Source organism: Macaca mulatta, chromosome 15 (assembly GCF_049350105.2).
Source record: "Macaca mulatta isolate MMU2019108-1 chromosome 15, T2T-MMU8v2.0, whole genome shotgun sequence".
In the NCBI taxonomy this organism is placed as follows: Eukaryota; Metazoa; Chordata; class Mammalia; order Primates; family Cercopithecidae; genus Macaca; species Macaca mulatta.
The window spans coordinates 43,723,792-43,775,747 of NC_133420.1; the positions used below are offsets into that span (position 1 = coordinate 43,723,792).

Below are 51,956 nucleotides of genomic sequence, written 5' to 3' on the forward strand. Positions count from 1 at the left end.
TGTGTGCTGTTAAAGGCATTCAGTTTTATAAGGAAAGCAGAGCATAAAAGTTTGGAAAATTTGCAGCCTATTTGATAGAAAATTAAAACCCATTTTCTGGGGAGAAATTCAAGCTAGCTGCAGAAATAATTTGCGTAAGTAGCAAGGAGCCTAATGTTAATCCCCAAGACCATTGGGAAAATGTCTCCACGCCATGTCAGAGACCTTCACAGCAGCCCCTCACATCACAGGCCTGGAGGCTCAGGAAGAAAAAGTAGTTTCATGAGCTGGGCCCAGGGTCCCTGTGCTGTGTACAGCCTAGGGACATGGCACCATGTCCCAGCCCCTCCAGCCATGGCTGGCTGAAAGGGGCCAATGTACAGCTCGGTCTGTGGCTTCAGAGGGTGGAAGCCCCAACCCTTGGCAGCTTCCACATGATGTTGAACCTGCAGGTGCATAGAAGTCAAGAATTGAGGTTTGGGAACCTCTGCCTAGATTTCAGAAGATGTATGGAAATGCCTAGATGCTCAGGCAAAAGTTTGCTGCAGGGGTGGGGCCCTCGGAGAACCTCTGCTAGGGCAGTGTGGAAGGGAAATGTGGGGTCAGAGCCACACACAGAGTCCCTACTGGGGCACTGCCTAGTGGAGCTTTGAGAAGAGGGCCACCGTTCTCCAGACCCCAGAATGGGATCCACTGATAGCTTGCATCGTGCACCTGGAAAAGCCACAGACCCTCAACACCAGCCCATGAAAGCAGCTGGGAAGGAGGCTGTACCCTGCAAAGCCACAGGGGCAGAGCTGCCCAGGATCATTGCAGGCTGTACCCTGCAAAAGCCGCAGGGGTGGAACCCACCTCTTACATCAGTGTGACCTGGACGTGAGACCTGAAGTCAAAGATCATTTTGGAGCTTTACAATTTGACTGCCCTGCTGGATTTCAGACATGCATGGGCCCTGTAACCCCTTTGTTTTGGCCAATTTCTCCCATTTGGAATGGCTGTGTTTACCCAATATTTGTACCCCCATTGTATCTAGGAAGTAACTAGCTTGCTTTTGATTTTATAGGTTCATAGGTGAAGGGACATACCTTGCCTCAGATGAGACTTTGTACTGTGAACTTTTGGGTTAATGCTGAAGTAAGTCTTTGGTGGACTGTTGGGAAGGTATGATTGGTTTTGAAATGTGAGGACATAAGATTTGGAGAGGTCAGGGGCAGAATGATATGGTTTGGCTGCATCCCCACCCAAATCTCAACTTGAATTGTATCTCCCAGATTTCCCACATGTTGCGGGAGGGACCCGGGGAAGGTAATTGAATCATGGGGCTGGTCTTTCCATGCTATTCTCGTGATATTAAGTCTCACAAGATCTGATGGGTTTATCAGGAGTTTCCTCTTTTTCTCTTGCCCTCACCATGTAAGAAGTGTCTTGCCTCCCACGATGATTTTGAGGCCTCCCTAGCCATGTGGAACTTTTAAGTCCAATTAAACCTTTTTCTTCCCCATCTCGGGTATGTCTTCATCAGCAGCGTGAAGAGACTGATAAAAGCAGAAGGAGGCCAAGTGTGGTGGCTCGCACCTGTAATCCCAGCACTTTGGGAGGCCGAGGGCAGATCATAAGGTCAAGAGATTGAGACCATCCTGGCCAACATGGTGAAACCCCATCTCTACTAAAAATACAAAAAATAGCTGGCCGTGGTGGCGCATACCTGTAGTCCTAGCTAATAGGAAAGCTGAGGCAGGAGAATCACTTGAACCCGGGAGGTTGCAGTGAGTCGAGATCATGCCACTGCACCGCAGCATCTCCAAAAAAAAAAAAAAAAAAAGCTGAAGGAAGAACGAGGGAGAGAATGAATGAGAAGCAATGAAGCATAATACTGCACGATGGAAGCTAAGTGGGCTGGGTGCAGTGGCTCACAGCTGTAATCCCAGCACTTTGGGAAGCCAAGTCAGGAGGATCGCTTGAGCCCAGAAGTTTGAGACCAGCCCAGGCTACATGGAGAAACCCTGCCTCTACTAAAAACAGAAAAATTGGCCAGGCGCGGTGCCTCACGCCTGTAACCCCAGCACTTTGGGAGGCCGAGGTGGGCGGATCACAAGGTCAGATCAAGACCATCCTGGCTAACACGGTGAAACCCTGTCATGGCCGGGTGCGGTGGTTCAAGCCTGTAATCCCAGCACTTTGGGAGGCCGAGACGGATGGATCATGAGGTCAGGAGATCGAGACCATCCTGGCTAACACGGTGAAACCCCGTCTCTACTAAAAAATACAAAAAACTAGCTGGGCGAGGTGGCGGGCGCCTGTAGTCCCAGCTACTCGGGAGGCTGAGGCAGGAGAATGGCGTAAACCCGGGAGGCGGAGCTTGCAGTGAGCCGAGATCTGGCCACTGCACTCCAGCCTAGGTGACAGAGCGAGACTCCGTCTCAAAAAAAAAAAAAGAAACCCTGTCTCTACAAAAAAAAAAAAAAAATACAAAAACTTAGCCGGTCGTGGTGGTGGGTGCCTGCAGTCCCAGCTACTCAGGGGGCTGAGGCAGGAGAATGGCGTGAACCTCGGAGGCGGAGCTTGCAGTGAGCCAAGATCACGCCACTGCACACCAGCCTGGGTGACACAGCAAAACTCCGTCTTAAAAAAAAAAAAAAAAAAAAAAAAACCAGAAAAATTAGCTGGGTGTGATAGTGTGTGCCTGTAGTCCTAGGTACTCGGGAGGCTGAGGTGGGTCGACTGAGCAGGGGACACGGAAGTTGCAGTGAACTGAGACCACACCAGACCACTGCACTCCAGCCTGGGTCACAGAGCGAGACCGTCTCAAAAAAACAAAAGTGGTTAAATGAAGGAATGGTCAACCCTGTCAAAGTACGGAAGGTCAAGGAGGAAGAGGATGAGCTTTCTCAACCTGGACAGCATTGCTGATCTTGACACACAGCTTCAGTGGGATAGTAAGACTTGGGGGTTTTAACAGTAAAAAAAAAAAAAAAAAAACAAAAAAAAAACCTCATCCAGTCACTCTTTTGAGGAATTCTATAAAAAGGAACAGAGAAATAACAGTAACTAGAGACAGCAGTGGTCTGAAAAAAAAATCCTGAGTCATATTAAATATGAGGGTTTTTAAGGTCATCTAGTTGTCTTGTCTTGTATCAGAACAAGGAAATCCCATGTTCTTTCAACTGTTTTCACCTATAAGCAATTACTTTTGCAACCAAAGACTTTCGGCTAAGAGGGCCACAGGACATTTAACTTGTAAGGGCTAGGCTGGGTGTGGTGGCTCACACCTGTATTCCCAGCACTTTAGGAGGCCGAAATGGGTGGATCACGAGGTCAGGAGATTGAGACCATCCTGGCTAACACGGTGAAACCCTGTCTACTAAAAATACAAAAAATTACCCGGGTGTGGTGGTAGCCACCTGTAGTCCCAGCTACTTGGGAGGCTGAGGCAGGAGAATGGCATGAACCCAGAAGGCGGAGCTTGCAGTGAGCCGAGACCGCTCCACTGCACTCCAGCCTGGGCAACAGAGCGAGACTCCGTCTCAAAAAAGAAAAAAAAAAAAAAAAAACCAAAAACACAAAACTTGTAAGGGCTAGTGTGAAGGTACTGCAGGTATAATGCACATCATCTAGCCCACCAGAAAGGAAATATGCTTAATAACTTGCCCCAGGCCAAGGCTCTCTAGAGAAAAGAAACTACAGACTAGTTGCTTGCTGTTTTCCAAAACATTTGTTGGGTGAAATCATATGATGCATGTATCACGAACATTTTCTAATTATGTATATAAATGGGTATGTGATATGTGTGCTGTTTGTGCGCTGATGTCCTAAGTGAAATTCTGCAGACCATCTGGGTCAAAGTGCATTATGCATTATCAAAAATGATGAACCATTGGTCATCATGGAGACAAGGAAAAAAATGAACGGGAGAAAAATGCATGACAGAGTCTTTACTTTTAAATGATTACTGATACACCAAGTAATAACATGTAACAAGTTCTTGAATTCTATCATCTAGTAATTTTGATTAAGAGAAACTAAAAGCAGCCCAAATAATTCTACTAGTATTCACTGTTCTAACCATTAGCAAGAATGGACTACATTAAGGCTGGCTGCTGCTTCACACAGGTTACAAAGAACTATTTACTACTTTTTCATAGATAAAGCCCCTGACCTTCAAGAAAGTGTTAGGGAAAAAAAATATTTAATCCCTTCCTTTCTTCAAAGAATGGTTATGTGGTGTTTTTTTTTAAAACTAGATCTAAGAAAGAAAAAGTCAACAGTGATATACATGTTGCTTGAGCCAAAAGGCATATATACCTTGCCAAAAAGACAACATATACCCATTAAATTCCTAAGAAATATGAGGTAAAAAGATGAAATCTTTAGATAATTTCTAAGTCTGTACAAAAAAGCTAGATTTGCTACTGCCCAAAAAGTGGAAGGACCTACTATATAATATATGGAAATAATTTAATGCCATTTCAAAAGAATGTAACTACAGCTGTGCTAAAGCTTCATATTCATGAGGGCATCTAAAATGCCACTCCACAGAACAGGTGCTTCTCTCTTCTTCTATCCATTTATGCGGTAGTTTTCATGGATTTCTGGCCGAATGTCACAGACAAAAGCCAAGAGGTTATCCAAGACTTCATCCCTGTTCTGCCGGAAGTAGGTCTGGAGGATGGTCATCTTCTCCTGGGTCTCCTTCTCCACTTCAGTGCTGCAACTGCCATGGGATCCCAGTGCCTGGAGATGGGGAGCGATGTCACAGAGGGATTATCAGAACAATGCTCTGGTTGGTCAGGTACATCTCATAAGCTACTTGCTGACTTTTGGAGAAACCCAGGCTCACCAATCAGTATACTCAGAATGTGACCTTGTGGCTGAAGCACATGTGACGTATTCCCTGAGTCAACGGGAGCCACATCTACCAAAAGTAAACTGCATAGCATTTCCACTGCTAGGAAATTATTCCAAAGACATGTATTCACATCTCTCCTCTAAGAGTCTGCTATTTAGCCTTAACCAAAGACAGGAATCAACCTAAAAACTCAGCTTGCTTCTATATAAGAGAACTATTCAGGAATTGCAATGAACTGTAAAATATAAGCAAGATATACAACAGTATCAATGTGGTATGTTTTTGCATCTGTGGTTTTAAATGTGGGGAGATACATGGTTTTTAAAAATTCCTAAATAATAATAAACACAAGCCAGACATGGTAGTGCATGCCTGTAGTCTCAGCTATTCGAGACACTGAAGCAGGAGGATGGTGAGTTGGAGCCCTACCTGAGCAAAATTCCAAGAAGACCCCATCTCCAAACAAAACAAGTAAGAATAATAAACAAAAGATACAATTTAGGAGTAATATACAAGGAGTTTCACCATTATTGGTTAGTGTTTTAGTTCTTAAGTTCAACAGTGGATTCACCAGTGTGTCACATCTGTTCTTGCAAATATAAATATTCTATAAGAATTTAAAAAAGAAACCTGTTAACAGTGACTGGCTCTGAGGAGTACTGCAGATCTGAAAGAGAGGAAAACTAATTTCTCATTGCTGCCCCCACCACCACCCCCACTTTTATTTATTTATTTTTTTTTTGAGATGGAGTCTCGGTCTGTTGCCCAGGCTGGAGAGCAGTGGCGCGATCTTGGCTCACTGCAAGCTCCACCTCCCGGGTTCACGCCATTCTCCTGCTTCAGCCTCCTGAGTAGCTGGGACTACAGGCGCCTGCCACCACACCCAGCTAATTTTTTTTGTATTTTTAGTAGAGACAGGGTTTCACTATGTTAGCCAGGATGGTCTCGATCTCCTGACCTCGTGATCCACCCACCTTGGCCTGCCCCTTTTTATTACCTGAATTTTTATCATAAACATCTTATCTCTTCAGTTTCTCTTAGCAATTTCACACACACTGACATGAATTTTCTTTTACCTTCTATGGTCTTCACAGTACAGCCAGCTTTTTGTTAACTGCTGTGCCTTCTTTACTAGAACTTAACCTATAAGGTTTTGGAAGACGTAACTTTTGTGTCAGACCCTTTTTATTCACCTAATCTGCTCTTGCCTCACTATACATATATATATGCTAATAACAACATCCCTTCATATTTGTATAACATTAATTTGCAAAAGATTCTCTCACATTACCTATTTCTCACAACGACCTATAAGGAGGCTATCACTCCATTTTTTTCCCCCAAAAAGATGGGATTTCATTATGTTGCCCAGGATGGCCTCAGACTCCAAGCTCAAGAGATCCTCCTGCAGAGCTGGGACCACAGGTGTACACCACTGTGCCTAACTTTATCACTCCATTTTCTCCTTTTAAGAGATGGAGTCTCACTCTGTTGCCTAGGCTGGAGTGCAGTGGCATGATCTTGGCTCACTGCAATCTCTACCTTCTGGGCTCAAGCCATCCTCCAACCTGAGCCTCCCGAGTAGCTGGAACTACAGGTATGCACCACCATGCCCAGCTAATTTTTGTATTTTTTGTAGAGGCAGGGTTTCACCATGTTGCCCACGCAGGTCTTGAACTCCTGGGCTCAAACGATCCACCCACCCTAGCCTCCCAAAGTGCTAGGATTACAGGCAGGAGCCACTATGCCCTTAGGGCTCTTCATACTATACTATAACTGTTCATATTACAGGAATCTCCCGGGGCATTTCATAACAGCTCGGTTGCTAACTCATACTTTTATGTTCAGAACCCCGTTACCTGTTTCTTGAATATAAGCCATATGCCAGGCTCTGCTAAGTTGTCTCAAAAACTAAAGAGGTTACAAATGGAACACTGCTAGAAAGATTCAGAGCTTGATTGAGCATGGTAGCTCACACCTCTAATCCCAGCACTTTGGGAGGCTGAGGCAGGTGGATCGCCTGAAGTCAGGAGTTCGAGACCAGCCTGCCAACATGGCGAAACCCTCTCTCTACTAAAAAGACCAAAAAAAAAAAGAAAAAAAAATTGCTGGGTGTGGTGGTGGGCGCCTGTAATCCTACTCGGGAGGCTGAGGCAGGAGAATCACTTGAATTTGGGAGGTGGGGGTTGCAGTGAGCCAAGATCACACCATTGCACTCCAGCCTGGGCAACAAGAGTGAAACGCTTGTCTCAAAAAAAAAAAGAAAGAAAGAAAGAAAGGAATCAGAGCTTGTGCTTTACAGTGCAATACCAGTACCATCTCTATAATCAACTACAACACACAATGTAAGAATATGAGGGCACCTGTCATTGGGACCTCCTAAGCCTGTGCCACAATAAAGAAAAAAGAATGTAAAAATATGAAGACGGGCCGGGTGTAGTGGCTCACGCCTGTAATTCCAGCACTTTGGGAGGCCGAGGCACACGAATCACAAGGTCAGGAGTTCAAGACCAACCTGGCCAACATAATGAAACCCCATCTCTTCTAAAAATAGAAAAATTAGCGGGGCATGTTAGTGCACGCCTGTAGTCTCAGCTACTTGGGAGGCTGAGGCAGGAAAATCATTTGAACTTGGGAGGTGGAGGTTGTAGTGAACCGAGATGACGCCACTGCATTCCAGCCTGGGTGACAGAGTAAGACTCCATCTTGGAAAAAAAAAAGTGCTGGGCGTGGTGGCTCACGCCTGTCATCCCAGCACTTTGGGAGGCCGGGGCAGGCGGATCACCTGAGGTCGGGCATTCAAGACAAGCCTGACCAACAAGGAGAAACCTCGTCTCTACTAAAAATACAAACTTAGCCGGATGCACATGCCTGCAATTTCAGTTACTTGGGAGGCTGAGGCGGGAGAATCATTGGAACCCAGGAGGCAGAGGTTGTGGTGAGCCGAGATCATGCCATTGCACTCCAGCCTGGGCAACAAGAGCAAAACTCCATCTCAAAAAAAAAAAAAAAAAAAAAAAAGAAGATAAGAAGATGATGGCTGCCCTGACACACAAGGGTATTTCTACATTGTTTTATGAGCAATCTGACAACTTACAGCACCTATCAGCCCCAGTGCAAGAATCACAGAAACATGTTAAGTTTTATTTGTATTTATCTTGTTTTTTTTGTAGAGACGCGGTCTGGTTTATTGCCCAGGCTGGTTTTGAACTTGTGGCTTCAAGCAATCCTCCCACCACAGCCTCCCAAAGTGTTGGGATTACAGGTGTAAGTCACTGTGCCCAGCCAAGTTTTAATGGCACTGTAATTGACAAGAACAAAGATGATCCAGCTTGGGAGGTCGAGATGTGAGGATTACTTGAGGCCAGGAGTTCGAGACCAGTCAAGGCAACACAATAAGACCCTATCTCTACAAAAACAAAAAAAATTTAGCTGAGCATGATGGATCATGCCTATAGTCCTAGCTACTCAGAAGGCTGGGCAGGGGAGGATGGCTTAAGCCTAGGAGCTCCAGGCTACCGTGAGCTATGATCACACCACTGAGCTACAGCCTGAATGACAGAATGTGACTCTGTCTCTTAAAAATAAAAAATTAAAAATTGATCAAAATTTTTGCTACTTAATGCAAGGAGAGAGGTATGTGCCTTTAATCACTGGACTTGGGCCTGGAAGTGTGTATGCTGGAACTACTAGAGGCCACAATGTAGAACTTGAGAATGATACAAAGCCAAACACAGAGGGGAGAGAAAGTCCTGAGCATATTATTTAAGCTCTTGGGTTTTTAATTATATAGGCCATTACATTCCATTTAGAATCAGTTTTAATTATATTTTGTTACCTGCACCCAAGAGTCCTGATAGTTCCTTTTCTCTGTGAAGCCCTCCTCTGTCCTTTCCCCTTTCCACAATTGTCCCTGCCTCCTCTGTACTCTCTGTTTTTGTACCATTATTGGATGCACCATACTGTAGCCTGTATCACTGGTAAATGTCTGTACTATATATACTATACTAAAGTGGGGCTCCATTTGATTTGTTTACAACCGTCACAGCACTTTTCAGTTGTAGCTCTGCATGATTTGTACTGTATTACTGAGTCTCCCTGGCCACCAGATGGTAAGCTACACTCCATGAGGGAAGGGACCATGTCTCTTCCTGGTCACAGCTGATTTCTAGCATCTAGCACAGTACCTGAGACATGTTAACTGCCTAACAGATATGTGTCAAATGAGTGAATAAATGAAAATTAGGACTCAATATGAGTGGAAAAACTGATCATCCTAAGAGACAGATGCCTAAGCAGTCAATAAAACACATGACTACCACATTTTCAAAATTCAACCAGGATCTCTGAGCTATGCTGGCTATTTTGAAAGCCTTGGTGGGACGGGGGATTAGGAGACGAAAGCAGCAACAAAAACAAATGGTGTCCCACCGCAGCTTCCTTGGCCTTGAATTCTTTCTCCCTCTGCAGGCGGTACTGTTCAATTTCAGCCTGAGCTTCTTCTTTGGCCTGCTTCAGCCTCCGGTTCTTTCCTGTTTTCAAAGGAGAGAGCTATATCAGGAAGTGGTTAAAAGTAGAAAAGCAAGCAGAGACTCAGATGGTATATTATAACAATAAACCAAGAATAAATTATGACACAGTCTGAAGAGATGTGCATGGGAAAGAGGGAATGCAGAGCTAACAAATAGTACATGTTCCTCCCTCCTATAGGCTGTACTTAACTAGAAAGTGACAAAACAAAAATGAATACCTTCTATAACTACAGCCCATTAAAAAGATGGGAAAAAATTATAGAATGTGTCAGAATATTCTCTCAATCTCAACTATTAAGAACGAACATAGAATGAGTAACATTAACCATCTAGGGAACTCTTCTCCAGAAGTAAACATGTAAGTATGCTGCTCATTAAAGCTGCAACCCTACTTAGATGCTTAGCAAGAAGCCTAATAAGCTCCCAAGGACATCAACCTATAATGTAACTAATGAACCAGATGATGTAACATTGGAAACTAAAAGCAGTGCCTGTCACAAGGAAGTAATGACAGTGGTGACTTGCGAAGGAATGCTGAATGAGGAACACTGTACAGTCAGACTGCACAAGCAGCTGAGAGAAGAGGAGACACAGGTATTTTGGTTTCTAGAAGTGAGTGGCTTAACATACAGCTGGAAAAAATCTCTAGGTTTGGTCAGAGCCTACATGAAAACAGACCACAAGGACAGCCAACATATACCCTCTGCTTTGAGTCTCCACTCACCAAAAAAAAAAAAAAAAAAAAGAGGGGTTCTAGACCATCCATCAACCTATTTATTTAATTCAGAGCAAAAGACATCCTGCATCTAAAATTAGGCTTTGTTATACATCATTGTATATCAACTGTCTAGAGCCCGTGTGGATAAATGAAAATAAACTTAACCTTCTACCTCCTGATTAAGAACAGAACTTTGGACCTGTAATGAAGTGACCCATGACATCAACATTCCCTGACGCTAGTCTGAAACAATTAACAGGTCTCTCTCTAAGCACTCCAAAGACTATTTCTGCAAGTCCACGTTCACTCCAGTATTATTTCTGGCCTATTACTGTCTGCTTCGGCCACCTGTACCCCAATCCTTCACATGCTATCCTCCCATAAGCTATAATGGGCTATATTTCAAAGCTAAAGATATTTTCAAAACCAACAACCTACAAAAAACACTCATGGTCCAAACATTATGCAGTAGCTCCACAAGACATCACTCCCAACTCCCATGGCTCCCTGCATTTATGACTCAAGATAATACCGTTTACTGCCTTTGGCAAACATCTTCAACATTCAATTTTGATAGGGGCCTCAAAATAAAAAATATTTAAACAGAAAATCGTATTTCTCTTAAATCTTGTTTTTCTTGGGCCTTACATATGGGAGCCAGTGTTTTGTTTCACTCCAATGAAATATGCCATTAACACAAAGTCTTTAAAAATTTTAAGGTCCAGGCCAGGCGTGTTGGCTCACGCCTGTAATCCCAGCACTTCGGGAGGCCAAGATGGGCGGATCACAAGGTCAGGAGTTCGAGACCAGTCTGGCCAATATGGTGAAACCCCGTCTCTACTAAAAACACAAAAACTAGCTGGGCGTGGTGGCGAGCGCTACTCGGGAGCCTGAGTCAGAAGAATCACTTGAACCCAAGAGACAGAGGTTGCAGTCAGCTGACACCACTGCCCTCCAGCCTGGGGGTGATGAAGCGAGACTCCGTCTCAAAACAATAAAAATAAATAAAAAAATAAATGTAAGGTCCAACGCAATGATTTCATTAAAAAATTGGATGGGACCATTTTACATACTGCCTCTTCCCAACTCTTAACTGGGCAAGTCAACCATAATTATAAATCAAGAAAGGCAATTTTTCAAACTGCAGTTCTTCCGAATACCTCTGCTCCTAACTATTAACAATTCTGAGACAGGACAGGCACAGCGACTCACATCTGTAATCCCAGCACTTTGGGAGGCCGAGAGTTTGAGACCAACCCGGCCAACATGGTAAAACCCTGTCTCTACTAAAATACAAAAATTTATTTTGTATTTATTTATGTACTGATTAATTTATATGTTTTTGTATTTTAATAGAGAGAGGCATGGTGGCGGGCACCTGTAAGCCCAGCTACTTGGGAGCCTGAGGCACAAACTCTCTTGATCTCGGGAGGTGGAGGTTGGAGCGAGCCAAGATGGTGCCATTGCACTCCAGCCTGAGTGACGGAGTGAGACTGTCTTCAAAAAAAAAAAAAAAAATCTGAGACGTATGTTAGCCGTAAACTAATACCTTTTTTTGGGGGGAGGGGGGACACGGTGTCTCCGTCTGTTCCCCAGGGTGGAGTACAGTGGCATGATCTCAGCTCACTGCAACCCCTGCCTCCTGGGTTCAAGCGTTTCTCCTGTCTCAGCCTCCCAAGTAGCTGGGACTACACGCGCACACCACCACGCGCAGCTAATTTTTGTATTCTTAGTAGACACGGAGTTTCTCCATATTGCCCAGGCTGGTCACAAACTCTCAACCTCAGGTGATACACCCACATCGGTCTCTCAAAGTGCTGGGATTACAGGTATGAGCCACCACGCCCAGCCAAACTAATACTTTTTAAAACAAATTCACAGCTACCTGAGATACACAAAACCCTGCACCAGGCTTGACAGGATAAAGGTATAAAACATAAATCCTACCTGGCCAGGGTACTCAGAATTATTCTTACAATATTCCAAGCATTTTTTTTTCTGCACTTCCCCAATCTATTCTCCTATCCCTCCCGACAGATACAACTTCTGTTACTGATGAGCCATCAGAACACAAACTCTGAGAAGTCATTCTGAAAATACTCTATCGAGGGCATGACTGGAAATATTCTGGGAAGAACAAAGAACTTTCCAGTCACCGGAGCAAGAACAAAAGGCTTCCTCCCATTCCCAACACCCTCAAAAAAAGCTTTCCAAGTACCACACAACCCCTAATTGCACAAGTAGAAGAGACATGCTTGCAATCTAGTTGGATGTCAGATAGAGTAACTCCTATACTAGGAGAACCACCAAGAACTACTAAGATCAGTATCTTATCCTTGCATGGAAAAAGAGGCTTCTGAGTCCCAACTATGTTGCTTCCCAGGGTATGGACAAATCATTTCTGAGCCTCATTTTTACCATCTGTAAAATAGGGAAAGAAGCATCTTTCTCACCAGATGGGAAACTGGATACATAAAGTTAAATGAGACATAGTTTCTGTTCTCCAGCTTAGTCGAGTGACTGAGCCATATAAACAAACAGGTTATTGCACGGCCGTGGCAGAAATCAGCACTTGGGAGGGACTCCAAGCCTAATCTGGGTGAGAAGCATGAGTCAGGAAAGGCTTCCCCGAAGAAGTGCTTCCTAAATTTTCAGGTCTGATGGAAGACTAAGGGTCAGAGAACAAAGGCGAGGAGAATTGGAAAAGGCTTCTCCCATCAGAGGAAACAGCGTGTGCAAAGACCTGCAGATGAAAGAAATCATGGTGCTTCTAAGGGACCACAATGATTCAGTATGGCTGGAGGAAAGGACCAAGCCTGACCCACGGGAGCCTCCCCAACTTCATTAAGGAATTTGAGCTTTCTTCTGCAGGCACTAAACGTCTGACTGCAAAGGCGGTAGGAAAATCATATCTGCATTTATTTATTTTGTTCCTTGCCAGCAGGAAGTCAAATCTTTGCATTTTAGAAGGATGACTGATTGCAGAGAGAATGGATTGACTGGAGGGGACTAGAACGGGTTCCTCCACTCCCCAGTCTAGATTAAACTCACCTGTTTAAATTCTTTAGCAACCTTCCATTTCTCCACTCCAGCCCTCATCTCTCCTGCAATTAATTAAGCGATCCAATACCTGCTTCCTTCACTGCGACACTGAATGCCACGTTAGGGGAGACAACTGATGCACTGGGCACTGCGCTTGCCACATATTACACAGAAACACAGACACCTCCCCCCCACCACACACACACACACCCCAATCAACGATTTAGACAGTCACAGTACCTTTAGAGAAACTAGTGTCCTGGACTAAGACGCTGGTAGTAGACATGGAGGAAAAAGTGAAAGATACGCAAGCCTTGGCGACTGACTAAAGGTGGCAAACGAGGGAGGGAGAAGAGGCAAGTAGGACTCCAGGTTTCCAGACCAAGCAACCGTGTGGATGCTGGCTCCATTCACCGAGACTGACCACCCCAGAGCCGTTAAGTGGGAGAGGGGAAGAACAAAGAGCTCCGTTTGGAGAGCCCACTTCACATGCCTCCAGGCCCCAAGGACGGTAACCCATTACTGTTTCCACGCCCAATTTACCATCTCACATCGTGGCTTCCAGGCGATTCGCAAGCCTTCCAGAGCCTCAGCTCCTCAGAGCTTCGAAACACACAACCTTCTGCGACTATACCCAAGGCCGCACCCCGCAGTTTTTCGGGCCTAATCTACCCACCACCTGCGGCCCAGCGGTCTTCCTTCGACTCGCGCCACGCTGGGCAGCACCACCCTGAAACTCACTTTTACGGGCCTCGGACACCTTCTCGGCTGCCCGCTTCTCGGCCTGCAGCAGCTGCTGAATCCCCTGCGACTGACTAGCCATGGCGGCAGCGATTCTGAGACGAAGGCAAGCCGCCTAAAGCACCTCGAAGGCCCCTTGGGTCAGCTGACACAGCCGCCCACCATCTGCGCCTGCTCCTTGCGCCTGCGCTTCGCCCCTCCCCCGTTGTCACGTGACCGCGCAGCGTAGCATCAGCTGACCGCTCTTGGACTTCTGTGATTAGAAGAGATAGGGCGGGGCAGAGGAGAAAGGAGCGGAGCGCCTTGACCGCGCCTGCGCAGGGTCTCCACTCTCCTCCCCTCTACCCTCCCGAACCTCTTTTGATGGCTGCCGGGTCATCGGTTCACTCAGTGTAGCCGCTCTGCCACGTCGTCATTGCTATAGTCCCTCAGTTTGTAGTATGCTCACATTAACGTTAAGAGAGAAGGGGCCAAGTCAAATCACTTTCCTCCTACTCTCCACACTGCTCACTCCTTCCCTTTCTGGGACTTTCTTTGGCACTCAAAATTTTATCGGGGGGTAGTTTAGAAAGATTCTTGCCAGTTCCAGGGGTAGAGTCTTGGGGTGCCAGTTAGGAGACTTGGGATCAAGTCTACCGCTAACCTGTGTGATTTTGGACAGATCGCTATCCTTTTCTGAACCCGAGTTCAGGAATGGACTGGACTGTTTCCCATAAATATTTGATGAAAGCCTGCTGTGATCCTAGACCACTGTTGATACTGAGGACATAGCAGAGAGCAGGTCCCGGCGGAGCTCACAGTTTATGGACACAGACAGGTTAATTAAAATAAATAGACAGTTACAAACTGTGATAAAGTCATGAAGGAAAAATGCAGGGTGCCGTAAGAAGGAACCTTTAGTAACGGGAGAGGGATGTGGATGTGTCTCTGAATGCTGTACCAAGGAAGTGGTGTTTGAGATAAGATCTGAAAGCCAGGCGCAGTGGCTCACGAGCCTGTAATCCCAGCACTTTGGGAGGCCGAGGTGGACCGATCACTTCAGGTGAGGAGTTCGAGACCAGCCTGGCCGGCGTGGTGAAACCCCGTCTTTACTAAAAATACAAAAATTAGCTGGGCGTGGTGGTACGCGCCTGTAATCACAGTTGGTAGGCTGAGGCACGAGAATCGCTTGAACCCGGGAGGTGGAGGCTGCAGTGAGTCGAGGTCGTGACACTGCACTGTAGCCAGGGTGACAGAGCAAGACTCTGTCTCAAAAAAATTAAAATTAAAAAATTAAAATAGGCCAGTCGCGGTGGCTCACGCCTATAACCCCAGCACTTTGAAAGGCTGAGGCCGGCGGATCACGAGGTCAGAAATTTGAGACCAGCCTGACCAACCTGGTGAAACCTCATATCTACTGAAAATCCGGGCGTGATGGCGCACGCCTGTAATTCCAGTTACTCAGGAGGCTGAGGTAGGAGAATCGCCTGAACCCGGGAGCTGAGGTTGCAGTAAGCCGAGATTGCGCCACTACACTCCAGCCTGGGCGACACAGCAAGATTCTCCATCAAAAAAAAATAAATAAATAAAATACAATTAATTTTTAAAAAATAAAATAAGATCTGAAGAATAAGAAGTTACCCAGGAAAGCATAGTGGGGGATGCAGGCGGTGGGAGATGATTAGGGAAAAGGGCCAGCGTGTGCGGAGTTGGGGAGGGGGTCAACTTGGCACGGAGACATCTCCCCGTCCACGGTGAATAGGGAAATACGAAGCCAGAGTTTGAGTTTACAATATGACAGGCCCTTGTCATTGCTTCACTCACTCCTCGCTGTTACTAATTCCATTTTATATTGGCCAGACTGAAGCTCAGAGAGTCCCAAAGTCTCTGAGCCAAAAGTCATGCCCCTGTTAACACACAGACAGGATATTTGAATCCAGTCAGGGCTGCAGAGTAAAACCTCTGAGCTACTGTTCTTCTTCAGGAATCTTGTGGGCTGAGGAAAGGACCAGGTGACCTCTTAGAGTCCAGCGAGTGCTGAGAACATAAAATAATGCCAGAATTTTTCTTGATAGAAAGATTCCGCACTCCAGGAGCTGGATTCATGGCTCAGGACATTTTCATTTGATTGACTTCGCAGTGGGGTTGGAAAGAAGGTACAGAAATTCTGTTCTGTTCTGATGTAAGAAACAGGACCAGAAAGATGTTTTGAAGATAAAACAGAATAGGACACACGGGCCCCCATGTCTCCTGGCTGAGTTACTATATTCCTTAAATGATAAATTACACTAATCCTTGCCTCTTTTACACATAAGATAACATCTGACAGAGTTAGTCATTATACTTCCGCAAATGTACCTTATTTCTTTTTTCTTTTCTTTCCTTTTTCTTTTTTTTTTTTTTTTTGAGATGGAGTCTCACTCTGTAGCCCAGGTTGGAGTGCAGTGGTGCAATCTCGGCTCACTGCAACCTCCACCTCCTGGATTCAAGCGATTCTCCTGCCTCAGCCTCCCGAGTAGCTGGGATTACAGGTGCCTACCACTGCGCCTGGCTAATTTTATTTGTAGTTTTAGTAGAGATGGGGTTTCACCATCTTGGCCAAGCTGGTCTTGAACTCCTGACCTCGTGATCCGCCGGCCTCAGCCTTCCAAAGTGTTGGGATTACAGGCATGAACCACCACGCCCAGCGTTTATTTCTTTATTAAAATGTACTTTAAGTGGCCGGGTATGGTGGCTCAAGCCTGTAATCCCAGCACTGTGGGAGGCCGAGGCCGGTGGATCACGAAGTCAGGAGTTCAAGACCAGCCTGGCCAACATGGTGAAACCCCATCTCAACTAGAAATACAAAAATTAGCTGGGCATGGTGACGCGTGCTTGTAGTCCCAGCTACTCGGGAGGCTGAAGCAGGAGGATCCCTTGAGACCAGGAATTAGCAGCTGCAGTGCACTATGATTGCCCCTGTAAATGGCCACTGCACTCCAGCATGGGCAATGCAGGAAGGCCCCATCTGTATAAACAAAAAGAGATCAAAAGAAAGAAAACACAGTTCACTCTGTCAATCATTGGAGGACAGAAATACACACTTCTAGAGGTGGCATAAAGATTAAAAGAGATGATGGCACCCCCAAACTGGAAACAACCCAAATGTCCATCCACTGATGAGTAGATAAACAAAATTTGCGTATTCATACAATAGAATAGTATTTGGTTATAAAAAGGAAATAAAGCTACAACGTGGATGAAACGTGGTAACATGCTACATGAAAAAAGCCAGGCACAAAAGACTACACATTGTACAGTTCCGTTTATATGAAATATCCAGAATAGTCAAATAGATGCAGAAAGTAGATTAGTGGTTAACCAGGGGCTGAGGAATGGGGGAGTGCCTGCTAACCGGCATGGGGTTTCTTTTTCAGGTGATGGAAACATTCTGGAATTAGTGGTGATGGCTTCATACCCTTGTGAATATACAGGAAAAAAAAAAAAAAACCGGCCCGGCGCAGTGGCTCACACCTGTAATCCCAGCACTTTGGGAGGCTGAGGCAGGCAGATCACCTGAGGTTAGGAGTTTGAGATCAGCCTGACCAACATGGAGAAACCCCGTCTCTACAAAAAATACAAAATTAGCTGGTTGTGGTGGCGCATGACTGTAATCCCAGTTACTCGGGAGGCTGAGGCAGGAGAATTGCTTTAACCTGGGAGGCGGAGGTTGCGGTGAGCTGAAATCATGCCATTGCACTCCAGCCTGGGCAACAAGAGTGAAACTCCTCAAAAAAAAAAAAAAAAAAACACTGATTTGCATACTTTAAAAGTACACTATGTGAATTATACCTCTATAAAGGTGTTATTAGAGAGAGAAGATGACAGATGTAAAGCTCTTGCAATTCCTAGTCTGTAGTAAGAGCCAGGAAATGGAAGCTGTTATTTTTATCTGGCTGGGGGGTGATTGTTTATTTACAAATCTGGTCCTCCACTTAACAAAAGCCTTCACATTAGGGTTCCTCTAACAGCCCAGTCCCTCAAAGCATCTAAATATCTACAAATTCCAGAATTCTTTTTGCTTGTAGCATTTCAAAAGTTTATTGTGTAAAGAAAAAAAAATGAGACAATCCCGCCTCTGAAATTTTTAGACTGGTTTGGATTTCCAATGATCTGAGTGGGTGTTTGTTGACAGAACTGGGGTACCCTGGGGAGGTGTCCCACAATAACTAGGAAATAAGGGTGAAGCCATTGTCCTCTGAGAGAAAATTTTGAACCAGTAAGGTAGATTCAGACAGTCATCTGAAGGAAACAGAGTGGATCTCAGGCCTTGTTGCCCTGACCAAGGAATGTATTAGCATATCAAAGAAAGGAGTGTTTCCATTCTGAGGACTGGTTGTTCATACACAAGCTGGAAACAAGGAGAAGCAGCAAGGTTGTTCTTCATACACCCCAGCTCGGCTAGGACTAAGGTAGGTGGAGCCTCTCACTGCCTTGGTTAAGAGAGCCAGGTGGCCTGGGTTCAAATCCCCAGCCTTGTAATTTAGCAAATGGAACCACTCGGTGACTTCAACTCCTCATATGTTAAACACGAAATTAGCCGGCCAAGGTGGGTGGATAACTTAAGCCCAGCAGTTTAAGACCAGCCTGGTCAACACAATGAACCCTCTTCTCTACAAAAAATTCAAAAAATTAGCCAGGCATGGTGGCACATGCCTGTGGTCCCAGGCACTCTAGAGGCTGAGGCGGAAGGATTGCTTGAGCCTAGGAGTTGAAGGCTGCAGTGAGCTGTGATTACGCCATTGTATTCTAGCCTGGGTGACAAAGTGAGACCCTGTCTCAAAAAAAAAAAAAAAAAGAAAGAAAATGAAGTTAATAGTATAATAATATTATTGTGAGGATTAAATCAGTTAACACATGTAACTTGCTTACAATGTACTCACTACTCACAAGAATTTAGATATCTGGACCCCATGTTGACACAAGAATAATACAGGGCAGTGGCAGAAGAATAAAAAATTCCAGGCAGGCTGGATGCAGTGGCTCATGCCTGTAATCCCAGCACTTTGGGAGGCCGAGGAGGGTGGATAGACTGAGGTCAGGAGTTCAAGACCAGCCTGGCCAACATGGCGAAACCCCGTCTCTACTAAAAATACAAAAATTAGCCGGGCATGGTGGTGCATGCCTGTAATCCCAGCTACTAGTGGGGTGAGGCAGGAGAATCACTTGAACCTGGGAGACAGAGGTTGCAATGAGCCGAGATCGTGCCTCTGCACTCTAGCCTGGGCAATAGAGTGAGACTCTGTCTCAAAAAAAAAAAAAGAAAAGAAAAGGAAAATTCTAGGCAGCAGATTCACATGACTGACAAAAGGAAACTTTTGAAATGGCTGCATAAGCTAGGGGCTGATAAAACCCTGAAAAACCAGGGTATAGGCCAAGCTGGCTAAGATCGACTGGACCCAACCTGGGGCTGAATTTGACCTAGGTTTCTCCTAGGACCTCATTATACACTCATTAACATACTAAATCACACACCCACCAGTACCTGGACAGTCCCAGGAACACTCATATTTGGTGTAAAACTGGGCGGCAAGAGTTCTGAGAAATCTTCACATTTTCCCAGGAATCTTCATGGATATTCCACCCCTTGGTTAAGGAAACCCATAAAGATAGAAATCCCAAACCCGATGGCACAGCTCTCTATCTTGAGAACACCTGCACCTCCCTTTCTTGAGTGTGTATTTCTCACTTTGCAATAAATCTCTGTACTTTCACTGTTTTTTTACTAGTCCTTGAATTTCTTCTCATGACAGTGACAAAAGCCTGGACACCAGCAGGGGTCGAGGTCCCACCGGCATTTGGGACCTCACCACAGAAAATAAGAAATGACCTAGTGTATCTGGTCAATAAAAGTTCACCTTAGTCAAGGGGACTCCTTCCAGAGACTCTGCAAGGCCACTACAAATGCTGGGATAGGCTGTTTACTGCATAAGGAGGCAAGGCTGGGCTAAAATCCAGCCCATACTCTGACCATTTGACCCAGAAGGAGCATCTTTTTAAATTTTATTTTTTTAATTAATTAATTAATTATTTAATTTTTAAGACAGAGTCTTGCTGTGTCACCCAGGCTGAAGTGCAGTGGCGTGATCTCTGCTCACTGCAATCTCCGCCTCACAGATTCAAGCGATTCTCATGCCTTAGCCGCCCAAGTAGCTGGGATTACAGGTGTAAACCACCACACCTGGCTAATTTTTGTGTTTTTAGTAGAGATGGATTTTGCCATGCTGGCCAGGTTAGTCTTGAACTCCCGGGCTCAAGCAATCCTCTCACCTCGGCCTCCCAAAGTGCTGGGATTGCAGGGGTGAGCCACCATGACTGGCTCATCTATAATTTTTACTTAACAGTAATTATCTTCCTTATAAATCAAGGGAGAGGAAGGGTTAACTATGCATTAATTCTCAACATCCATTAATTCTCAACATCCTGTCCACCTAAAGAAAGAAACTAAGGCAAAATTAATATAAAGAATTTATTTGGGCAGAGTTCGAGGACTGCAGCCCTGGACACACTTCCAAGTTGCCTGGGAGAGTGCTTTGTTTGGCCTTTGTTATTGAACAGGGTTTTAAAAGCAAGAAGTGGGCTGATGCAAAGTTGTTCGACAGGAATTCTCACTGATTTACAGAGATGACATTGGTTAGCAACTGGCTATGTTAGTAGTGGTCAATCAGTGAATCTGTAGGGTTCTGCAGCAACCTCAATTCTTGCCTCATCAGAAAAAAGAATTCGACCCAGGGGCCTAAGGCAGAGTGAGAGACTGAGGCAAGTTTTAGGGCAGGGGTGAAAGTTTAGTAAAAAGCTTTAGAGTGGGAATGAAAGGAAGGAAAGTCCACTTGGAAGAGGGCCAAGCGGATGATTGAGATCAAATGTGTAGTTTGACCTTTGACTTGGGGTTTTATATGTTGACATTTTTCTGGGGTCCTGCATTAGATCCCAGAATTCTGCATTAAGAATTCTCTCCTGATTCTTCTTTTGGGGTGGGCTGTCCGCACGTACAGTGACCTGCCAGCATTACAGAGGGGCTGCGTGCGCAATGTGTTTACGGGAGTTGTATGCATGCTCGCTTGAGACCATCTTCCCTTACCAGTCGAATGTTCCTAGAAGGTCATATACCAGTTAAACACTGCCATTTTGCCTGTTGGTGTGCATGTTTGAGCCCACTCACCCAACTTTGAAGGCTATTCATCACCAGTTTCCGGTTTTTCTATCTACTGGGAGACTGCCTTTCCCTGGCACTGGGTGTGACCAGTGGCATGATCTAGGCTCACTGCAGCCTTGACCACCTGGGCTCAAGCTATCTTCCCACCTTAACTTCCTGAGTTTCTGGAGTTACGAGTGTGCACCACCACACCCGGCTAATTTTTGTATTTTTTGTAGAGACGTAGTTTTGTCATATTGCCCAGGCTGGTCTCGAACTCCTGGACATGAGGGATCTACCCGCCTTGGCCTCCCAAAGTGCTGGGATACAGGCATGAGCCACCATGCCCAGCCAAGTGATTGGTTAACATCAGGTTATTTGTTTACTTTTTTGTTAAGGATTAAAGCAGAGAGAACTTCATTATCATGCCAATTGAAACTGGCCTGTTCGGGAAGTTAGGCTGTTACCTCTCTCTCGCGATTTATGGGAAGGTCAGATAACAAATTAGTTCTGGTTTGGTGGCATGGAAACCTCAGCATGCATATATATATATATATATATCACCCAGGCTGGATTGCAGTGGCTCCATCATAGTTTACCGTATGATCCAGCCACTGCAATCTAGTCTTCTCATGGGTGCCTGACTAGCTACTATAACAGCTAGACATTGTTGAGCTATAGGGTATGGGATATGGCATCCAGCATATGGCATTTGGTGACTACTTGGCATCAGTTGGTCTAGAGACTATGTAGCAAGTGACTTCAAGAGGTAATTGTGGCTGGGTGTGGGGGCCCACACTTGCAATCCCACACTTTGGGAGGACGAGGCAAGAGGATCACTTGAGCTCAGGAATTTGAGACCAGCCTGGCCAACATGGCAAAACACATCTCTACTAAAAATACAAAAATTAGCCAGGTATGGTGGTGTACACCTGTAATCCCAACTACTTGGGAGGCTGAAGCACGAGAATCACTTGAATCTGGGAGGCGGAGTTTGCAGTGAGTGGAAATAACGCCACTGCACTCCCGCCTGGGTGACGGAGCAAGACTCTGTCTCAAAAATTTTTTAAAATTAAAAAATTAAAATAATGCTCCTTCTGGGCCAAATGCTCAGAGAACTGGCTAGATTTTAGCCCAGTCTTGCCTCCAGTCTTGCACTCTAGTGTGAGCAACAGAGCAAAACTCTCTCTAGAAAAATAAAATAAAAAGTAGAAGTCTAAAAATTGTTTTTAAATTAAAAAAAAGGAAAAGGAAATTTAAAGAAACAATCATTTATTTCTCTATTGTTCTGTTTCCTTGTTCCTGCCTTACAGAGAACTTTGAAATGACCAATCCACGTTTTGTTATTTTATTCTGCTTTTTTCAGCCCTTCTCCATCAATGAAACCAAACTCCTCTGCTCAGCTCATTGGAACACTTACTCTATTTTATGGAATGAAGTGTTTAATTTATTTAGGCTATTTAAAGGTATTTAAATTTAAGATATTTAAATTATTAGGCTGGGTGCAGTGACTCATGCCTGTAAACCCAGCACTTTGGGAGGCCAAGGCGGGAGCATCACCTGAGGTCAGGCATTTGAGACCCCCCCTGGCCAACATGACAAAACCCCATTTCTACTGAAAATACAAAAAAATTAGCCAGGCATGGTGGTGTGCGCCTGTAATCCTAGCTACTCAGGAGGCTGAGGCAAGAGAATCACTTGAACCCGGGAGGTGGAGGTTGCAGTGAGCTGAGATGGTGCCACTGCACTCCAGCCTGGGTGACAGAGCAGGACTCCATCTCAAAAAAAAAAAAAATATTACAGATATTGTTTAATATTATATTTATATTACATAAATAATATGTTTAACATTTAAACACAATATATGTATATAAAAATATTATATTTCAAGTGCTCAATAGCTATGTATATATACATATGTGCATACGATAGAACATTATGCTACGTGAAATGAGCCAGTCACAAAAGGACAAATACTGTATTAATCCATTTTTAAGAGGTTCCTAGCATAGTCAAACTAATAGAGACAGAAAGTAGAATGGTGGTTGCCAGGAGCAAGGCAGGCGGTGGGGGAATAGGGAAGAGAGGAATCAGGGCTTATTTAATGTGTAGAGAGTTTCTGTTCTGCAAGACGAAGATGTTCTGGAGTTTAATTCCACAAATATATACTTAATATTACTGAACTGTACACTTAAAAATGGTCAGGATGATAACTTTTATGTTATGTGTATTTTACCACAATTAAAAATAAAATATTGGCCAGGCACGGTGGCTCACGCTTGTAATCCCAGCACTTTGGAAGGCTGAGGCAGGCGGATCACGAGGTCAGGAGATCGAGATCATCCTGGCTAACACGGTGAAAACCCGTCTCTACTAAAAAATACAAAAAATTAGCCAGGCGTGGTGGCAAGCACCTGTAGTCCCAGGTACTCAGGAGGTTGAGACGGGAGACTGGCATGAACCCCGGAGGCGGAGCTTGCAGTGAGCGGAGATCGAGCCACTGCACTCCAGCCTGGGCAACAGAGCGAGACTCCGTGTCAAAAAAAATAAATAAATAAAAATAAATAAATAAAATAAAATAAAATAAAAAATTGTTAAAACAAAAAAAAAGATCCATTTTACTTTTTCTCTTTACTTTAAAAAATGTGCCCAACAGGAAAATTTATTATTACACATTTGGTATGCGTTATATTTCTGTTGGTGCTACTCTAGAAAACAGAACTTTGATATCCAAGGGTTTTTTAACAAAGTAACTTGATCATGAGAAATAAAAATAAAATCATAAGCCTCCCAACCAACTGAATGGGCCCCCTCTTGGCCAACCGAATTCCAGAAAAACTTAAATGCTGAGCTCCCAGTCATGTCAGGACAGGAGGTCAGACACGCCTCAGAAGGCCCCTTCCTTACTAACCTAAACCAGAATTCTTTCCTAAGGAATAAGCAGAAAGCAACTCTAGAGAACAAGAAACAGACCAGGCGTGGTGGCTCACACCTGTAATCTCAGCACTTTAGGAGGCTTAGTTGGGAGGATTTTTTGAGCTCAGGAGTTCATGACCAGCCTGGGCAACATAGTGAGATCCCATCTCTACAGAAAAAATTTAAAAATAATATTAATACAGAAAAAAAGGAAACAAGAAACAAACAATTCATTCCTTTATCACCTCTAGTCAATCATCTGAGGCCGTGACCAGACTCCCCCTCTCTTTTGTAGTTTCCACACAGCAACTGACCAGCTCTCCTTCCTGTGAAGAGGTCACCGACCACGGAGCAGTTCTGGGCAGGGTACAGAGGCTGCACAGTGAGGGACAGTGAGCTCTGTGTCCTCTGCTTCACCTTTTGACATCAGAGGGCTGAAAACAGCTCCTTCAGATCACACTAATGTCGCAATTTTTGGAACATGCTACCCATGAAGAGGCATGAAGTTCAATTGCACATGTGCATGTTTCTCCTTTCATAAATATTCATGACTCCTTCTATAGCTTACTGCATATGTATACTCAGTCAACCAGCTCAGCATACATTTCTGTTTTACACTTCCCATTCTTTTTTTCTGAAGACAGAGTCTTGCTCTGTCACCAGGCTGGAGTGCAATGGCACGATCTCAGCTCGCTGCAACCTCCGCCTCCCGGGTTCAAGCAATTCTCCTGCCTCAGCCTCCCGAGTAGCTGGGACTACAGGCATGCGCCACCATGCCCAGCTAATTTTTGTATTTTGGGTAGAGACAGGGTTTCACCATATTGGCCAGGAGGGTCTCGATCTCTTGATCTCATGATCTCGTGATCCACCCACCTCAGCCTCCCAAAGTGCTGAGATTACAGGCATGAGTCACCGCGCCCGGCCTCTACACTTCCCATTCTTGAGGCGCCTTTTCCCCATCTTCTGTCATAGGCTATGCTTCCCAACCTGTTAGAATGGCCACCTTGCGGATCACCTGAGGTTAGGAGTTCGAGACCAGAGTTGAAACTCTGTCTCAAAACAATTAAAAAAAAAAAAAATGACCCACCTTGCAGGCTGCAACCCTTTATGAGAAATAGAACCCTGCCTTCAAAATTTGTGACCCTTGTCACTCTTCAGCTGACAATATAGACTGAAGAATGAGGAATAGGTAACTAACGAAGCTTGAGGTGTCCACCTTGGGGCAGGGTTTGAGGTTAGGAGGGTTGGAGAGCTTTTGAAGCAGAAAGAACAACTTGAGCAAAAGCCCTGAAGCAAGAGAGAGAATGGAGTGTTCCAGAAAGAGCAGTGTAACTGGAGTGCACAGAAAGAGGGGAAGAAGGCCCTAAGGTGAGGCCAGATAAGTAGGCAGGGGCCAGTTCCATGGGGCCTGGAGGCCTTGCTAAGGACTTTGGCCTTTATCTCAAAGCAATGGGGGCCAGGTGCAGTGGCTCACACCTGTAATCACAGCACTCTGGGAGGCTGAGGTGGGCAGGAGTTGAGAGTCAGGAGTTGAGACCAGCCTGGCCAATATGACGAAACCCTGTCTCTACTAAAAATACAAAAATCCGCTGGGTATGGTGGTGGGCACCTGTAATCCCAGCTACTCAGGAAAGCCAAGGCAGGAGAATTGCTTGAACCCAAGAGGTGGAAGTTGCAGTGAGCCAAGGTAGCACCACACACTCCAGACTGGGCAACAGAGTGAGGCTCCATCATAAACAAATAAATCAAGCAAGCAAGCAAGCAAGCAATGGGAAGGCAGCAGGAGAATGGCAGGAATGCCTTTTAAGAGATTGCTCTTTCTGTCATCTCCAACACAGGGAACCAGAGCCTATGTGTGCATGTCCCTTTTTTGTTTGTTTAATTTTCATACTTTTTTCGTGAGATTAACAATGTTGAACTTTACCTAAGCCCTATGCTCCTGGAAAACAGCAATAGTTAAGACATCTCCCAACCTTTTGTTTTTCAAACTCCCCTCATCCTTGTGTGTTGCTGGAAATCACTTACCTATAAGAACCACTGGCTCCTCCCATTAATTAATTGATTACTTATTTCTTTTTCTTCTGTGTTTGGTTTTGGTTTTTGTTTTTGTTTTGAGACAGGGTCTCACTTTGTTGCCCAGGGTGGAGTGCAGTGGTACATTCATAGCCCACTGTAGCCTCTACCTCCCAGGATCAAGTAATCCTCCCACCTCAGCCCCCCAAGTAGCTGGGACTCTTGGCTTTTTAATTTTTTGTAGAGATGGAGGTCTCTGTCTCTTTTTTTTTTTTTTTTTTTTTTTGAGTTGGAGTTTCACTCTTGTCGCCCAGGCTGGAGTGCAGTGGAGCGATCTTAGCTGGCTGCAACCTCTGCTTCCCGGGTTCAAGCGATTCTCCTGCCTCAGTCTCCTGAGTGGCTGAGATTACAGGTGTGTGCTACCATGCCCAGCTAATTTTTGTATTTTTCGTAGAGATGGGGTTTCGCCATGCTGGCCAAGCTGGTCTCAAACTCCTGACCTCAGGTGATCCACCCACCTTGGAACTCCCAAAGCGCTGGGATTACAGGTGTAAGCCACTGCTCCAGGCTCCACTAATTTAGATAAGACTCCCTTCCATAGGATTCACACATGACTTCCAGGTATTTGTGACAAGGTCAAATGCAGACCCTTCAACTCCGTGTTCCTTTTTTCATGAGCAATTAAGATTAGAATTTCCTGTCCCCCTGAAACTAGCTAGAGACAAAAGTAAACATTTTCTGTTCAGCTGGCAGAGACTTCCCCTGAATGCAAAACTATTCTAAACTGTTCATCATGCACCTGTGACTTGCCTATTCTTAACTATAAAGGTCTAAGGCAAAGCTACTTTGCCACAATACTTTGATCTTCACATCTACATGGCTCTCCCTATTGCAATAGCCTCAATAAAATGATATCCTTAATTGTCCTATGCATTTTGTCTCTTTTTTTTTTTTTTTTTTTTTTTTTTTTTTGAGACAGAGTCTTGCTCTGTCACCCAGGCTGGAGTATAGTGGAACGATCTTGGCTCTCTGGAACCTCTGCTTCCTGGGTTCAAGTAATTCTCCTGCCTCAGCCTCCCAAATAGCTGGGATTACAGGTGCCTGCCACCACGCCCAGCTAATTTTTATGTCTTTAGTAGAGACGGAGTTTCACCATATTGGTCAGGCTGGTCTCGATCTCTTTACCTCGTGATCCACCCACCTCGGGCTCCCAAAGTGCTGGGATTACAGGTATGAGCCACCACGTCTGGCCCCTATGAGTCTTTTTTTTTTTTTTTTTTTTTTTTTTTTTTTTGAGACGGAGTCTTGCTCTGTAGCCCAGGCTGGAGCGCAGTGGCCGGAACTCAGCTCACTGCAAGCTCCGCCTCCCGGGTTTACCCCATTCTCCTGTCTCAGCCTCCCGAGCAGCCGGGACCACAGGCGCCCGCCACCTCGCCGGGCTAGTTTTTTGTATTTTTTAGTAGAGACGGGGTTTCACCGTGTTAGCCAGGATGGTCTCGATCTCCTGACCTAGTGATCTGCCCGTCTCGGCCTCCCAATATGAGTCTATTTTTAAAAATGTATCCTTTACTTGGTCACTTCCCCCCTTCAAATATTACAGTTTTTCTTTTACTTTTTTTTTTCTCAAAGTATAAAAAGCATGAAATATAAACAGGCTTTTTTGCATTGCACATGTAGAGGTGTGCAATTGAAGCATCATGGAACTATCTTACACCAAAAAAACCATCAAATCTTAAACAATTCCTTAAAAATCTCAAGGCCCAGAAAGAACTAAAACCCACTTTTTTTTCGTTACACATATAATTCAAATATTCTGTCTGAAGAAATACACTTAATCATTTTCGCTGTCTTCCATATCTGCACGGTGGCACACTTATAAAAATACGCCTGTATGATCATGTTTAGTCTTACTGTTTCCAGCCAGGTTTTTTTCTTTCTTTTTTTTTTTTTTTTTTTTTTTGAGATAGACTGTCACTCATTGCCCAGGCTGGAGTGCAGTGGCATGATCTCAGCTCACCATAACCTCTGTCTCCCGGGTTCAAGCAGTTCTCCTGCCTCAACCTCAAGAGTAGCTGGGATTACAGGTGTGTGCCATCACGCCCGGCTAATTTTTTTATTTTTAGTAGAGACGAGGTTTTGCCGTGTTGGCCAGGCTGGTCTCGAACTCCTGACCTCAGGTGATGCACCTGCCTCAGCCTCCCAAAGTGCTGGGATTACAGGCCTGAGCCACTGCACCCGGCTGCCAGCCAGGTGTAAAACCTCAAAGCCAGCCATCTAGAAAAAACAGGTAGTCAGAAAGTTGATCTCTTTCCCACCTCTCTAACCCCAATAACTATGAAGTCAGTTTTTATGACAGGACTCCAAACACTGGATTGTGATGAGAAATGCTAGGTCCAGTTTCTTCATAATCCTTTTTGGCATGGCATACTCAGTAGACGACAGCATGTATCCTCCAAATCAGACTGTATTGCTGCATGTGTTGCATAGTGATCTGTGTATCAGTAGGTTCTGGCCTCAATCTACTGCTACTCAATTCTTCACTTAATTCCTGGCATCTTAGAGTTCTTTTCAGATCTCTCATAAGCAATATTCAAAGTACCTGAACATAGTTGAACCTCCAGAGAGGACAATATTCTTGCAGGGACGATGTCTGACATTCACAGGACAATCCTGAATTACTTCATCTGCAACCTCCCACCTCGATCTCCCAAGTAGCTGGGACTACAGGTGTGCGCCGCCACACCTGGCTAATTTTTGTATTTTTGTAGAGACAGGGTTTCTCTATGTTTCTGCAGGGCTCGAGCGATCCACCCACCTCGGCCTCCCAAAGTGCTGGGATTACAGGCATAAGCCATCATGCCCAGCCTCTGGTGAGTCTTCTCTCAGGCTGAACCTCCCTCTTTTTCATAGAAGCTCTTTGACTTTATCTGGGATCTAGTTTGGTAATAAGGTCTTTTTTTTTTTCTTCTTTTGAGACGGACTTTCACTTTTGTTCCTCAGGCTGAAGGGCAATGGCACGATCTCAGGTAACTGCAACCTCTACCTCCCAGGCTCAAGCGATTTTCCTGCCTCAGCCTCCCAAGTAGCTGGGACTACAGGCATGCGCCACCATTCCCAGCTAATTTTGTATTTTTAGTAGAGATGGGGTTTCACCATGTTCGTCAGACTGGTATCGAACTCCTGACCTCAAGTGATCTGCCCACCTCAGCCTCCCAGAGTGCTGGGATTATAGGCATGAGCCACTGTGCCCAGCCAAGACCTCCTTAATAAATGGCCTTGCATCCTTCTTGGGACTATAAAAAGCTTTTGTCTTTTCTGGCAAGCACTTCCTATGAGGATAGCATCATCACAGAGCAGAGTCTGGTTTCTACAGAATTTATGTTCTGTCTGTGAGGCATGCCTTTTCCGGTGAATTTTCTTTTGTTTTTTTCTGCATGCCTGATACAATATTTCATGTGGTCCGCACGCCTGGCTTAAAAGTTTTGAGGCAATCTTACTTTGGTTTCATTTTGGATTGGTTATGTGTATCTGCAAATGACTTGGGGTTCTTTTATTTTTCCCTGCTTGTTTCTGAACATCTTCTGAGGGCAAAAAAAAAAAAAAAAAAAATTCTAAGTGGTGGGCACAGGTGGGCCTATTAAAAGCCACTAGGGGCTGGGCGCGGTGACTCATGCCTGTAATCCCAGCATTTTGGAAGGCCGAGGCGGGCAGATCACCTGAGGTCAGGAGTTCAACACCAGCCTGGCCAACATGGCAAAACCCCGTCTCTACTAAAAATACAAAATTAGCCAGGCGTGGTGGTGCATGCCTGTAATCCCAGCTACTCGAGAGACTGAGACAGGAGAATCGCTTGAACCCAGGAAACGGAGGTTGCAGTGAGACAAGATCATGCCATCGCACTTCAGCCTGGGCAACATGAGCAAAACTCCATCTCAAAATAATAAAAAATAAAAGCCACTAGGGTAGTTGCCACCATCTATGAGGGACTCTTGTCCCTGAAGAAAAAGTCTCCCATGTTAAGATAAACAGGTATGATTACTACGGGAGTGCCTGCCAGTCTCAAGAAAATGTCCACGTGACTAGGGAAAACTTGGTCACAGGTTGGACAATTTCGGGCAAAGGCCATCTGCCAGGTATAAAAAAAGTATTCTGTGCCAGGTACACTGTAAAAAAAAAAAAAACACGGGTCCAAGCCCCTGACATTCCCAGCAGGGCTTATAGGGGTTTCTTTTGCTTTCAAAAGGTTAATAAAAAATGGGACAGGATTCTCAAAATTCTAGGCATGCCAGACTCTCTGGGATGGGACTCCAGCTGGAAAGATGTTCAAAACTGATGGCCCTTTTTCATGCACATTTTTAAACTGATGGGCAAACTATACCAATGATAATTTGTGGCCATTATGGGAATTATTTGAATTTTCTAAACTTGTTTTTCTCAGAAAACCTCAACTACAGAGTTAAGCAGTCTAAACACTGGATGCATAAAGAGGCTTCTAACCTCTGTATGTACTTTTGTTGTTGTTGTTTATTCTGAATCTGCTAATTTTTTCACTTGTATTAAGATAAATCTTTTACTAAAGGCTACTTGGAGGTTTTCATTTTTTCTCCAACCCCTAAATGAAATATAAACATCCAAGAGTTCACTAAAACAATTCATTTGAAACTGAAAAAAGGTGGGGAGAAGTTTAAAACAAAAAAAAGACTTTTTAAAACCAAACTGCTATGGAAACTGCTTTGCCCAAAATTTGGTTCACAACCTTCATTATATTACATCTCAGGACAAATAAAAATTTTCAAGTTTAGCCATATGAACATGACCCTAACTTGTCCCATTTTGTTAGAGATATAATTTGGATCCAACTGTATTTTTATAAGCTGACAAGTTTATATTACTCTGTTTTACTGTATTATGATTAGAATTTTAAAGTAAAAACTGTAAATTTTTTGTTTTTCTTCATCTATATGTTTTTACTTTTTGTGTCTACATATTTTATGTATATGATTTTAAATTTACAAAGATCTCTATTTAATTGGCTTGAAGAAAAATAATTAAGTGCTTAAAAAAGTAATTTATTAGAAATACAGTAATTAATACAAATGCTTTTACGTTCACATGAGCATAAATCCTTTTTTTTTTTTTTTTTTTGAGACAGAGTCTTGCTCTGTCGCCCAGGCTGGAGTGCAGTGGCACAATCTCTGCTCACCACAACCTCCGTCTCCTGGGTTCAAGTGATTTTCCTGCCTCAGCCTCCCTAGTAGCTGGGATTACAGGTGTGTGCCACCACTCCTGGCTAATTTTTGTATTTTTAATAGTGATAGGGTTTCACCATGTTGGCAAAGCTGGTCTCGAACTCTTGACCTCGTGATCTGCCCACTTCGGCCTCCCAAAGTGCTGGGATTACAGGTGTAAGCCACTGCACCTGGTGGGTAATCTTTTGTAAGTAAACTAATCTTAAAATTATTGGTAAAATAGGCTGGGCGTGGTGGCTCACACCTGTAATCCCAGCACTGTGGGAGGCTGAGGTGGGCAGATCACTTGAGGTCAGGAGTTTGAGACTGGCCTGGTCAACATAGTGAAACCCCATCTCTACTAAAAATACAAAAATTAGCTGGGCATGGTGGCGCACACCTGTAATGTCAGCTACTCAGGTGGCTGAGGCAGGAGAATCACTTGAACCTGGGAGTTGGAGGTTGCGGTGAGCTGAGATTGTGCCATTGCATACCAGCCTTGGCAACAGAGTGAGACTCCACTTCAAAAAAAACAATTGTTGGTAAAATAAAAATAAAAATGTCTTCAGAATTCTTAGCATAAATTTTTGCCTGAGTTTACTGGTCAGGAAGTTCTATATTTGTCTCTGCTAGATGTTGTAAGGTCATAGACCCACAAATCCAGCCTTAAAAGCAAAATTATCTTTGTGTAATTCTTTGATGAATAAGGCTAGTTTAATATTGTTTAAAACAATTTTTTTTTTTTTGTAGTGATGGGGTCTTGCTATGTTACCCAGGCTAGTCTCAAACTCCTGAGCTCAAGCAGTTCTCCTGCCTCAGCCTCCCAAAGTGTTGGGATTATAGATGTGAGCCACTGCACCTAGCCAGTACAAAATTATTTTAAAAAAGAACATGAATATATGTTTTTTAATTTAAAAATAATAATTATATCTAATTTGGACATTATTTAAACGTTGTTTCAAAATATAGATTTAAGATGAAAATAAAGACAAGACAGAAAGAAATCAATAAGTAAAAGAGACATGCAAAGAAAATTATAAATATGAGAAGATATCTTTGGTAAGAAAGATGAAAAAGATACATAATTTGTATGAGAAAGAATCTTATGTGGTAAAAATGATAAAGAAAAAGAAAAGTAAATTTTTGTCTTAAGGTAGAATAATTGTTTGTTTCAATATTAAAAAAGAAAATCTAAAACAAAATTAGGCCTAAGCAAGCCATAAGATGTTTGAGCAACTTGCAAAAGGTTTGTGAAAGATGAATCTTATGAAATGAATTTTGCATGTAATCAAGTTGGCTAAATTTAGAAGGAAATTGTTTATAAATTTTTCTGAAAATTGAATATACTGATACAAAACCTAAAACTAGTTATCTATGTTTAAAGTGATAAGGGTTTACTTGAGTGTCATTGCTCTTAGTTTTTTAAAAAAAATTACAAGAGGTTTTGATTTTTAATTCTGAAATCGGGTTGGGTGTGGTGACTCACACCTGTAATCCTGGTGCTTTGGGAGGCTGAGGCAGGAGGATTGCTTGAGGCCATGTGTTTGAGACCAGCTTAGGCAATATCATGAGACCCCAATCTCTACAAAAAAAAATTAAAAATTAGCCAGGCATGATGGTGCACACTTGTAGTTCCTCCCTTGCCCCTCACCTTCTCAGGAGGCTGAGGTGGGAGGATCAGGTGAGCTCAGGAGTTTGAGTCTGCAGTAAGCTATGATGGTACCACTGCACTCCAGTCTGGGCAACAGAATAAGATCCTATCTCTAAAAAAAAAAAAAAAAAAACAAACCCCAGAAATCTATTTCTTCAAATTTTTTACCATCTTCTGAACTATAACCTCTTCCTGTTTTATGGTTTCTGTTTAATTTCTCTATAGTAATTTAATTTCTCAAACTAGAGTCTTTCTCTTGAAGATTTTCAGATTTATGTCTCAGAAGTGCAACTTCTGCTGCACCTCATTGCACATGATTTGCAAGTCATACACCATTGCCTTCTGCTCTTCCTCCTTCTCCTCTTAAGAAGGCACACCTTTTTTTTTTTTTTTTTTTTGAGACGTATTCTCACTCTGTCACACAGGCTGGAGTGCAATAGCGTGGTCTTGGTTCACTGCAACCTCCGCCTTCCGAGTTCAAGCAATTCTCCTACCTCAGCCTCCTGAGTAGCTGGGACTACAGGCACATGCCACCACACCGGGCTAATTTTTGTATTTTCAATAGAGACAGGGTTTCACTATGTTGTCCAGGCTGGTCTTGAATTCCTGACTTCGTGATCCACCTGCCTCGGCCTCCCGAAGTGCTGGAATTACAGGCATGAACCACCGCGTCTGGCCACACTTTTTTTTTTCTTAATTAACTTAATGACTCTCTCCCTTGACATTTTGGTAAGCTTCTGTACTTATTTTATCTGGTTCTAACTCTGTTGTTGAGGCCTAATGCTGATATGTTTGTCTTAAAGGCCTAGAAAAGCAATGTTTTCCTCAAGAATAACTTGATTCTGTGCTATTGGCTTTTCTTGATATGTCTGAATTATTCCATGTAACCAGGAAACTTAATGTGCTTTTACTTTTTCTAAGAGCCATATGTTTCCCTGCTCAAGGTACTTATTTTTTTGTTTACTTCTTCTATAACATAGTGTATACTCATAACCTTGGATACACACTCATCAAGTGTCAAATTGAATTCAAGTACCTTTTCATTAGGTTAGATTTTCAGGTTATCTAAAAGGACTTCCTATAAGAAGCAACTACACTGCAGGAGTATTTATTTTTTGGTAATTGGCCTAGGAAACAAAGATTCTGTGTTTTATCAAGGTAATTTCCTGTGCTTCATGCTGTCTTTTTTAGTTTGTTGTTGTTTTTGTTGTTGTTGTTTTTGAGACTGAGTCTCACTCTGTTGCCAGGCTGGAGTGCAGTGGCGTGATCTCGGCTCACTGCAACCTCCGCCTCCCAGGTTCAAGCATCAGCCTCCCAAGTAGCTGGGACTACAGGTGCATGCCACCATGCTCAGCTTACTTTTAAAATCTTCAGTCACAATCCTTTTGTAGTTCATGAGGATGACTGAGTGTTCACACTCATGTGTGAGATGTGCCACCCTCAGACCTTGAAATCTGCAGTCACTCTTGGTAAGTGAACAACTATTATTTCACTATGATCTGCAATTCTGTTTTAATTAAATGTTTTATACCTTTTGACATATTTGGCTGGCTTTCTCAATATCAGAGTTCTAAATGAAGTCTTTTCAACCTAGAATTATCTTTGAGATTTTCTAGTTGGGCTCCTGGAGAACCTCAAAGGATGGATTTTTCAGCTTGTAGAGATGTTAAACTAATTAGGCTTGTTTGATGTATTGAGTTGTATGAGAAGCATTGGAGGCACAGATGGGATCAAATAACAAAGTGATGCTAAATCTTCTCTAAGTTATATTTATACGGCTATGTTATTGATGTGAAAGTTCTAAAAATTATGTAAAATTTATAAATGTTTGATGGTCCTAATGTGATGCTGTTAGTCATTTTTCTGGTTGTTGTCTTAAAATGCTGTATGCAATAAACATAACTGAGTTTCCTTTTCAATTGCTGAACCCTCATCAGATTTTTAACCATGGCTGTTTTAAGCCTCTGTCTTCCACAGTTTTAATTCTTCTTTAAATGCATCTGCAATCAGATTCATGGAAAAGACTCTGGCCAGTATGCCTGAATATAGGTTTCTGATAAGTTTAAGATCAATGGACTAAGTAAAGATATTCAGGACCCCCATGAAGAAATTGATAAATTCATGAAACTGACAACTAAGATTAAACAGAACAAAAATTAATTACATGAGATTAAATATCTAATGAAGACAGATATTTGAAACATGGTTAGTTTTTTACTTAAACGTTTTGTTTTCCAGATTTAAGGAGACTTTCTCTCTCAATCTAGCTATAGTTTACAACCATTTGGTAAAGTATACTTTTGTGAACAAAACTGGCAACATTTACTTTTTCTCTGTCCCTCCAAAATTTGGAAACTATTTGTGAGTATTCCTAATTTTTATGGCAATGAAGTTGTTTGTATAAGTTTAATTAGAAGCTGCTTTTTTAATAACAAGGTACAATTGGAAACATTGGTTACGTTACCAAGCTTTTAAATGTAAAGTCATATTTTTAAGTTATTTATAGGTATAGTAGAAAAAGTCTGAAGTCTGCCTTAGATTAGCTTTCTAGCTTTTAAAGTCAAATCTGAGGTTCCTACGTGGTCAATTACTATTTCTGCTGTGCTTGTGTGAATTTATCAGGCCAAATTTGATAAAACACAAATAACAACAAATTGGTCTTACTCGGATTATCTTTGTTAGAAATCAGAATGACTGTAGAAAGAAAAGTTATGTTTCTATATTTCTAAAGAAAAATTAAAATATACCTGTTATTAGATTGTAACCCTGTGTGGGGTATTTTTGTTTGTTTGTTTGAGTTTTTATTATTTACCTGTGGACTGAACTGGATCTTAAATTCTTCTAGGTTCCTCCAGTCCACTTTTCTCCCATGAAATTACTAAGAATGGGAACTGCTCTTTCCTAAAGCCCTGTAAGCTGAAGTTAGACAACTTGATGTAAATTTCAAGGGTCAAGCTTCATGCCTGATGTGTGGGCCACACCAAAAGTTCACCAAACCACCCAATGCCATAACCAGAGACATTTAAACTACAAACCAGGGTGAGCAGCTGACATCTTCATGCTGTGGACATGCTGTTCCTAAAGTGATGGAACAAGATTTCCCATCATAATGAAACTCGTACCCCTCTGAATTTTTCCTTGCTTATGCCTAACTTTTTCACTTGGCATAATAATGATATAATTAAAATTTCACAGTCAGCAACTTCTGCAGGGAACTTGACCAAATGTTGCAGCTGTCATGCCAATCCTGAATATTTACATAGCCTAAAAAAAAAAAAAAAAAAAAAAGGTTTAGTCCATCCAATAGGTAACTTTAACAAAATCCCTAATACAACTGCTACTCTTTGCTTTAACTCAACCCAGTCATGAGATCATAGATGATAGAATTGCTCTTGATTGTCTAGCTGAAAAAGGCAGTGTCTTTGCTATTGCTAATACTACATGCTGTACCTGGATAAATTCCTCTGGGGAAGTCGAGACCCCAATACACAAAATAAGAAAACAGGCCACATGGAAGCAATAGGTCTCACCTAATTCGCCATAGTCATTTGATTTATTAGTTGGTTGCCTTTAAGCGTTCGTTCATGGTTCAAAGCTATTAGACGAGCTGAAATTCTCATATTAGTATCAATGATACTTTGTGTTTTCCTTTTTAAACTTTGTATCTGTTGTCTGTTAAATTTCTGCAGGAGTAGGACTTCTAACAATAATACTGTCCCAGCGCTTTGAATGCTAGCCAACGCCTACGGAACAGACCAAATTAAACTTGACAATGGCCTCTAGACAGACTTAGCCTGACAGGCACCCCCTCCAAACCTCCCTTGTAGCTCAAATGTAGCTAAAAGGGTTTTGACACTTACTCCTAGTTGCCAGTCAATTCCTTCTGATGTGGGACCAGACTAACAACTCAGAACAGGTTACCTCCACACCAAGAGACAGTCAAAACCTAACCATAAGATAATTAATCAAAGATGCTTTCAGAGAACGATCTCAATTAAAAAAAGAAATGTAAAAAAGTTGTCAGAATCAAAATGGAATCACTTGTGTCAAACCAGATTGACAAATGAAGCCACGAAGGGGGATTCTCATGCACATGCACGTGGTAACAAGAACGGTCACAAGAGACTACAAAAACAACCTTGCACAAAAGTTGCTACAACAGCACACAAAAAAATACTTCTGTGGGCTGGGCATAGTGGCTCATGCCTATAATTCCAGCATGTTGGGAGGCCAAGGCGGGTGGATCACCTGAGGTCAAGAGTTCGAGACCAGCCTGGCCAACATGGTAAAACTCCATCTCTACTAAAAATAAGTAAAAAAAAAAAAAAAAAAAAAAATTAGCCGGGTGTGGTGGTGCATGCCTGTAATTCCAGGTACTCAGGAGGTTGAGGCAGGAGAATCACTTGAACCCAGGAGGTGGAGGTTGCAGTGAGCCAAGATCGTACCATTGTACTCCAGCCTGGGCGGCAAGGATGAAACTCTGGCTCAAAAACAAAACGAAACGAAACAATCCTTGTCTTTCTTTACTTCCCTGAATATACCCATGTGTACTCCCATTGCAATGCTCATTCCTCAATAACAAACATCATTTTCTCTTAGAGAGCTTCTCTCTCTGTTATTTGGGTTGACCGAAGAATCGAGACCACACTCAGTGTCTGCCACTCCCTCAGTTCATTTATAAGCCAAGAGGTCAGAGGCAGCAGATCCTTGCACACGGGTTGCCATGCTTTTACTCATGTGACCTGCAGCCCAGGAGTAGCAGAGCTGTCATTGCTCCACTTGTTTCTCTGTGACCTTTTAGTGGGCTCCAGCCCATTCCCAACTTCCAGTATCTACATCTCTTAGCCCAGAGGCTTTTTTATTTTCCACAGAACTGAGGAAGTTGGCTCCTTCCAGCACAGGGGAGGGTGAAAGTGACTGAGAATTAGTATCCTCAGAGAGCAGCCTTCAAACAGTAACAGCAGGAAGTTGGTATATAAATACATCTATTCCCTCCTCCTTTGGGTGGGATAATTCTGAAGCATATGTTTCATGCTGGGTTTCCCCCCAGGGAATTAAACTCTAGCTGCCCACTATGGTAGCTTGCTTAATAATGCACTTTCCCTTCCTTGTATCACTTCCTTTTTTGGTGGGGGGATGGTCTTGCTCTGTCGCCCAGGCTGGAGTGCAGTGACACCATCTCGGCTCACTGCAACCTCTGCCTCCTGGGTCCAAGAGATTCTCCTGCCTCAGCCTCCCGAGTAGCTGGGATTACAGGTGCCCACTACCATGCCCGGTTAATTTTTTGTATTTTTAGTAGAAACAGGTTTTTGCCATGTTGGCCAGGCTGGTCTTGAACTCCTGACCTCAGGTGATCTGCCTGCCTTGGCCTCCCAAAGTGCTGGATTACAGGCGTGAGCCACCACGCCTGGCAGTCTTTGTGTCACTTCCACACTCCCCTATCAGTCTGCCCTGCACCTTCCAAAGGCAAACTTGTATTCAAATCCTTTCTTCTGAGAACCCATGCTAATCACCAGACTCAACTGATTAGACAAGGAAAGAGCCTTGACCCAAGACAGCCATTGTGTTTGGCCACAACTCTGCTGTGTACATGGTTATGGTTAGGAAAGCAATCCGACTTTTTCTCAAGGAGCACAGAAGGAAGACATTAAAGTAGGAAAAAGGAAAGAGTAATGAATGAGCTGGCTTTTGGGAATGGTGGCATCTTGGAGGAGGCAAGTGTCCTCCTGAGTCCTGACTATCCCACCCCACTGATGGGCTTCCCTGAGAGTGCCAAGATGTCTGTGCACTTTTTTTGTTTTTTTCAGATGGAGTCTCGCTCTGTCGCCCAGGCTGGAGTGCAGTGGCGCGATGATCTCAGCTCACTGCAAGCTCTGCCTCCTGGGTTCAAGAGATTCTCCTGCCTCAGCCTCCTGAGTAGCGGGGATTCCAGGCATGCGTCACCATACCCAGCTAATTTTTATATTTTTAGTAGAGACAGGGTTTCTCCATGTTGGTCAGGCTGGTCTTGAACTCCTGACCTTGTGATCCGCCTGCCTCTGCCTTCCAAAATACTGGGATTGCAGGCGTGAGCCACCGTGCCCGGCCATCTGTGCACTTTTATAACAACTTCCACCACCTGCCTCAACCTGAGCACAGCTACCCTCACAATCTTAAAAGGCCCAACTCATGGAGACTTTAGAGTCAGACAGACCTCAGTTCAGATCAGTCTTGTGTGGTCTTCAATGAATGACTTTCAGCCTCTGAGCCTCAATTTCCTCAGTTCTGAATGGGAGAACACTATTTCACATGTGTTTGTGAGGACTAAATAAAGCAATGTGCGCTAAGCAACCTGATACATAGTTTGTTGTCAGTAAATGTAGCTCTGTCCCTTACCTGAGCTCTTCTACAGATACTGGCATCTACAAATAGGTCCTGTCTTTTGGTCGTCATGGTGACCCTAGGCAAGCTATAAATTTCCCCTAACGAAGTTGAGATAGTTTCTGTTTTTGTGCTGTGCCTGTCTGTGTCTCGGATAGATTAAAAACTCTCAAAGGAGTCACAATTTAGAATGTGTAGTCTGACCATTTGTAGTCCACATCACCCACTTTGATACAGGCAAAACCAATCAAAGAGGGAAAGCAGAAAAGGTTCAACTCAGTCTTCCCTGAGCACAAAGGTGCTCTGTATTTTTGGTGGTTTAGGAAACAACTGGAGGGTGGGACTGGCAACAATGGGAATTGTTGGTTGGCTTTGGAAGGAAGCCTTTGGCCAGTTGGTGTCATTCAAGAGGCCACTGATCGGGCACAGCGGCTCATACCTGTAATCCCAGCACTTTGGGAGGCTGAGGTGGGAGGACTGCTTGAGCCCAGGAGTTCAAGAGCAGCTTGAACAACATAGGGAGAATCTTATCTCTACAAAGTAAAAAGAAATAAATTGAAACCTAGCTGGTTGTGGTGGTGTGTGCCTGTGGTTCCAGGTACTTGGAAGGCTGAGATAGGAGGATCACTTGGACCCAGGAGGTTGAGGCTGCAGTGAGATATGGTCGTGCCACTGCACTCCAGCCTGGGTGACAAAGTGAAACCCTGATTAAAAAAAAAAAAAAAGGCCATGAAGCAAGCTCTTCATGGGTGCCCTTCATTTTATTTTCCCTTTGGGTAATTCATTTCGATTCAAAACAGCAAGCACACCTGAGTACCTGATTGTACCAGGTCTGGAGCTAGGCACGAGGGTCTCAGATATGAATCTAGCTCAGGGTCTGCCTCAGGGAGCTCATGATCAGCAACATTGCTTTCCTTCTTTGTAAAATGAAGGTGTCAGAGTACATGATTTTTAAATCCCTTCTCACCTTGAGTTTCTATCATTTGTATGAATCTGAGGTCAATTCTAAGAGGAAGCCTATGAAGAAAGGCTTTACTTGGCTGGGCGCGGTGGCTCACACCTGTAATCCCAGCACTTTGGGAGGCTGAGGCAGGCGGATCACAAGTTCAGGAGTTGAAGACCAGCCTGGTAAATATATTGAAACCCTCATCTCTACTAAAACTACAAAAATTAGCTGGGCATGGTGGTGGGTGCCTGTAGTCCCAGCTACTTGGGAGGCTGAGGCAGGAGAATCGCTTGAACCAGGGAGGTGGAGTTTGCAGTGAGCCAAGATCATGCCATTGCACTCCAGCCTGGGTGACAGAGCGAGACTCCATCTCAAAAAAAAAAAAAAAAAAGGAAAGGCTTTACTTAAAGATAAAGATAAGGGTGAGAGACGATTGAGATGTCATGGATTTTTGCAAGTACCAAAATGCTCACCTAGCATCTCTCTTTCCATAAGTTAAAAAACAAACAAACAAACAAAAAAAACTGTCAGGTAACAGGGAACCTGGCATGTAAATAATCTGTGTCCACCACTAAGGTTCAAAATGTCTGGGCCAGACATCTATAGTCTGTTCTGCTTTAGCATTTGTTTTGAAAATGCAAATTTGTTCCAATGCAATTGATATATTGAAAAACAATTTGAGCGTAATGCAAATTTTGCATTTGTTTATGTGTGATTTCATCCACAGGACGCTAGGTGAAAGCAGAAAACGGCTTCCAGCTGAACTGAGCCATAAAGTGTCAAGTAAAAAACCAATCTGGACCAAGGTAAGAAAACTTTTATTTTTTCACAAGGGTCAGTGGACTATTGCAAAAGAAAGAACACTTTAACCACGAGATTTGTAAGCATCTCCAGGGTTAGGCAAAACCAGTTTTTCTTTTATGGAGAGAAGTCAACAAAGCTAGAAAAAACCAGTGTGAACACTAAGATAAAAAGCCGTGTGTGATGAAATAGAGCAGATCAGAGAATGTCAGCCTGCTCCCGGGAGGATCTCTCATAGGGAGGGGCTGTCTGCTGGCTGAGGTTGAGGGTGGGCCAAGGCTCAGGGGCCTCAGGGAAGGAGAGAAGCTTAACTTAAGTTTAGTTAACAAAGATTTTGTTTCTGATTGATCAGTGGGGCAAAATACTTCAGCTAAGCATTTTACAAGGCTTATGAGAATAGCAGTTTGGAGGATCTGTCTGGCCTTGTCATAGGTTAACAAGGGGGCTTCCATGAGGCTTATCTAAGTCACATGTGAAGTGTCGCTCTTTGTAGTAAGCTGTTTCCAGAACACAGAAGGGTGACGGGATTTCTTTACCTATTGCTGTCTTCCAGGATAACAGGACACCAGTAAAATTCAACAGCATTGATAGGAATGCTGAATAGGAATTCAACAAAACATACAAATACATACATTTCAAACACCTACCAGCTGTCCCAGTTCTCCAAGTGTGTTATAAGCCACACCTCCCTCCAAATGGTGTTACAGCTGATGTTCCGATTTCAGATGACCCTCCTTCTGTCAGAGGTATTTGAACCAGAGTGACTCCATCTTGAATAGAGGGCTGGGTAAAATGAGGCTGAGACCTACTGGGCTGCATTTCCAGGAGGTTAGGTGTTCTTAGACACAGGATGACATAGGAAGTTGCCACAGGTCACAAAGACCTTGCTGATAAAACAGCATGTGGTACAGAAGCCAGTCAAATCCCACCAAAACCAAAATTACCATGAAAGTGACCTCTGGTTGTCCTCATTGCTCATTATACACTTATTATAATACTAAGAGACACTCCCACCAGTGCCATGACAATTTACAAATGCCATGGCAACATCAGGAAGTTAGTCTATATGATCTAAAAGGGGGAGGAACCCTCAGTTCCGGGAATTTTCCACCCCTTTCCCAGAAAACTCATGAATAATCCATCCCTTGTTTAGCATTTAATTAAGAAATAATGATAAAAAACAGCCAACCAGCAGCCCTTGGGGTTGCTCTGCTTATGGAGTTGCCATTATTTTGTTTCTTTACTTCTCTAATAAACTTGCTTTTACTTTACTATATGGACTCACCCCAAATTGTTTCTTGCACAAGGTCCAAGAACCCTCTCTTGGGGTCTGGATTAGGATTCCTTTCTGGTAACATTTCTACCACTGCACAGTATCTCACAAGCTGTCACCCTTTCTTCAACTTTAAACTTCAGGTTTTATTCAAGATAAACTGCCACATTTATTGTAGTGTGTCTTAGTCTGTTTTGTGTTGCTACAACAGAATACCACAGACTGGGTAATTTATAATGAACAGAAATTTATTTGGCTCATGGTTCTGGAGGCTGGGAAGTCCAAGAGAATGGAACTGGCTTCTAGCAAGGGCCCTCATGCTGCATCACGCCGTGGTGAAATGCTGAAGGCCAAGAGAGCACATGAGTGAAAAAGAGAGAGAAAGAAGGGAAGGGTGCTGAACTTATCCTTTTTCTCAGGAACCCACTCCCACAATAACTAACCCAGTTCCATGATAACAGCATTAATCTAGTCATTAGGGAAGAGCCCTCATGACCTAATCACCTCTTAAAGGTGATGCCTCTCAACAGTGTTGCATTGGGGATTCAGTCTCCAACACATGAAGTCTGGGGGACACATTCAAACAGTAGTATGGTGTTTATGTCTTTCTTAACCATCAAATATGTGTGAGACTGTGCTACCATTTTTGTTAGTTTCCTATCTTTTTTTTAATGTGTCACTGACAATGTTTTTGAGTGTGCCCTAACTCTATTTTTCCATAAGCCCTATGACTTTATTTTATTTTATTTTATTTTGAGACAGAGTCTTGTTCTGTTGCCTAGGTTGGAGTGCAGTGGCACAGTCTTGACTCACTACAGCCTCTGCCTCCTAGGTTCAAGAGATTCTTGTGCCTCAGCCTCCCTAGTAGCTGGGACTACAGGTGTGCACCACAATGCCCGGTTAATTTTGGTATTTTTAGTAGAGATGGAGTTTCACCTTGTTGGCCAGGCTGGTCTTGAACTGCTGACCTGAACTGATCCACCTGCCTCAGCCTCCCAAAGTGCTGAGATGACAGGCATGAGCCACCACACCTGGCCTACCCTATGATTTTTAATCACACAATTTTACATAGCACAATGATTTTTAGGAACACATAAATCATTTTATAGTGGAACTGTCTGTATTTGCAGCACAGTCAGCTCTTAGGAGAGGAAGCAGCCCAGGGTAATGGCACTTCACAACTCCAGGGACAATGGTTACATGGCACCTTCTGTGGTGTGTATTCTGTGGAGTGTGCCCATAGGACCATGAATGTTTTGTGCCCAGCACAAGGGTTCCCAGCTGAGATGTGGACAGGGGCTGAGATCCAATGCTTACTCTGCCTGCCAAAGTCATCACATTCTCTGTCCACCCAGAGGGAGCTCCTGTTGCTAGCTCATAACACACAAAAGAGGAGAAAAGGGGTTTTAATTGCATTTGGAATTGAAGTGAAATAGTTGAAAAACACAGAATTGTATTGTAAATGTCAAAATGAGATTTTACTAACAGCCTAAAACAGTGCTTCCAAATCTCAAAGAAAAGGATGACATTTGTTGACCACTTATGGGCCAAGGCAACTGGCCAAGAGCTCTGACAGCCCCAGGCCCCACCCACGCTACTCAGAGGGTTAAGGGATTTATTTCTCCATCTGTCCTGCACTTTCATAGTTCAGTGTGCTGTGGCATCTTAATTGGATACCTCTGACCAAAAGTGAAGGTAAATTAAGGAACCTTACCAAGATGACATCATGGGACTCATTACTCAATGGGAAAGGCAAAGTGGGGGGCTGGGGGGCAGGGAAACAGGGGAGATATGTGTTAGTTAGTGCACCTACTGAAAGAGGGAAAGCAATTTCTATATTGAGGGGACCATACATCCTAATTTGCCCAGGACACTCCTGATTTATGCATCCTTTTTCATCCTCAAAAGGGTCCCAGTAACCCTATTTACACTCCAAAAAGTTAACACTTCTTAATCAATAATTGGTGAAACACCCTGTGGTGTGTGTGTGTGTGTATATATATATATATATTTGGTCCTTGTCCTGTCCCTGGTTTTTGACAAGGAGCTCCTAAATCCTTTGACATTTTTTGAGTGAAAGGAGTGTCTTTTGTTACTCAAAGGAACCTTTGAGTCCTTGTCTGTCTTCAGCCATGTATGAAAGTGTACGCGAATAAGGTCAGTCTTGTTGGGCACCTAGATGACTTCAGGATGGGGCTGGTCATCAGAGGAATCAATCATGTGATTACAGGGCTGCAACATCCAGTCCCACTGGGGAGGGGACAGGGGTAGGAGTTTGAGCTCAATAACCAATGGCCAGTGATTTAATCAACCATGCCTATGTAATGAAATTGCCATAAAATCCCCTAAAGGGGACAGAAGGGTTTCAGAGCTTCTGAGTTGATTAACACATCCATGGATGGAGAGGGTGGTGCACCCTGACTCCACAGGGACAGAGGTTCTTTACCCTATGCACCTCTTCATCTAGCTGTTCATTCATATCCTTCATAATAAACTGTAGGTGTAGTATTTTCCTGAGTTCTATGAGTCATTCTAGCAAATTATTGTACTTGAAGCAAGCATGGGCCATGGGGATTCCTGAATTTGTAGCCAAATTGGACAAAAGTGCAGGCAGCCCAGAAACCCAGGACTTATGGCTGGTGTCCCAAGTGAGGGCTGTCTTGTGGGACTGAGCCCTTAAACCTATGGAGTCTGACACTAACTCTGGTTAGTCAGTGTCAGAATAGGATTGGATTGTTGTACACCTAGTTAGTGTCATGGGAACCAGAGACAGTCGTTCAAGTTTCAATTATAACCCCTCTAGAAGACAATTGGTCTGGGGACAGATCTTAGTAGTAGATGCCAGACTGAGTATTACCACTCCCCTCAACGTTAGAGACGGTGATACTCGGCCATGGGCCTCCCACCTCCTCCCTTGAAGTGCAACAGGACCATGTTGCCTGCCTCCTCAGACACCATTCACAGCGTATTTTATGTGAAGTTGTGGGTTTATCTTTTTTAATTCCTAGGAAATAAGAATTCAAGGTGACCTTCCTGGCACCCTCTCTACCTGAGCAGCCTCCCCCATACCATTTCATAAGGATTTTCCCCAGCTCAAGTAGTAGATGAGAACTTTTGCAAATCAGCTGGCTAACCAGATGTCCAACGGTGGAACAGACGACCAGTGTCCTTTCTTGCAGACACCCCAGTTTGAGCCCTACGTCTGTCTCGGCCTTAGGGAAAAGACAAAGGGGCGTCCCTGCATGAACACTGTACTACCCACCGGCCAACAACCTCTAATATTTTTTGGGAAAGGTGTGGACCAGTTTCATTTTTTCTCGGTAAGCCTTGCGGGAATATGCGTGCTCTGAGAAGGGAACACTATCAGGTAGGTGACTTGATTGACGTGTCTGCCACAATGGTCCTGCTGCTTAGAAATCCGTCAGTCCTTTGTGCATACCCCCTACGTCTGGGACTGTTCACCTGCATCAGTGACCAATGGTTTTGGCTAAAAGTTACAAAACCACATTGGCCAGGCTAGCCTCGAACTCCTGACTTCAAGTGATCCGCCTGCCTTGGCCTCCCAAAGTACTGAGATTAAAGGTGTGAGCCACCTGTAATCCAGCCCAAAAGCCTTTTCTTTCTGAGGCTCTGTCTTTTTTCTAGGAATTGAGGGTCCCAGACTGACTTCCCTTAGGTCTCTTTGTCCAAAACTGGGGTTGGAAACAAAAAGGGGAATGGGATTGCCAGGGCTGGCATAGACGCATGATAACTTGTTTCTGGTGTTGGGGGAAGGATCTTGCCCTTACAACAAGCCAGGGAAAGGGGTGGAGGGGAGGGTAATGGTCACCCCTCTGAGTGCCAACCTTGACCATCTATCTTCCTTACTGGTCAGTTCTTCAGTGCACCCGCACCTCCAATGTCCATGCCCTTCTTGCAGACACCCCAGGGGGAGGCCCTTCTTCTTTTCTCCCTCCCAGCAATACTGGACTTTTCCACAGCAGTGGATACCACTCAATAAATGTTTCTTAAATAAATGAAGACAAAAAATTTAAAAAAAAAGATTTTATGGTGGGTGTGTGGGGAGTATAGAATTTGGAAGAAACATATTTCATAGAATTATTAGACAAATAGAACCTAGAGATCAGGAATTCATTGCCTGGAGCCCATGACTTGGTATCAGGGGGTTTCATGAAACCCTGAGATTGTGTGAAACATTTTGCATGAATGTGTACATAAATTTTGGGTAGGGGGTGTCCTTGGTTTATAGCACATGTTAAAGATTCTGTAACCTCTAAAAGACTCAGAAAGCCCACCCCAAATGGCCTAGGGCAACACCCTCCAATTACCGGTGGCCAAGGTAGTAGCCAGCATCCTCCAGGGAATGATAAGCTAGCAGGACTGAGCATCTGACTCCCAGGACTTCTCCTCCTAAAGCCACAGACTCCATTGTTTCTATTTTTAAAAGGTCAGTCCAAAAGGTGTTATTATTCTCTGTCTCCCAGCACAGCTTGGAGCAGAGTGGCCAGACTAGGGAAGGAGCCTCTCATGATGACTCACCACCGTCCTTCCGTGAGTAATGGTCTTCGGGCTCTATCACTCACTTTTGCTGACGCACTGGACTGGAAAAAGCTGACCCTGAGTCAGTGGTTATATAGACATGTAAAACCCTGGGAGGCGGGACCAAAGAGAAGGAGCTGGGCTGGAGGTAGAGCCAGTGCCCACCACCCAGACCCACACCTCCCCCACCCCAAGGGAGAAAGGTCATTTACTTATGCAGGAGCCAGGTGAGCTACTGGATCAGTGTTAAAACTCCAAGCAGCCCCTGCATAGCGGATAGCTTGTAGGTGAAGATGGAGAATGGGAAGAAGGCCCACCTCTCCCTCAATAGGCAGCTCCTTCCCACTTTTAGGATGGAGAATAGTTGTGGTTGAGTCTGGCTTGGGAGGCTCAGTGAGTTAGTTAGGACCCCACCCCACATAATTCAGAGTGTGTGAGGCCGGGCGCAGTGGCTCACACCTGTAATCCCAGCCGTTTGGGAGGCCGAGATGGGAGGATCGCTTGAGGCCAGGAGTGTAAGACCAGCCTGGCAAACACAGGGAGACCCCCTCTTCCGCCCCATCTCTACAAAAGAATTTTTTTTTTTTTTTTTTAATTAGCCGGATGTGGTGGCCTGCGCCCATTGTCCCAGCTACTTGGGAGGCTGAGGTGGGAGGGATTGCTTGAGCCTGGAAGGTTGAGGTTGCAGTGAGCTGCGATCAGACCACTGCACTCTAGCCCAGGTGACAAAGCAAGACCCAGTCTCAAATAATAATAATGATAATAATAATAGTAATAAATTAAATTTTAAAAAATAATAAAATTCAAAAACAAACAAACAAGAAAAAAACCCACACATTGTTGTGTGAGACTGACCTGGGACAGTTTTCCAGCTCCCAAGGTGTGCACCCTGGTCATTAAGCCCTGGACTTGTTATGTGATCTTGGGAAATTCATGTGGCCTCCCTGGTCCTCAGTGGTTCCCTTAATGGAAAGTTGTGGGGTTGCACTAGGTCAGTGGTTCTACATATTCCTCCCTAACAGCCTCTGACTCTACAAAGGTAACCCTAGGCAGGCCATGGAGGGGATGGGTCCCAGTGAGGGGCCTTAGAGACTGGGAGGAGAGGTGCCTTGAGGGACAAGTGAGAGGACCCCTTGGAAAAGGAAGAAGGACACTGGCCTCTGGACATTTCATGCTCATGAGATTTTGCAACATGGCTGCCCTTTAGAAGTGAAGAGCTTTGGCCAGGCTCACCTGTAGTCCCAGCACTTTGGGAGGCTGAGGTGGGAGGATTGCTTGAGTCTAGGAGTTTGAGACCAGCCTGGGCAACGTAGTGAGACCCCATCTATATTTTTAAAAAAAGAAGTGTGGAGCTTTGTAAAATCAGAATTGCTTTCCCCAGACCTACCGATTCAGAGTCTTGCAGGGATAAAGACTGGAATCTGGACTTTCTGAAAGCTCTCCAGGACATTCTAAAGCAACAGAGATTGTGCCTGTGAATAGCCACTGCACTCTAGCCTGGGCAACATAGTGAGACCCCTGTCCCTGAAGAAGAAGGAGAAGGAGAAGGAGAAATAAAGCAGCAGGGGCTGGAGATCTAAGATCTGGGCCCACTCAAGGTCAAGGTGCTTTCCCAGTTGCCTCCTGCCCACACTGGAGACGCCCATTCCAGGAGGCAGCCCCCACCTCAAAAGAAAGGAAAGGAAAAGAAAAGAAAAGAAAAACAATAGGGTCCAGACTTCAGCGGGTCCTCCAAGGGCAGCCTACCTCCTGCTTTCAGATGCTCTAAGTGAATCAGCTCACACACATCTGTTGCCGGAGCCACAAGTCTATCAAGATCCTGAGTGGAAATCTCTCTATCATTTAGCTGGTGACAGAGACAATACCAAGAACAGTGTACTTACGATCGCTAGAGAAAAACATTGAATGGGTTTTGAATAGCCACAGAATGGCTCACACAGCGTGCACAAATTCATTATCAGACTTGGCTCCACTCCTTTCAGGCGTGCCTCGGGCATGATACGTTTCTGAAATTTGCATTCCTAGATGGAGGATGCTGATGCAGAAAGCAGGCAGCCGAGATGGGGTTGGAGGAGGGAAAGATTGGCAAGTGAGTTGGGTGGCGGTTGCTAGGAAAAGAACAATGTTGGTTGGAATTGTTGAGTTACAATGACAGAGTCCCAACTCTTGGCAGCCGAAGGAGAAAAGGAGATTTGCTGACATCATGGAAGAGCTCAGACTGACTCTGTGTCATACAGAGTCTCTCTGCAGCCCCTGGTTCTGCTTTCCTCTGTGAGAACTTCCGCCTTGGCCAGGCCCTCTCAGTGCGGCAACACAGGCGGCCACCAATGGCTCCAGGCTGACGGTCCACCAGCTTAGCCACTGCAGGGAAAGAATTCTTCTTTGTCCCAGAAGAGCCAACCAAAGTCTGAGGGTGGACTCTCAGGGGCAGGCTTGTGACATCTGGACATCGCTGAACAGAGCACAGTGGCCAGGCCTGGAGCCGAACCGTAAGGTCTGTCTCACTCAAACCACATTGACTGACATGATGGAGTGGCTTCTTTAGGGAGCATTAAGATGCTGTTATTAGAAGGAGGCCAGATCCGGGAAAGCACACAGGAGCTCTTCCCAGCCACTGCAGCAGGAGTGAAAAGCACTTGCTCTTGTTTCTGTCATGTGCTGAGCTCACTTCTATTATAGATTTTTCTAAATGGTCATTTCTTTATCTGCATATCTTCCCTGCTGGTTATGTATCCTCTCTCAGGTAGCAGCTGTGACCTCTATCATCTTTAAACCTGCAGATTTACAGAGGTGATTAATAAGTCTTAGTAGATGGGGGTAAATAGCACAAGACTGGGATTAGAGAATTCTGAGTTTCTGTCTGGATTCTACATGTAGACTTGTGTGCAGCCTTTGAGCAAGTGCTTTCTTCTCCTTCGGCCTCTTTCTAATGCCCACTGGATGAGGGTCAGCAAACTTTTTTTGTAAATTGCCAGATAGTGAATATGTTAAGCTTTGTGGGCCATACGATCTCAGTCATGAACATTCAACTCCACCACTGCTGCCCAAAAGCAGCCAAAGACAGTACATGAGCAAGTGGGCACTGCTGTGTTCAAATAAATAGAAACAGGCAGTTCATGGGCAAAGTAAATGATTGCTGTTGGGTTTTTTTGCTTTTTGTTTTTATTTTTGTTATTCTTTTTTCCTGACCATGGCAAGGACTATTAAAACTGTTGTTTTAAGCTGCTACATTTCCTCCTTCTTTCCTTCCTTCCTTCCTTCCTTCCTTCCTTCCTTCCTCCCTCCCTCCCTCCCTCTCTCCCTTCCTCCCTTCTCTCTCTCTTTCTCTCTCTGTCTCTCTTCTCTGTAACTCAGGCTGGAGTGCAGTAGCACTATCACAGCTCACTGCAGCTCAATTTCCTGGGCTCAAGGGTTCCTCCCACCTCAGCCTCCCGAGTAGATGGGACTACAGATGCATGCCATCACGCTCAGCTAATTTAAATTTTTTTTTGTTGAGATAGGGTCTCACTCTGTTGCCCAGTCTGGTCTTGAGCTCCTGGATTCTAGCAATCCTCCCACGCAGCCTCCCAAAGTGCTGAGATTACAGGCATGAGGCACTGTGCTCAGCAGCTGCTAAATTTTCAAGTGGCCTATCACATAGCAATAGTTAAAGGGAACAGTCATCCAGCAGAGGGTGGCAAACTATAGCTAGACAGCCACATTTGGGCCTCCACTGGTTTTTGTTAAAAAAAAAAAATCAGCCAGGGACTTGCTACTTCTTCATGTGGACTTCTCCACAGGGCTGCTTGGGCTTCCCCATAGTATGGCAGCTGTGTTCTAAGAGTAAATTTTCCAAAAGATGAGAAGTGGAGGCTGTCAGTGTCTCAAGGCCAGGGTTCAGAAACTGGCACAGTGTCACCATACATTATTGGAAATCCACCAACTGCCCAAGATGAGTTCCCAGCTGACAGCCAGCCCCAGCTTGCCAACCATAGAAGTGAGCCATCTCAGAAGTGGATCCTCCTGCCCCAATTGAGCTTCCCCAGCTGATGCTTCCTGGAGAGCAGCATCAACTGCCTTGAATCTGGGAGCTGGCCCTAAAAGGCTGGGTGATGTTTCAGCTCAAGAGAGGGTATTTTGAATAAAATATTCAGAAGGAAGGCTGGAAAAGAAAGTGGACCAAATTGCAGATTTGCAATTTTGCGGTTGCGGAGCCCACCCAGATTCAAGTTTTGACATTCCTCCTATAGGTAGGGACTGTGTCTCTTCCACTTAAATCATGAACTCCAAAGACTCTGCCAGTTCAGGTGTCCTGTGGCTTAAAGATTCGATAGTCTGGCCTTGGATACCAGCAGCTTCTTACTAATTCCCTAAGCTGACTCTGTAAAAGAGCATCACCCTAACCCACACCTTGATCTCTGAGGTTCTTGACCTATAGTGTCCTTGCAATCCATGCCTCCCCTCATTTCTCACTGCCACTCTCAGAGCAGCCTGAGAGTTGTAATGGTCTCTTCACTAGTCGCTTGGTTTCCAGTCTATGTAAATATGACTTTACATCGTTTTCCTGCTAGAACGCTTCTCTCCCTAGTGCTTCCTAGATCAATATCTTCACTGACTTTCCACTGCCTGGAGAACAAAATCCCAGATGGGGTTCCACTTCATTTTCCAGCCTTACTTCTGAATACTTTATTTGAAATGCCCTCCCTTGAGCTGAAAAGTCACATCCTTTGCCCAAAATTTCTAATTCTCTCCCCCCCATTCTTCTTACAATTGAAATATCACCCAGCCTTTTAGGGCCAATTCCCAAAAGCCCCTTAATGCTTTTCCTAATTCTTAGACTCTAGTTGTATGGTTATTATCATATGGTGTCAGGCGTAGGCCAGTTTTTTATGCTTTGCTATTTTCTCATCCCTGTACCAAATACAGGGACTGTACCTCATTCCTCTCTGTGGCTTTGCATACAGAGGGTTTTTGGTAAGAGCCTGGTGAATTGAAGTCAACAGAATTATGGACCTCAACTTCCCTGCCACCCCTCTTTCCTGCCTCCCCAGGATAGGCAAATCCCAGGAATCAGGGCTGCAATGTCCCTGGCTGACCAAAGCTGAGATGGGAGCCTGTGGCAATGAACCCTTCTCTTGTGCCTCTTGAACCCGAATCCAGGATGTCAGCAACAGGAACTGATCTTTCCAGGAAGGGCTTATGCGTGCAGAGGCCCAATATCATCCTGTCCCAGCAGCTT

The 51,956-nt window shown here is 44.2% G+C and overlaps 1 protein-coding gene, 1 long non-coding RNA gene and 1 other non-coding gene across 3 annotated transcripts; 2 read left to right on the plus strand and 1 right to left on the minus strand.

The window, feature by feature from the left end:
• Positions 1 to 4,304: 4,304 nt before the first annotated feature.
• Positions 4,305 to 14,001, minus strand: ATP6V1G1 (ATPase H+ transporting V1 subunit G1). Its single transcript, NM_001193602.1, is given in 3 exon segments — positions 4,305 to 4,710; positions 9,257 to 9,357; positions 13,859 to 14,001. Coding segments are annotated over 3 exon segments (357 nt in total). The 5' UTR covers positions 13,941 to 14,001; the 3' UTR covers positions 4,305 to 4,536.
• Positions 14,002 to 33,198: 19,197 nt separating this feature from the next.
• LOC106993648 (uncharacterized) lies at positions 33,199 to 42,197 on the plus strand. The gene is made up of 4 exons (XR_013405636.1): positions 33,199 to 33,548; positions 34,067 to 34,288; positions 40,853 to 40,931; positions 41,480 to 42,197. It is a non-coding gene; the product is annotated as an uncharacterized LOC106993648 (long non-coding RNA).
• LOC114672938 (small nucleolar RNA U13) lies at positions 34,199 to 34,298 on the plus strand. The gene has a single exon (XR_003723461.2). It is a non-coding gene; the product is annotated as a small nucleolar RNA U13 (small nucleolar RNA).
• Positions 42,198 to 51,956: the final 9,759 nt, after the last annotated feature.